Here is a 70,613-nt window from a genome sequence, read left to right as displayed (position 1 = left end):
TCTATCTTTAATAAACACATATATAAACAAAATTCAAACATTCTGTCGTCCCGTCTCGAAACGTACATACACAAATTGGTACATCCAGATCAAAGCACGTTTATTAAAAAATTATTATCCTCAGATAACCTCCGTTGTTGTCACGCCCTGACCAGTAAAGGGGTCATTTGTAATTGTAGTATGGGCAGGGCGTGGCAGGGGGTGTTTTTTTGTGTGTTTTGGGGTTTTTGGTTCTAGGGGATTTTGGTTCTAGTTTTCTATTTCTATGTTTCTTTTTCTATGTGTGGCCAGGTATGGCTTCCAATCAGAAGCAGATGTCTTTCGTTGTCTCTGATTCGAAGCCATACTTAGGCAGCCTGTTTTTCCTGTGTTTTTGTGGGTGATTGCTTTCTGTATAGCCTGTGTGCCTTATGGAACTGTTTCGTCATCTGTTTATTTTGTTTTGAGTGATCTTTCTAATAAAGTAAGAAGATGAGCACTATACCCGCTGCGCCTTGGTCTGTCCCTTACGACGCTTGTGACAGTTGTCTATTACATATCTTACAGTATATGCATCAGAAACCAAAGCTCCTTGGGCAGTTCTATCTGCAGAAAAAGCTTTTGATAGACTAGAATGGTCATATCTTTGGTCAGTTTTGTAATATATTGGACTTGGCTCCAATTTCATTAATATGATTAAAATACTATATGCCAATCCCTCAGCCATAGTAATAACAGGCAATACCTGCTCTGCTCCATTCAGATTAACTAGAAGTAGATGGCAAGGTGATCCCATCTCACCTCTGCGGTTTTTATTGTCTATGGAGCCTTTGGCCCAGGCAGTTCAACAATCAAAAGAAATTACACCAATATGTTTAAATTCTATGGATCACGTCATCTCATTATACACCGACGATATCTTAGTTTATCTAGACAATGTATCTCAATCTCTCCCAAACGCTTAGAAGTTCATAGACAAATTCAGCTCCCTCTCAAGTTATAAAATAAATCTAACCAAAGCTGCCCTACTCCGCCTCAAGAACCTGACAGAGGACCCCATCTCTACTTATGGAATCCCAATCGTTTCTCATTTTAAATATTTAGGAATAGATATATGTCCTTCTTTAGAAGAACAGAACGCTCAAATCAATTAAATCAGACCTCAATAGATGGACTAACATCCCAGTCGCTCTAACTGACAGAATTTATATTGTGAAGACGGTTGAATTTCGTGGGGTCCGTGATGCGTCAATGCTTCCTATGTCTCCCCCTTCTGGCTATTGGGATAAAATCCAGTGTGATTTCAAAATATATATGGAAAGGCAAGAGATCCAGGATTACATTTACAGAAAGGGAAACACGCTGGAGGGCTATCCATTCCAAACTTTACATTTTATTTCCAAGCATTAGCATGTCGCTCAATTATAAATTGGTTTAGACATGACTCTTCTGCTCTCTGGCTGAGAATAGAGAGAAATATGGTGGCTCCCATTGCTCTGGAAGAATTGGTGTTCTCTGGTCATTGTTGGGGAAGGCGGGGGGATTGGGGGTAACATAAGGGGAGACTCGGGATAGATTGGTAGGAGGGGGACTGATAAGAAACCTTGGTTGCTGGGTGTGACGGGAAGGGGTGGAAGACATGCTTTCTTTGGGTTGGGGAGGTGGGTGGGGGCAGATGAAGATGCGAGAGGAGAAGGCTAGGTGGGGTGGGACAGGGTGGGAAACATGGTTTCAGGGTGGGGAGGGAGGATGCGGGCTGGTGGATGTGGACTGAGGGGGTTGGGGGGAATGGGTTGGGGAGGGGGAGACTTTTTTGTTTATTTTCCTTGCACACAGAATATATCAAAACTGTTGATGCTGTTCTGTCTTTGTATGCATTTTTCTTCTTTTGAATGGCAGCCCACAGGTACAGGAAAGTATGAAATATGAAATGCTTATTTTATAACTGAATGTCTGAATACATCTGAATTCATATGACTTTGAATGTTATACCTGTACCTGCAACAAAGGATCAGCCGCAAAGTGGTAGGCCACACAAGCTCACAGAACTGGACCACCGAGAGCTTAAGCGTTTTGTGTGTAAAAATCATCTGTCCTCAGTTGCAACACTCACCACCAAGTTTCAAACTGCCTCTGGAAGAACTGTTCGTCGGAAGCTTGATAAAATGGGATTCCATGGCCAAGCAGCCGCACACAAGCCTAAGATCACCATGCGCAATGCCTGCGTCGGCTGGAGTGGTGTAAAGCTCGTCACCACTGGACTCTGGAGCAGTGGAAACGCGTTTTCTGGAGTGATGAATCACGCTTCACCATCTGGCAATCCGACGGACGAATCTGGGTTTGGCAGATGCCAGGAGAACACTATCTGCCCGAATGCAGAGTGCCAACAGTAAAGTTTGGTGGAGGAGGAATAATGGTCTGGGGCTGTTTTTCATGGTTCGGGCTAGGCCTTTTAGTTCCAGTGAAGGGAAATCTTAACGCTACAGCAAACAATGACATTCTAGACGATTCTGTGATTCCAACTTTGTGGCAACAGTTTGGGGAAGGCCCTTTACTGTTTCAGCATAATGCCCCTGTGCACAAAGCGAGGTCCATACAGAAATGTTTTTAGGAGATCAGTGTGAAACAACTTCACTGGCCTGCACAAAGCTCTGGCCTCAACCCCATCGAACACCTTAGGGATAAATTGGAACACCGACTGCGAGCCAGGCCTAACCACCCAGCGTCAGTGCCCAACCTCACTAATGCTCTTGTGGCTGAATGGAAGCAAGTCTCTGCAGCAATGTTCCAACATCTAGTGGAAAGCCTTCCCAGAACAGTGGAGGCTGTTATACCAGCAAAGGGAAAGGAAAGAGGGATACCTAGTCAGTTGTACAACTGAATGCCTTCAACTGAAATGTGTCTTCCACATTTAACCGAACCCCTCTGAATCAGAGAGGTGCGGGGGGCTGCCTTAATCGACATCCACGTCTTCGGCGGGGGGGGATCAACTCCATATTAATGCCCATGATTTTGGAATGAGATGTTCGACGAGCAGGTGTCCACATACTTTAGGTCATGTAGAGTATCTTACCATTCGCTAGCTGCCGCAAAGGCTAATGTGACTGGCCTATGTGTTCTAGTTACAGAGTCCGATCTGCAGCGGCATCTACATCAAGCTCAGCACCAGGAACTAGTGTAAGTCACCTTTGCTAAATCTTTCCATGACAAGTAAATAAATATACTGGAGCTAGGCATAAACATGATCTGTGTCTTGTCATAGTTAGTGTGTTTATAAGTAGGCTTCAACTAATACTATAGTTTTCTTTGTATTATGGAGGCTTAGTTGATTGTTTATGCAAAGCTTGACGTCTAAATTAGAGAAAAGTAGAGGTATTAGTTAGGAGGGGATGGTGTGGATGAATGACTGGTGAATGTTGGGGGTGGAGATTGTGTGTGAAGGTTAGTATGCATGATCTATTGAGATGAAGGGATGGGTGGATGTAGTACCTTGTTTGAGTATGTATTGATTGGGCCAAAGAACTAAAATGTTGGCTAATCATTGACTACTGTGTGTCCTACAGACAAATCCTGTAGCTGCGGATGATGACCTAAATACCAACTTTAGTAGTACAGATCCCGTAGACCCATTGGATGAAATCTTTCAGCCCAGTAACACGCTCAAGCTCATCTGACTCGGAAGAGGAAAACACTGCACGGGACCGGCAAGAGCCAAAGTGTAAAGTCTATAAGTCCAAGGTCATGGACCTCATGAAGTTCTGACAGCCAATCGTCTCTACAGACATTGGATATGTTGGGGCAACGATGAAAGTGAAGTGCAACTGTAATGGTGGACACACAGGAACATGGACCTCCAGTCCTGACATTCAGGAAATGGCAGAGGTTCCGCTTCTCATGGCTGCGTCTGTGCCGTTTTCAGGAGGCACTTACACTGAGTTGCAGGACTACTCAGACCATGAACCTGAAGTTGTTTGCCAACACTACCGTCTATCAGATTCAGAACACCTACCTGTTTACATTCATAAATGCACAATATGGTTAACGAAGGAATGCTATTTTGCAAAGACTGTTCCTGGATCAGGAGGAAAATAGTGTTGAAGCACAGCTGTCTGGGGATGCACGCAGCAACAGTCCAGGCTACAGGTCTCTATCTTTTTATTGCTATTTAACAGATAGTGCCTACTTAAGTAGGTTAGTATGTCTATTTTTTATGTGGTTTTTTTTACCCCTTTTTCTCCCCAATTTCGTGTTTTCCAATTGGTAGTTACAGTCTTGTCTCATCGCTGCAACTCTGTACGGACTCAGGAGAGGTGAAGGTTGAGAGCCGTGCGTCCCCCCAAAACACAACTCAACGAAGCCACACTGCTTCTTGACACAATGCCCACTTATCCCGGAAGCCAGCCGCACCAATGTGTTGGAGGAAACACCGTACACCGTACAACATCGCTAGTGCGCGTTGGGACAAGGACATCTCTGCCGGCCAAACCCTCCCCTAACCCGAACGAGTTAGTATGTGTTTTTATCATGTTTTCATTGATACAGGTATTGTCTTTATGCTTGTTATGGTGATGATAAGTGATTAAAAAAAATCCCAAGTTGGGATCAATAAAGTTCTCTACTCTGTTTCTATAGCACTAAATACACCACCTATTCCCTGATGACCGATGACACCAATGAAATTGTGCATACTGAACTGATACAGGTACAGTACTATTAATACAGTTTACAGTATCATGGTCAATGGTATGTTGTGTTATCACACCTGGTGGCCGGCTGTAATTCTATTTTACTTTTGCCGTTACAGGTCACAGAGGCACCCAGCTCTGTTGCGATGGAGGCAATTGGCTTCAAGTGGGCCCTGACAGAGCTGTTGGACAACATGGGTCTCCAAGTGGATGTGGTCACAACTGAACGATGAGGGAGCACTTCTCTGACATCCAACATGAGCTCGATGTGTGGCATACAGTGAAAGGTTAGCACTGCAGAACCAGGAGACACCTAGTAATTGTACTGGTGCATGTCCTGTTCTGAAGATATCTCAAATCAAATATATGTTGTCTGTCTTTGAAGGAGCACATCTGTGACGTACACAGCTGGACAGAGGGGAGGGGGAAGTCCACTGTCAACACCCTGACCTGTCTGATGATGACCATTGCAAGAAGAAGTGGCTTTCCATGGACTCAGTTATGTATGAATACCTTTTGTGTTGGACAAACGTTTGACAACGGATCACTCACAAATAGCCAGATTCAAAACATACAGGTTAATAGTCATCAATAACAGCATATTGTTTCAATACTTTCAATCAGAAAACCCAAAATAATTAGTCTACTCTGTTTTGTCTTTGTAAGCACACAGGCCACCCCAAAGCGGCAGGATTTTGGGCTCCTGGGCATGAAGGAGCAGACATCTTGCTATCCTGGATTATAATGAGAATGTGGGACGCAAACAAGCCAGGATAGCCAAAGATATATATGAAGCACTATTACCTCTTTAGAAAACAAAATCACCAATACACAAGCTTAGTGCTCCTCAAACTTTTCCCACCCTTAGAGTCTGTTCTTTGGCATGGAAGAGAGGGGCCTTTAGTATACTCTTCTAGCCTATTCACTCTATTGTTGGCCGTGCTTGTCTACTCAACAGCACAACTATAGGTGCTCATACACAACAGTACATGACTAGTCTTTTTACAAGTCATGCCCCCTTCAAACTTTTCACCCCTTTTTCTAACAATCCATCTCAATGTTCCATCTTTGACTGAGTATAACAAAACACATACCAGTCTAATTTACAATTTTTTGTTAACAGATGAACATGGTTTCTTGTATAGTTACACATCCTCATGATTTGTCTCCATGTCTTACACATCCTTATGATCAGTCTTCATGTCTTTCCAGGACACCTGCAGTACAAACACATCTTCTGCAAGAGGTCAAAGCAGTGGGTGGGAGAGGCTTGCTCCCCAAACCCAACATCCTTTCAAACATCGCTACAGCACTAATGCCTGCTAACCAGCTGCCATTGCCCAACACAAGAAGAGTTTCACCAGCTTAAGAACATTCAGGACCCTGCCTGGGACATTCAGTTAACATGGTTCTAAGCAGACATATGGAATTGTTTTAAGATGGTCATCCAATGGATCATTCAGCTATTTGATTTAGAATTTTAAGACCCCTTTAGTTATAAAAAAAAAATATATATATATAAACAAATAATTTGATAAAATATTGAATTTGGCCTTTACTACTATATCCCAGAGAAATGCAGTCAAAAGATAAATCATAAGAAAAGTTTTGAAGTGTTCGTCCTATATCTAGGAGATGCTGTATAAGACAGCTCAGGAAATATAATAGGTATTTTTTTTACACATACTTAACCCCTTTTTTGGGTAGGCACAAAACTACCTTCATACTTCCATAAATAGAAATATAACGGGATTTTATATTATGTTACATAGATTGACGCATCGGTGCATCAATCGACTCTAGGGTTTTTTAACTTGTCTCCTCCCCTTCATTTACACTGATTGAAGTGGATTTAAAAAGTAACATCAATAAAGGATCATAGCATTCACCTGGATTCACCTGGTCAATCTATGTCATGGAAAGAGCAGGTGTTCTTAATGTTTTGTATACTCAGTGTATGTATATAATGGATTTTTTTAAAGTATATCATCTTTTTTACAAGTTTACTGACAAGTGACTAAATGATTCCAGCTGCATCAAAAACCAATAAAGTGTTGACTTCAACTTCTGGATCAATTCATTGTGATATTCATGAAATGTAATGTATTTGGAAGTAACGAGCTCCAATCTTATTGCTAAAACAAATGATGCAGGAAGTTGGTGTATCATTTCTACGTTAATTTGTTGGCAAGTAAACATGTGTCAATAAAACAGTAATCAATATAACAAATAAGTAGACATGGCTTGTATTCAAGACAAAGAATGCAGGAACAGTTTTGGCAATGTATGACATATAGTGAGCTCCAAAAGTATTGGGACAGTGACACATTTTTTGTTGTTTTGGCTCTGTACAAACCTCCTTTGTTATTGTAATGGTGAGAGGTTAGCATGTCTTAGGGGTATGATATTTGTGCGTCTGACTTTCTCACTCATCATTATTATTCACGATCATTCAGGATTATCCGTAATCATGGTAGCATTCACTTTCATGTAGAAGTGTCTAGAAAGATATTATTTTCTTATTTACAATAAAAGTGACTTCGATGAGAAAAAAATAAGGAAGCCGCACACTGCTCCTGATAGTATCACTGCTCTTTAATAAGCTTTATGTATCGGCCTCACCGCCTTCGTCAGAGCTTTTGTGAGTTTTTAAAATTAGCACCCTTATGTAGACATGGCCCCACCCACATCCATTCCATGCACCGAATGGGGTTGGAGTCAAGGAAAACAAATACGTGATACCAAACAATATGCATTTCATAAATATTCAAATAAAGTATGTACATAAAATGTGCTAAACACATCTGTAAAACCACAATGAGGACATCGACTTACCAAACAAGTTTTCATAAATCATTGGGTACAGCGCAAGAAAAACATCAGAGTAATCTGAAATAGGGGCATAATTCATGTTAAAATTTACAACATAACATTTAGGCATTTCATCATTAAGTCCTTTAGGAAATAATGTCTGGAGGGTGAAAATCCCAAAACATTCTCTTTTGCTCAGAGTATTATTAATATCACCTCCCCTGTCTGATATCTTAATTTTCTCTATGCCACAAAATCTAAATGTAGAAAATCAGCCTCTTCCAAATGGTAGCTATAAATGCAGAGGTTGTGCACAGTGCAACAATATGATGAAGTGTGAATATTTCTGCCACCCACATACAGGAAAACGGTTCCAAATAAATTACATTATTACGTGCTCCACCACCCATGTTATCTACATTATTAAATGCCCATGTGGGCTGTGCTATGTAGGTAAAACCGTTCTCTCAAACAGAGAATCAGTGAACATAACAGTTCAGTTAGGAGAAACGACAGGGATTATCCAGTCGCAGTACATTTTAATGACCTAAAACATGACATTTCTACCTTTAGATTTTGTGGCATAGAGAAAGTTAAGATATCAGACAGGGGAGTTGATATTAATAATACTCTGAGCAAAAGAGAATGTTTGGGGATTTTCACCCTCCAGACATTATTTCCTAAAGGTCTTAATGATGAAATGCCTAAATGTTATGTTGTAAATTTTATGTTTACTCTGATGTTTTTCTTGCGCTGTACCCAATGATTTATGAAAACTTGTTTGGTAAGTCGATGTCCTCATTGTGGTTTTATAGATGTGTTTAGTACGTTTCTGTACCCACTTTATTCTAATATTTATGAAATGCATATTATTGCATATTTGGTACCACGTATTTGTTTTTCCTTGACTCCAACCCCATTCGATGCATGGAACGGATGTGGGTGGGGCTAGGTCTACATAATGATGCTAATTTTAAAAACTCACAAAAGCTCTGACGAAGACCGTGAGGCCGATACGTAAAGCTTATTAAAGAGCAGTGATACTATCAGGAGCAGTGTGTGGCTTTCTTATTTTTTCTCATCTTATTCAACAGTTACCATGCACCTGCAAAAAAGATAGCTCAGATGTGCGAGTGCCTTTTGAATAAAAATGACTCCAAAATGACACAATACATTATTTACCATTCATTTCTATTGGGCACAAAATATTCTGAAACACAACCAAAACAAACAGCAAATGCATCCAACAAATTTGCTTGATATAGTCATTGTGTGCTATGAATATGGGACCGAATATTTAAGGTTTTACTACTTTAATACACATAAGTGCATTTCTCCCAATACTTTTTGTCTGATAAAATGGGGGGGGGGACTATGTACAAAAGTAGTGTAATTTGTAAACGGTTCAGCCGATATGGTTTAAAGCTGACAGTCTGCACTTTAACCTCATAGTCATTGTATAATTTTAAATTCAAAGCGCTGCAGTTCAGAGCCAAACTGACAACAAAAAATGTTCACTGTCCCAATACTTTTGGAGCTCACGGTATATACAGTTAAACAAAAATATTCTACTAACGCCTAGAATAAATACTACAGTTCACAAAAGGAATACGTGCATATGGTGTGTTTAGGGGTGTGCAGTGAGGTTTTCCGAGTCACTTTGATACAAGGGGAGATTGTTGTTATGGAACCTTTTCAATCTCGTCATGAGAGTCATTAATTTATTTGTGTCCAACATACTGTCCATCATGTGAGGGATAAATTGCTCAAATGGCCCCAACAACATACACAGGCAAGGGGATTAGGTGTGCTTCCCACATAGAGAAAACTCCAAAAATAATATGTAGGCCACCAAGCAGGGTTGTCTGTAAGAGAATAACAAAAAAAGCTATTAGACTTTCATGGGAAATCGTCGTGTACTGTCTGTATTCCTACTGTAGCAGCACGATGCAAAATATGACCTCTCACAGACACACGTTAACTAGCTAGCTACAACACACAGGTGAAGTTACTCAAAGACTAATTTCAGTCACAAAGCCAAAGTCATTACTTTACTCTCCATCATCATAAAAACATTTCTCCAGTTGTTCTCCTATTGAGTTTCACTGTGGCTAGCTTGCTAACGTTAGCTAACTAACTATAACATTAGGCTACAGTAGATTTTGGGTATAGCAAGCAAAGCTAGCTAACTCAACTTTGCTAGCTTGGCTTCTAGTGATACTAGCAAACCCAGTTATGGCCTAATTGATCACAAAATTATACTGTACAGAACAACACAACCTCATGTAAAAAGAGAGCTTATATTGCTAGCTAGCTACTGACAGCAAAACAACTTACACATTTGCCCTCCTGGTCCAGCTGGTCTAGGCTGCCGCCTCCAGTTGATCTTGAAGGTTCTGAACATATACATTTTTACATTTACGTCATTTAGCAGACGCTCTTATCCAGAGCGACTTACAAATTGGTGCATTCACCTTATGATAACCAGTGGAACAACCACTTTACAATTGTACATCTCTATCTTTTTGGGGGGGGTTAGAAGGATTACTATATCCTATCCCAGGTATTCCTTAAAGAGGTGGGGTTTCAGGTGTCTACGGAAGGTGGTGATTGACTCCGCTGTCCTGGCGTCGTGAGGGAGCTTGTTCCACCATTGGGGTGCCAGAGCAGCGAACAGTTTTGACTGGGCTGAGCGGGAACTGTGCTTCCGCAGAGGTAGGGGGCCAGCAGACCAGAGGTGGATGAACGCAGGGGTGCTGAAGAACGTCTCCAGCACCCCTCGATGGTCTGCCATACATACACAATCCATGGTGTCTGCAATGGCCCTCTCCAGTAAGAACTGTCCACGATCGAATTCGTTGCAGCCCAGGCATTTCTCGTCTGTCGGCATGGCTGGACAACACCCGCATAGGCACCACCAGTTGGAGTCTGACCATGGCTCCTCAGGATCAGGAGCAGCGGTGGTGGCTGCAGCGGTCACTGCTTGCTGGTCTTACAATTATTGTGCTCGCTGTATCAACTCCTCTTCAGTGTATTCTGGCTCAAATGAATAGGGCTGTATGTCCCTATGTAAAATAACATAAAAACATGTTTTGACGCCCAGCTCTAGTTGGAAAGAAGAATCATCAGAAGCAGCAATTGTAATTATTTTGCAATCTCAGACAGTGCACGGTAACATAGCTTCCGTGAACATGTAGAAAGAAACTAGTACCGCCCCTGTTTTGTAAAGCCCATCATTCGAGGGTGGGAACACAATTGAACAAGGAAGTAGGTCACCCGTCGGGCTGTAGTCTTTATAAAGCCAGAGAATATGAGTCAACCTAAATATCATGTAACGTCGTGGCAGCTAGGAACTTCGTTGAGACAAGTCCAATTTAGGACACAACCATATCTACTCACTGCTAGCGTGATCGTGCAATTGGCGAAAGACAAAGGCCACAATCATTGCTACAAAACATGAATCCATTCATTTTTAGATCAGAAAGTACACTCAATCAACCAATGGCATCACACACCTACTCATTCCAGGGTTTTTCTTTATTTTTACTATTTTCTACATTGTAGAATAATAGTGAAGACGTCAAAACTATGACATAACACATATGGAATCATATAGTAACCAAAAAAGTGTTTTAGATTTGAGATTCTTCAAAGTAGCCACCCTTTGCCTTGATGACATATTTGCACACTCTTGGCATTCTCTCAACAAGCTTCATGAGGTAGTCACCTGGAATGCATTTCAATTAACAGGTGTGCCTTGTTAAAAGTACATTTGTGGAATTTCTTTCCTTCATAATGCGTTTGAGCCAATCAGTTGTGTTATGACAAGGTAGGGTTGGTATACAGAAGATAGCCCTATTTGGTAACAGTGAATATTATCTCAAGAACACTTCAAATAAGCAAAGAGAAACGACAGTCCATCATTACGATAAGACATGAAGGTCAGTCAATCCGGGGGGTGCTGGAGACTGTGACCAGGGCTGCTGTATTATTGTCACTGGGACCACCAGAGCTGTGTGACCAGAGTTCTGGGCACCATGACAGTGTCCCTCTGGCAGTGCTGTAATCAGACACTGCTGACCACTGTGATGCCTACTCCCTCCAGTCATCAGACACTAATCTGCTCCCTCCTGTCTCCAATGGTGTAAATTACTTAAGTAGTACTTTAAAGTATTTTTACTTAAGTCACTTTTTGGATGATCTGTACTTTGCTTAACTATTTATATTTTTTGACAACTTTTACTTCACTACATTCCTAAAGAAAAGTATGTACTCTTTACTCAATACATTTTCACTGACACCCAAAAGTACCCATTACATTTTGAATGGTTAGCAGGAAAGAAAATGGTCCAATTCACACACTTATCAAGAGAACATCCCTGGTCATCCCAACTGCCTCTGATCTGGCAGACTCACTAAACACAAATACTTTGTTTTTAAATGATGTCTGAGTGTTGGATTGTGACCCTGGCTATCCGTAAATAAAAAACAAATACAATTGTGCCATCTGGTTTGCTTAATATAAGGAATTTAAAATTATACGTACTTTCACTTCTGATAGTTACATTTATTTTAGCGACTACATTTACTTTTTATACTTAAGTATATTTAAAACCAAATACTTTTAGACTTTTACTGAAGTAATATTTTACTGGGTGACTTTCACTTTTACCTGTGACATTTTCTATTAAGGTATCTTTACTTTTACTCAAGTATGAAAATTGAGTTCTTTTTCCACCACTGCCTGTCCCCATGTTTTGGGTGTTGCAGTAGGTATTTACACTGTAATGACATTAACAGTCTCTCCCATACCAGTCAATAAGACACATACATCAATGAGATAGGGCTCAGCCTAATGGTGACATACACTCGGGTATGTATTGTAGTCACGCACACACACACACACACACACACACACACACACACACACACACACACACACACACACACACACACACACACACACACACACACACACAGATAAGCACCTATATGAGCTAGTGGATCAGGGAACACCCTACTTTTCAAACATGTAAATGTACCATCCATGGAGAGATGAGAAAGAGAGCCAGGAGGTAGTGACAACCTCTGACAGATATTCACACAATCAGCAAATACACAAAATATATTTGTGTGTGTGTATGTTTTGAACCTCCTGTCTCTTGTCCTGCTACCCAGACTACCAGGGGACTCTTGTGTAGAGGGGGAGGAGAGGTGAGTAAAGGGGAGGATGGGGGAGAGGTGAGAGTGAGTAAGAGATGAGTCAACTGCCCTCAGCTATAAGAGAAGACCTGATGGAGCCTGGGAGTGACATACACAGACCCTCAGAGGTAAGATACTCTCTCCACTGCACTTTCTCTATCACTCTCTCTACCGCTATCATTTGCTTTATCACTATTACTCTCTCTCTCTCTCTGTGTTAGTATGTGCTTCTGAAATAATATGTACAGATTTGAACAGGTGATGTAGTGAAACTGTATCTTGTCCGTAATGCATGGTTTGGTTTAATTGTCTTTCATGAAGTGAGGTGGCATTTTTTTTAAATAAACATTTTACACTTAACTTTGAACTTTAGAAAGAACGTTTGAAAGGAAGCATGTGGAATATACAGCCAACCAAGTAGATCAGGTAGACTTGGTAGACTGGGTTCTGTCTGTTTTCAGTAGTATGGGTGTAGTACGGTGAATCTTATCTGTAGCATATTTATCAGAGGGCAGGCTGTTCTCTCTTGGTAGGGATTTCACCCCCAACCCTCTGCCAAATATTGATTGGTCTAAAACAAATATTTATTCTCAACCAAAACATGCCATTGAAGTTTAGACTTTAAAAATAAGCAAATGTATATGAACATTATGGAAGTGCATAAGTGTATGTGTTCTGTAACAGACAGTAAAAGAACAACATGAACTTATAGGATGTATCTCTGCCCTCCTACAGGAATACCTGTGCTATTCTTTATACATACACAGATTAAGCACCAGGTTCAAGACACACACATTGACACACGTACACCTGTTCATACAGACTACAGATATGGATTGTTCCATGGCCCTCCTGGTGTCCTCTCTACTGGCACTTTTCAGCATGGGGGCAGGAGCTTCACTGTCATTAGACATAGTGAGAACCAAGGTCAAATTCCTTGCTCAGACCATGGTGTACAGGACACAGATGGAAATCAAAAAGGTAATCAATCCATCTATCAATTAGTCAGTCAATCAATCATTAGTGTACTGACTAATGCAGTCTTTGGCTTGTTGATAAATGTGATTTGTAAAACACTACATGAATCTTATTTTAATCACCTTTCTCTCTCTCTCCCTCCCTCCCTCCAGCTCCCTTCCTCTTCTAACCTGGTAATCGACGGCCTGGAATTGTTTTTCCCAGCAGCTGCAGGAGACCAGCCTATAGAAGGCCTGCCTTCCATAGTAGAGACCATGGGGTTCTACCAGGACCTACTGATCTTCCTAGACATGGCGGACCTCAAACAGCTGGTGGAAGACGCCTCCACTATGCGGGGTCAGCTGGAGAACTGGATGATGTCGCGCTGCCCAGGTCGCCAGCAGAAACAGATAGGAGAGGGTGGGTTGGAGGAGGCTCTGAAGGACAGTGTCAGGAAGTTTGGTCTGAGTGTGAGTCCAGTGGCACTAAACAGACTCAAGGGCTACCTCGATCGGCTACTGCTGAACCTGGATCAGCTCAGGTACTGCTGATCAACTGTTACTGACATAGATCATCACTGAGTGACTGAACTCAGATCAGTTTGTGCCATTCTGAACAACTGTTACTGACTATGACTGTCACTGAGTAACTGAACTTTGATCAACTCGTGATCTGCTGAAAACTAGAATGAGTTGAAGCAAGACTGGACAGTCATAAGTCTAAAGATTATTCTGGGTGTACTTCAGATCACAGTCACTATCAGTCACTAAGTTATTAAGACATTTTATATTGTATTTTATTCAGACAAGGATTCTAGCTTGAGGTATTTATTTCTACGAGAAAGAGGAAAAGCAACAGCTCTATTTTTTTAGCATTATTTGTACCTCTGTCAGTCAGTGATACAGGGGGAAGTGTTTACTAAGCACTGAATCAGCTGAGTAATGCAAAATGTACACACACGTGCATACACACACGCACGCTTAGTAATTCTGCTTGCTCCAGAGGACTGTTGTGTAGTGATGTCATGCTCACAGAGAGGGTTTCCTGAAATCCAAGACAGCCCCATGAAACCAGATGTTTTGATGTTAGAGCAGCGACAGAGAGTGAAGGTGGGGGAGAGAGGGGGGCAAGATGTACATTCCACTACAGAAGAGGCCTGTTCAGGAGGGTATACTGTAACAGCGCATTCAGATAGAAATACATTGTATAGGACAGATATGATTGTCTAGCTCTTAGAGGAGTAATTTCAGCTCTATTTCATTACAATTCTATCGGCAATGTTCTGAAGATGACACCTCACTGAACACATCCCAACTCAAATTAAATGAAATCTTATTTGTCATAACAGGTTTAGACCTTACAGTGAAATGCTTACTTACTGCTTCTCTTCTTGACAGTATTAGCATTTATGTTATATATACTGTACTATATTTTTGTACATTGGAGTACCATTTTATGTACCTATTTAATGTTGGATGATATAAAATGGTTTCCTTTTCTATTTTTCTGTCTTCATCAGTCTTTTGTAATCAAATGAATAATTTGATACACGTATTGACTAGGCCATTGAGTGGGTGAGAGGAACAGGTCAAAACCTACAGCAAACATTACAAATAGTCTATCAACAATATGTGGGTGTGTGATGGTGTTTCTACAATCCCAAATTTCCAGAAACTGTAAAAACACGTCAGAGCTACGCAATATTACCTTGATCACAGATGACCATTTGATTGAACAACACACCAACACCTATACACCGGGTTAAGGTAGCATAATTCTAGGGAACTATCAATAAATTCCCTGTGTTTCCAGAAATCCTGGTTGGAGGCTTTCCTGCTCATTCCCTCCTCATCCGGGATCCTCCAAACAGTTTTTCGGGAAAACCAGGGAATTTATTGAAAGTTCCTGTCACGACTTCCGCTGAATTTGGTCCCTCTCCTTGTTCGGGCAGCATTCGGCGGTCGACGTCACCGGTCTTCTAGCCATCGCCACTCCATCTTTCATTTTCCATTTGTTTTGTCTTGTTTTCCGCACACCTGGTTTACATCTCCTCATGATTACTATGTGTATTAGCCCTCTGTTCCCTCCATGTCTGTGTGGGGTATTGTTTATTGTCTAGGTTGGCACGCTTCCAGCTGGGTTGCGCCGGGTTTTATTTGTACCCGTGATTTGTGGCAGCCGGTACTTTGTACTTGGTTGTTGTACTTTGTGCTCCCGCACTTGTTCTTTGGACATTTGTTTTTGTGACAAGGTTGTGTTCTGTTCTTACAATTGCCTCAGTAAAATGCTTATTGGTTCACTCATCTCTGCTCCCCTGCGCCTGACTTCCATGCACCAGCTACACCCACCGCATGACAGAATACCCCACCCTTGATGGAGTCAGCAGGAGCCCCTGTTATAGGGGTAGAGGAGCGCGTCCAGGAGCACGCAGCGATGCTCCACCATCTCGGTGCCGCCATGAACCGCGTCGTCCAAACAATGGACCGCTGGGAGAGACAGGGAGTCCCTCCAGCACCCCCACGAGCACAACAGGGGCCTCCACTACTCGCTCCCCCTGCACCCGGTTCCAGTGGGATTCGTCTCGCCCTCCCCAGGGAGTACGATGGGACGGCTGCCCGCTGCCAAGGTCTCCTGTTGCAGTGTGAGTTATACCTGGCGACCGTCCACCCGGCTCCCTCGGGCCGTGAGAGGGTGTCCGCACTCGTCTCGTGCCTCTCGGGGAAAGCCCTGGAGTGGGTCAACGCCATGTGGGTGGAGGGAGATGCGGTGCTGGACCACTTCGAGGAGTTCACCCGTCGTTTCCGGGCAGTCTTTGACCACCCGCCTGAGGGTAGAGTGTCGGGTGAACATCTCTTCCACCTGCGGCAGGGGACGAGGAGCGCCCAGGAGTTCGCTATGGACTTTCGGACCCTGGCCGCCGGAGCGGGATGGAACGACAGGGCCCTGATCGACCACTATCGCTGCAGCTTGCTCGAGGATGTCCATCGGTAGTTGGCCTGCAGGGACACCACCCTCACATTTGACCAGCTGGTGGACCTCTCCATCCGGCTGGATAACCTGCTGGCCACCCGCGGAGTTCCAGATCGGGCTCTGTTGGTTCCATCCTCCAGCACCAACGCTCCAATACCTTTGGAGCTGGGAGGTGCTGCGCTTAGGGAGGCCAGAGGAGGGGCCTTCGCGTGCACCATCTGTGGCCGCAGAGGTCACACTGCCGGTCGGTGTTGAGTTGGTTCCTCTGGGGGTCGAGGTAGCAGACAGGGCACTCTAGCGTCACCCCAGGTGAGCCGGCACCATTCTCACCTAGAGCCCTCTAATATACACCTGTTTTCGCATGTCATTTTTCCTGAGTTTTCCCCGCATTCCCAGCATAAGGCGCTCATTGATTCAGGCGCGGCTGGGAATTTTATAGACAGAGCATTCGCTCATAGTTTAGGGATCACCATTGTTCCAGTGGCTGTGCCCTTCCCAGTTCACGCTCTAGATAGCCGACCCTTAGGGTCCGGGTTTATTCGGGAGGCCACCGCTCCCCTGAGCATGGTGACACAGGGGGGTCACAAGGAGAGAATCAGTCTCTTCCTCATTGACTCTCCTGCGTTTCCCATGGTGCTAGGCCTTCCCTGGTTAGCCTGTCATGACCCCACTGTCTCATGGCAGCGGAGGGCACTCACGGGGTGGTCGCGAGAGTGCTCGGGGAGGTGTTTAGGGGTTTCCGTTGGTGCTACTACGGTGGAAAGTCCAGACCAGGTCTCCACTGTCCGCATCTCCCTGAATATTCCGATTTCGCTCTCAATTACCACCCCATCATAGGGGGGATTGTGCGATAAACCTCCTGGTAGACGCCGCACTTCCCAGGAGTCACGTGTATCCCCTGTCACAGGCGGAGACGGCGGCTATGAAGACATATGTCTCCGAATCCCTGCGTCAGGGGTACATTCGGCCCTCCATTTCACCTGCCTCCTCGAGTTTCTTTTTTGTGAAGAAGAAGGAGGGAGGTCTGCGCCTGTGTATTGACTATCAAGCCCTAAACCAGATCACTGTGAAGTACAGTTACCCGCTACCTCTCATAGCCACAGCGATTGAGTCAATGCACGGGGTGCGCTTCTTCACTAAACTAGATCTCAGGAGCGCTTACAACCTGGTGTGTATCCGGGAGGGAGACGAGTGGAAGACGGAGTTCAGTACTACCTCATGGCATTATGAGTACCTCGTCATGCCGTACGGGTTGATGAATGCCCCATCAGTCTTCCAAGCCTTTGCGGACGAGATTTTCAGGGACCTGCACGGGCAGGGTGTAGTGGTGTACATTGATGACATTCTGATATACTCCGCTGCACACGCCGAGCATGTATCCTTGGTGCGCAGGGTGCTTGGTCGACTGTTGGAGCATGACCTGTATGTCAAGGCTGAGAAATGCCTGTTCTTTCAGCAGTCCGTCTCCTTCCTAGGATACCGCATTTCCACCTCAGGGGTGGAGATGGAGAGTGACCGCATTTCAGCCGTGCGTAATTGGCCGACTCCCACCACGGTAAAGGAGGTGCAGCGTTTTCTAGGGTTTACCAATTACTACCGGAGGTTTATCCGGGGTTTTGGTCAGGTAGCGGCTCCCATTACCTCACTGCTGAAGGGAGGCCCGGTGCGTTTGCAGTGGTCGGCTGAGGCAGACAAGGCTTTTGGTCACCTAAGGGCTCTGTTTACCTCGGCTCCGGTGCTGGCGCATCCGGATCCCTCTTTGGCGTTCACGGTGGAGGTGGACACGTCCGAGGCTGGGATAGGAGCCGTACTATCTCAGCGCTCGGGCACGCCACCGAAGCTCCGCCCCTGTGCCTTCTTCTCGAAGAAGCTCAGCCCGGCGGAGCGAAACTATGATGTGGGGGACCGGGAGCTGCTGGCTGTCGTCAAAGCGTTGAAGGCGTGGAGACATTGGCTTGAGGGGGCTAAACACTCTATTCTCATCTGGACTGACCTGGAGTACAGTGAGGAGACTGAATCCTCGCCAGGCAAGGTGGGCCATGTTTTTTACCTGTTTTGTTTTCACATTTCTTTCAGACCAGGTTCCCAGAACGTGAAGGCAGATGCACTGTCCCGGCTGTATGACACAGAGGAGCGGCCCATGGATCCCGCCCCCATACTACCGGCCTCCTGCCTGGTGGCGCCGGTAGTGTGGGAGCTGGACGCGGACATTGAGCGGGCGTTACGTGCAGAGCCCGCTCCCCTCCAGTGTCCCTCTGGGCGTCTATACATTCCACCTGCTGTCCGTGACCGGTTGATCTATTGGGTCCACACATCACCCTCCTCTGTTCATCCCGAAATTGGTCCGACGATGCGCCGTCTGAGTGGGAAGTACTGGTGGCCCACCTTGGCCAAGGACGGGAGGGTTTATGTTTCCTCCTGCTCGGTGTGCACCCAGTGTAAGGCTCCTAGGCACCTGCCCTGAGGTAAGCTACACACACCCCTTACCTGTTCCACAACGGCCATGGTCGCACCTGTCAATCAATGTCCTTACTGATCTCCCCCCATCACAGGGTAACACCACAATCCTGGTTATTGTGGATCGTTTCTCTAACTCCTGCTGTCTCCTCCCTCTGCCTGGTCTCCCTACGGCCCTACAGACTGCGGAGGCCTTGTTTACGCACGTCTTCCGGCACTACGGGGTGCCTGAGGATATAGTGTCTGATTGGGGTTCCCAGTTCACTTCGAGGGTCTGGAGGGAGTTCAATGAAGGTCTGGGGGTCTCGATCAGCCTTACCTCGGGTTTTCACCCCGAGAGTAATGGGCAGGTGGAGAGAGTGAACCAGGATGTGGGTAGGTTTCTGCGGTCTTATTGCCAGGACCGGCCGGGGGAGTGGGCGGCATTCGTGCCCTGGGCAGAGATGGCTCATAACTCGCTTCGCCACTCCTCCACTAACCTCTCCCCCTTCCAGTGCGTACTGGGGTATCAGCCGGTTCTGGCGCCTTGGCATCAGAGTCAGACTGAGGCTCCTGCGGTGATCACCTGGTTCAGGCACACGGAGGAGACATGGGACGCCGCCCATTTTCACCTCCAGCGGGCCGTGCTGCGCCAGAAAGCCAGCGCAGACCGTCACCGCAGTGAGGCCCCGGTGTTCGCACCGGGGGACCGGGTCTGGCTCTCGACCCGAAACCTGCCCCTCCGCCTGCCCTGCCAGAAGCTGGGGCTGCGGTTTGCGGGGCCATTTAAAGTCCTGAGGAGACTGAACGAGGTGAGTTACAGGTTACAGCTTCCCCCCGATTACCGTATTAACCCCTCGTTCCATGTGTCTCTCCTCAGGCTGGTGGTGGCTGGCCCGCTCCAGGAGCCTGTGGTGCGGGAGGTTCCTGGACATTGAGGGGGCCCCGGCGTACTCTGTTCGCTCCATACTGGATTCGAGGCGTCAGGCAAGGGGCCTTCAGTACCTCGTGGACTGGGAGGGGTACGGTCCAGAGGAGAGATGCTGGGTCCCGGTGGAGGACGTATTGGACCCTTCAATGCTGCAGGAGTTCCACCGTCTCCATCTGGATCGCCCTGCACCTCGCCCTCCGGGTCGTCCCCGAGGCTGGTGTCGGCGCGCTGCTGGAGCCTTGCGTCAAGGGGGGTACTGTCACGACTTCTGCCGAAGTTGGTCCCTCTCCTTGTTCAGGCGGCGTTCGGCGGTCGACGTCACCGGTCATCTAGCCATCTCTGCTCCACCTTTCATTTTCCATTTGTTTTGTCTTGTTTTCAGCACACCCTCTGTTCCCTCCATGTCTGTGTGGGGTATTGTTTATTGTCTAGGTTGGCACGCTTCCAGCTGGGTTGTGCCGGGTTTTATTTGTACCCGTGATTTGTGGCAGCCGGTACTTTGTACTTGGTTGTTGTACTTTGTGCTGCCTCACTTGTTCTTTGGGCATTTGTTTTTGTGATGCGGTTGTGTTCTGTTCTTACAATTGCCTCAGTAAAGTGCTTCTTTGTTCACTCATCTCTGCTCTTCTGCGCCTGACTTCCATGCACCAGCTACACCCACCGCATGACAGTTCCGGACTAACTAGATTGCCAATTCAAAAAATATTGTCTAGTTTGGCTGGTTATGTCCCTAGTTAACTATTCAGCTATTAGCATGTATTAATGTCATTGTCATGTCTGGCTGCAACTAGCCCACTCAGTCTCAGATCAGAATTAGAAGTTCCCTCCATGTTCCTCAAACATCACATTTTGAAGTTGCTGCAAACATAGAATTTAGAAGGGTTAAGTTTAGGCATTAACTCCACATTTTTAAGGTCATAGTTAAGTTTAGGCATTAACTCTGAAATCTTAAGGTTAGGCATTAACTCTGAATGGTTAAGGTAAGGTTTGGGATAGGCTTAAAACAAATATCTCGGCCTCCCGAGTGGCAAGGCGGTCTAAAGGCACTGCATCGCAGTGTTAAGGAGCAAGGTTAGGTGGGTCATGTTTCGGAGGACGCATGACTCCACCTTCGCCTGGGGAGTTGCAACGATGAGACAAGATCGAAAATTGAGGAGAAAAAGGAGATAAAATACAACAATAAAATAAAAAATGATTAAAAAAACAAATCTAAAACAACTTTCAATTGCTGGATTAGAAACTTGCAAATTTGGAGTCAAAGGCAAATGCCCATCCATCATCCCTGTCCACAAAGTCCCGAGCAAAACCAAAACCCACACACTCAATGTTTCCCCTAGTGGCCGGTTTCAACTTCATCTCCTGACGTCCACAGACATACAGAACCAGTCACAAGTTTGCACACACCTTCTCATTCCAGGGATTTTAATTATTTGTACTAATCAAAATTATTCAAAGTAGCGACCCTTTGCCTTGATGACAGCTTTGCAAACTCTTGGCATTCCCTCAACCAGCTTCACGAGGATGTCAACTGGAATGCATTTCAATTAACAGGTGTGCCTTGTTAAAAGTTAATTTGTGGAAATTCTTTCCTTCTTGATGCATTTGAGCTATCAGTTGTGCTGTGACAATGTAGGGGTGGTATACAGAAGATAGCCCTATTTGTTAAAAGTCCATACTATGGCAAGAACAGCTCAAAAAAGCAAAGAGAAGCGACAGTCCATCATTACTTTAAGACATAAAGGTCAGTCAATGCGGAACATTTCAAGAACTTTGAAAGTTTCTTCAAGTGCAGTCACAAAAACCATGAAGCGCTATGATGAAACTGGCTCTCATGAGGACCGCCACAGGAAAGGAAGAACCAGAGTTACCTCTGCTGCAGAGGATAACTTCATTACAGTTACCAGCCTCAGAAATTGCAGCCCAAATAAATGCTTCACAGAGTTTAAGTAACAGACACATCTCAACATCAACTGTTCAGATGAGACTGTATGAATCAGACTTTCATGGTCGAATTACTGCAAAAAAACACTACTAAAAGGACACCAATAAGAACGAGAGACTTCTTGGGCCAAGAAATATGAGGCACAGACATGCATCAGATGACCTGGCCTCAACAATCACCTCAACCCAATTGAGATGGTTTGGGATGAGTTGGACCGCAGAGTGAAGGAAAAGCAGCCAACAAGTGCTCAGCATATGTGGGAACTCCTTCAAGACTGTTGGAAAAGCATTCCAGGTGAAGCTGGTTGAGAGAATTCCAAGAGTGTGCAAAGCTGTCATCAAGGCAAAGGGGGGCTACTTTGATATATTTTGATTTGTTTAACACTTTTTTGGCTACTACATTATTACATTAGATGTTATTTCATAGTTTTCATGTCCTCACTATTATTCTACAACATAGAAAATAGTAAAAATAAAGAAAACCCCTTGAATGAGCAGGTGTGTCCAAACTTTTGACTGGTACTGTAGATGGACGTTGAATAATGACTTGTATCATGGGTGACCTGGCTGCATGTCTGATGTCCTAAAATAACTTGTTTATATCCGCAAATGGCCAACACACGGATACGGGTGCACAGTTGATAAAACCAGTTCTGCATACTCCAGTTGCAAACAGTCTCTCAAGCGTTCAAAATTGCCAGGGATTCTCCTCTATTAATTTTTTTACCTTTATTTAACTAGGCAAGTCAGTTAAGAACAAATTCTTATTTACAATGATGGCCTACCAAAAGGCTAAAGGCCTCCTGTGGGGACGGGGACTGGGATTAAAAATAAAAAATGAATGCAATAAAAAAATAGGACAAAACACATATCACGCAAGAGAGACAACACTACATAAAGAGAGACCTAAGACAACAACATAGCATGGCAGCAACACATGACAAGACAGCATGATTGCCACACAACATGACAACAACATGGTAGCAACACAACATGGCAACAACACATCGTGGTAGCAGCACAAAACATGGTACAAACATTATTGGGCACAGACAACAGCACAAAGGGCAAGAAGGTAGAGACAACAATACATCACGCAAAGCAGGCACAACTGTCAGTAAGAGTGTTCGTGATTGAGTCTTTGAATGAAGAGATTGAGATAAAACTGTCCAGTTTGAGTGTTTGTTGCAGCTCGTTCCAGTTGCTAGCTGCAGCGAACTGAAAAGACGAGCAACCTAGGGATGTGTGTGCTTTGTGGACCTTTAACAGAATGTGACTGGCAGAACGGGTGTTGTATGTCGAGGATGAGGGCTGCAGTAGATATCTCAGATAGGGGGGAGTGAGGCCTAAGAAGGTTTTATAAATAAGCATCAACCTGTGGGGTATACAACGGGTACGGGTATACAGAGATGACCAGTTTACAGAAGATTATAGAGTGCAGTGATGTAAGGAGCACTGGTGGCAAATCTGATGGCCGAATGGTAAAGAACATCTAGCCGCTCGAGAGCACCTTTACTTGCCGATTGTGGCGGATGAATCAGAATTAGTTGGGTAAGAGATAATTAAGATGTTTTATTAGCATAATATGCTTATGTGAGATACTTGTCATTAGGATGGCGTGCCCTTTGGACTCTGGTGTTGACAGTTGTACTTTTCCCTTAGCTAGGGCTCAGTCACTTGGGGCCCAGAGAGGGGAGAAGTCAGAATGAAACATTGTCGTCATATGTGAATGTGTCTTTACCTATTCTTAAACCATGTGAAGGGATGGCGTGATTAATGGGGAACCAATTACTTGTCTCCACAATGTCTGTGAGCAAGTCACTCCCTCCTTTTCTATGTTGTGGGGAGGTTTATGGCAGTGTCTGGGACCATTGTATGTCCTCTCTTAGATCTTGCACTTATCCTGGGATAGTATATGACCTAGAGGCTCACTCCCCCCAGTGAGCTTGTCCAGGAGTGGGGTCAAGAGGGGGTTTGCTTGAGATGGGAGTATTTATAGTTGACAATTGATATATGAGTTGGTGTTTTTGTACTAGGAAGTACCAGGGACGAGATTAGAAACCTCGTCAAGGGGACCAAACTGAACGATAATTTATAGCGAATGCTATCTGGCTGTGGATACTCCTCTCTCAAGTAACAGTCTTTCTTTGTGAACCGTTCCTAACTATCTGTGGTTTGTCATGTCAAAAGGGGGTGGATCTTGCTATAAAGATCTCAGTAGCCATTGTGTTGACACTCTCAACGGTTCATTAGAAATGGTGAATCGTTGAAAGTCAAGTGCTAATGCAAAGCTCTTATAATTAAAGATGTAGTTTAAGTATAACTGACTTGTGTGTGAAGTTTGTAACTCTCCTCATTTGGTAATGCAGAGATTAGCCACCACACGATAAATTACATTTTAGTAATCTAGCATGGGTAGGATGGTCATCTGAATCAGGGTTAGTTTGGCATCTGGGGTGAAAGAGGAGTGATTTCGATAAAGGAAACCGAGTCTAAATGTAACTTCAGCCTGAAGCTTTGATATGTGCTGAGAGAAGGACAGTGTACCATCTAGCCATGCTCCCAAGTACTTGTATGAGGTGACTACCTCAAGCTCTAAACCCTCAGAGTTAGTAATCACACCTGTGGGGAGAGGGGCATTCTTGTTACCAAACCACATTACCTTTGTATTGGATGCGTTCAGAACAAGAAAGCTTTGTTGTAGTGCGTTTTACACAAAATCCAGGGAGGGGCCAGCTGAGTATAAGACTGGATCATCTGCATATAAATGGATGAGAGAGCTTTCTACTGCCTGAGCTATGTTGTTGATGTAAATTGAGAAGAGCGCAGGGCCTAGGATCAAGCCTTGGGGTACACCCTTGGTGACAGGCAGTGGCTGAGACAGCAGATATTCTGACTTTATACACTGCACTCTTTGAGAGAGGTAGTTAACAAACCAGGCCCAAGACCCTTCAGAGACACCAATACTCCTTAGTCGCTCCACAAGAATGGAATGGTCTACCGTATCAAAAGCTTTGGCCAAGTCAATAAAAATAGCAGCACAACATTGCTTAGAGCAATGGTGACATTATTGAGGACCTTTAAGGTAGCAGTGACACATCCATAACCTGAGCGGAAACTAGATTTCATACCAGACAGAACATCAACAATGCCATTCAGTTGATTAATGACAAGTTTTTCCAACACTTTTGATAAACAGGGCAAAATAGAAATAGACCTGTTAGCAGCAACCTTAAAGAAGAACTGGTCTAAACCATCTGACCCAGATGTTTTTTTGGGGTCAAGTTTAAGGAGCTCCTTTACCACCTCAGACTCAGTGACCACCTGCAGGGAGAAACTTTGTAATGGGGCAGGGGAAAAAGAAGGATGAGCATCGGAGCAAGTCGCATTAGAAGGGGTGGGAGATGAGGAAACTTTGGACGGGCAAGGAGGCATGGCTGAGTCCAATAGGAATCCTGACTTAATGAAGTGGTGGTTAAAAAGCTCAGCAATGTGCTTCTTGTCAGTAACAACCACATCATCAACTTTCAGGGACATGGGCAGCTGTGAGGATGAGAGTTTATTCTCCAGGTCTTTAATCATTTTCCAGAACTTCTTGGGGTTAGACCCACTGAGAGAGAACTGCTGCTTAAAGTAACTAACTTTGGACTTCGGGATAGCCTGAGTGCACTTATTTCTCATTTGCCTGAACGAGAGCCAGTCAGCCTGAGTATGTGTGTGCCGAGCCTTTCGCCAAATGCAATTCTTGAGGTGGAGTAACTGTTTTTAATTCTCCTTTTCTTTATAGGGGAGTGTTTGTTAAAAATATCACTGAAAATATCAAAAAAGAAGGTCCAAGTGTCTTCGACAGAGGGGATCAAGCTGATTCTATATAAATTTACAGTGGTCAGGTCATGAAGGAAGGTTTGCTCATTAAAGTTTTTTAGCAAGCATCTATGACAAATCAGGACAGGTCATTTCACTGAGCAGCCATTACATTTTCATTTTAGATTTTTATTTGGATCTCTTTTAGTCCTCATTTGGACTAATCTTCCAAGAGTCCTTAAACATTAAAATACAATTTATAATACAAACACATTTTCACATATAAACACACTGTTACAAACATAATACATAATACACTAACATATTGATACGATAAAAACTAAAAAGATATTGTTTCTTCATCTACTATAGTCCAACACAACATTTCTATATATTATATTTAAATAGTTTTAAAGTATTGTTTATATGTATATATTGAGAGGTTTCTGGTTTGCTCAGTTAAATTATTCAGTTTCTTTATTGCTCTAAATCGAAATGTTCTTTTGCCTATTTCTCTTTTCTTTCTGGAAACTGTTATACTCACAGACACCATTCAAACAGTTTTAGAAACTTCAGAGTGTTTTCTATCCAAATCTACTAATAATATGCATATTCTAGTTTCTGGGCCAGAGTAGTAACCTGTTTAAATTGGGTACGATTTTCATCCAGCCGTGAAAATACTGCCCCCTAGCCCAGACAGGTTAACATCAGAAGCCTCCTCCCTAAGTTTGTTTTACTCACTGCTTTAACACATTCCATCAACCATGATGTCCTAGCCATGTCTGAATCCTAGTTTAGGAAGGCCACCAAAAATTCTGAGATTTCCCCCCTCAGCTCTCAGCTGTGCCCTGGACACCATAAGTGAATTGATTGCCCCCCATCTATCTTCAGAGTTTGTACTGTTAGGTGACCTAAACTGGGATATGCTTAACATCCTGGCCATCCTACAATCTAAGCTAGATGCCCTCCTCAATCTCACACAAATTATCAAGGAACCCACCAGGTACCCTAAATCCGTAAACATAGGCACCCTCATAGATATTATCCTGACCAACTTGCCCTCCAAATACACCTCTGCTGTTTTCAATAAGGATCTCAGCGATCACTGCCTCATTGCCTGCATCCGTTATGGGTACGCGGTCAAACGACCACCCCTCATCACTGTCAAACGCTCCCTAAAACACTTCAGCGTGCAGTCCTTTCTAATCGACCAGGCCTGGGTATCCTTGAAGGATATTGACCTCATCCCAACAGTTGAGGATGCCTGGTTGTTCTTTAAAAGTAATTTCCTCACCATCTTTAATAAGCATGCCTCATTATAAAAATGTAGAACTAAGAACAGATATAGCCCTTGGTTCACTCCAGACCTGACTGCCCTCAACCAGCACAAAAACATCCTGTGGCATACTGCACTAGCATCAAATAGTCCCTGCGATATGCAACTTTTCAGGGAAGTCAGGAACCAATACACACAGTCAGTTAGGAAAGCAAAGGCTAGCTTTTTCAAACAGAAATTTGCATCCTGTAGCTCTAACTCCAAAAAGTTCTGGGACACTGTAAAGTCCATGGAGAATAAGAGCACCTCCTCCCAGCTGCCCACTGCACTGACTTGGAAACACTGTCACCACCGATAAATCCACGATAATCGAGAATTTCAATAAGCATTTCTCTACGGCTGGCCATGCTTTCCTCTTGGCAACAGCTACTTGCCCAAGCCTCCCCAGCTTCTCCTTCACCCAAATCCAGATAGCAGATGTTCTAAAAGAGCAAAACCTGGACCCGTACAAATCAGCTGGACTAAACAATCTGGACCCTCTCTTTCTAAAATAATCTGCCACAATTGTTACAACCCTTATTACTAGTCTGTTCAACCTCTCTTTCATATTGTCCGAGATTCCTAAAGATTGGAAAGCTGCCGGGGTCATCCCCCTCTTCAAAGGGGGAGACACTCTAGACCCAAACTGTTACAGACCTATATCCATCCTGCCCTGCCTTTCTAAAGTCTTCGAAAGCCAAGTTAACAAACAGATCACTGACCATTTCGAATCCCACCATACCTTCTCCGATGTGCAATACGGTTTCCAAGCTGGTCACTGGTGCACCTCAGCCACGCTCAAATTCCTAAACGATATCATAACCGCCATCATTAAAAGACAGTACTGTGCAGCCGTCTTCATCGACCTGGCCAAGGCTTTTGACTCTCAATCACCGTATTCTTATTGGCAGACTCAACAGCCTTGGTTTCTCAAATGACTGCCTCGCCGGGTTCACCAACTACTTCTCAGATAGAGTTCAGTGTGTCAAATCGAAGGGCCTGTTGTCCGGACCTCTGGCAGTCTCTATGAGGGTAACACAGGGTTCAATTTTCGGGCCGACTCTTTTCTCTGTATATATCAATGATGTCGCTCTTGCTGCGGGTGATTCCTTGATTCACCTCCACGCAGATGACACCATTCTGTATACATCTGGCCCTTCTTTGGACACTGTGTTAACAAACCTCGAAACGAGCTTCAATGCTATACAACACTCCTTCGGTGGCCTCCAACTGCTCTTAAATGCTAGTAAAACTAAATGCATGCTCTTGAACCGATCGCTGCCCGCATCCGCCCACCCGACTAGCATCACTACTCTGGACAGTTCGGACTTAGAATATGTGGACAAATACCTATGTGTCTGGCTAGACTGTAAACTCTCCTTCCAGACTCACATTAAGCATCTCCAATCCAAAATTAAATCTAGAATCGGCTTCCTATTTCGCAACAAAGCCTCCTTCACTCACGTTGCCAAACATACCCTCGTTAAATAGACTATCCTACCGATCCTCGACTTCGGCGATGTCATTTACAAAATAGCCTCCAACACTCTACTCAGCAAACTGGATGCAGTCTATCACAGTGCCATCCATTTTGTCACCAAAGCCCCATATGCATATACCACCCACCACTGCAACCTCTATGCTCTCGTCGGCTGGCCCTCGCTACATATTCGTCACCAGACCCACTGGCTCCAGGTCATCTATAAGTCTTTGCTAGGAAAAGCTCCGCCTTATCTCAGCTCACTGGTCACCATAACAACACCCACCCATAGTACGCGCTCCAGCAGGTATATCTCACTGGTCATCCCCAAAGCAAATACCCATTTTGGCCGCCTTTCGTTCCCGTTCTCTGCTGCCAATGACTAGAACGAATTGCAAAAATTGCTGAAGTTGGAGACTTATATCTCCCTCACTAACTTTAAGCATCAGCTATCTGAGCAGCTTACCGATCACTGCAGCTGTACATAGCCCATCTGTAAATAGCTCACCCAACTACCTATCTCATCCCCATATTGTTTTTATTTACTTTTTTACACCCCAGTTTTTCTACTTGCACATGATCATCTGCACATCTATCACTTCAGTGTTAATTTGCTAAATTGTAATTACTTTGCTACTATGGCCTATTTAGTGCCTTACCTCCTTACTCCATTTTCACACACTGTATATAGATTTTTCTATTGTGTTATTGACTGTACTTTTGTTTATCCTATGTGCAACTCTGTGTTGTTTTTTGTCGCACTGCTTTGCTTTATCTTGGCCAGGTTGCAGTTGTAAATGAGAACTTGTTCTCAACTGGCCTACCTTATTAAATAAAGTTGAAATAAAATAAAATAAATTGTACTTCCCCCATACTTAATTGTATCCCATTCTGTGTTGACCTTTTCTTAGCAGAACAGACCAACATAACTTTGGTTTTCTTGGTGTTTAAAACAAGTTTGTTCCGGCAACCCACTCCGTGATATTCTCCAAATCTTCTTGTAAAGCTTGCTGTACCTGTTGAACCGATTGTCTTGCTGTATAAATTGTAGTATCGTCTGCAAAAATAGTAGCTTGAGTTACAGATAAGGCATAAGGAAGGTCATTGGTATATATTAAATAAAGAAGTGGTCCAAGACAACTGCCCTGCAGTATTCCACAGTTTAAAGCATGAGGGGAAGAAAATGAACCATTGATATAGGTGGAGTGTTTCCTGTCAGTTAGATATGACTGTACCCAATTCAATGCTACCTCTTTAAAACCATAATGCATTAATTTTGTCCAAATTATTTCATGATCCACTAAATCAAATGCTGCTCTAAAATCTAAAAATAGAACACCCACAAACCTGCCATTATCCATAGTATTGAGCCACTGGTCAGTCACTAAGGTCATTACAGAAAACACCAGACTGATACAGATCAGGATTATATGTGAAGATAACATTGAGGAGAGTAGCCTTCTCTGGGTGTTTGGAGTCATACCTTGTCGAATTGGTAATAATCTGAGAAAGATTTCAAAACAAATCACATTTTATTAGCCACATGCCCCGAATACAATAGGTATAGACCTTACATTGAAATGCTTACTTACAAGCCCCTAACCAACAATGCAGTTTAAAAAATATGAATAAGAATAATAAATAAAAGGAACAAGTAATTAAAGAGCAGCAGTAAAATAACAATAGTGAGACTATATACCAGGGGTACTGGTACAGAGTCAATGTGCGTGGGCACCGGTTAGTCGAGGTAATTGAGGTAATATGTGCACGTAGGTAGAGTTATTAAAGTGACAAAGCATAGATAATAACAGAGTAGCAGAGGCGTAAAAGAGGGGGTAGGGGGAGGGGGAAATGCAAATAGTCTGGGTAGCCATTTGATTAGATCTTCAGGAGTCTTATGTCTTGCGGTAGAAGCTGTTTAGAAGCCTAGACTTTCGTACCGCTTGCCGTGCGGTAGCAGAGAGAACAGTCTATGACTAGGTTGGCTGGAGTCTTTGAGAATTTTTAGGGCCTTCCTCTGACACCGCCTGGTATAGAGGTCCTGGATGGCAGGAAGCTTGGCCATAGTGATGTACTGGGCCGTACACACTTCCCTCTGTAGTTCCTTATGGTCTGAGGCCGAGCGGTTGCCATACCAGGCAGCCAGTCAGCTGTGCCTTTTTTTCCCTCTACACATAGTGTTGTGTGTTCCTTCCAAACAACTCAACTGTAGTTTCATCTGTCCACAGAATATTTTGCCAATAGCGCTGTGGAACATCCAGGTGCACTTTTGCAAACTCCACTCCTAGGGAGAGTAGCAACAGTGATGAACTTTCTTCATTTATAGACAATTCGTCTTACCGTGGACTGATGAACAGCAAGGCTTTTAGAGATACTTTTGTAATCCTTTCGAGCTTTATGCAAGTCAATAATTCTTAATCTTAGAATTATTGAGGCATGGTCCACATCAGGCAATGCTTCTTGTGAATAGCAAACTCACATTTTGTGAGTGTTTTTTATAGGGCAAGGCAGCTCTAACCAACATCTCCAATCTCATCTCATCTCATTAGCCTAGGGGTTCGCATACTTTTTCCAACCTACACTGTGAATGTTTAAATGATGTATTCAATATAGACAAGAAAAGTACAATAATTTGTGTGTTATTAGTTTAAGCACATTGTTTGTCTATTGTTGTGACTTAGATGAAGATCAGATCAAATTTGATGAACAATTTATGCAGAAATCCAGGTAATTCCAAAGGGTTCACATACTTTTTCTTGCCACTGTATGTCCCTGCCAAAAAAAAAGTTTATCTAAATCCAAATGTATCTTTTGTAAAAAAACATGTTGAAAAATGTGAGAGCTCAGATGCAGCTGTGTCTCTCTTTCTCCCTACTGTAACTCATATGCTGTCAAGATCTCCCCTGAACACTGAATATTTTAACCTTTACATATAGATAAATATCTTAGTTGGCTACCTCGCCTACCTTAGCCATTTGATCCCTGCTTCATTGAACAAGGGAATTATTTTATTAAGACATAGAAAGTATTTGGTTGTAATTAAATAATGTTGCAGGGTGGCCAACCATCCTCCTGGAGATTCCAGAAGCTACTGGGTGTGCAGTCTTTTGTGCCAGCCCTGCTTGAACGCACCACATTGTAAAAAAAATCAGTTGCACAAGAGGACTTTGATAAATGTTTGAGCAGGGTTGGATGAAAAGCCTGCATACCCAGTAGCACTGCTGACGGAGGGTTGACAGACCACATGTTTCATACAGTAGCTTATCAGTGCAGTATTTTACTTTGTGGGGGATTAAGTGGCAGGAGATACTGTATGATACATGGGATCAGAGAGGAGCAGCCTTCCATTTTTGCCCATGGTGACTTCAGCTTTCAGACAAGTAAAAAAAGTTAATGTCAAGCCCTGTCCAGACACAGTATGTCCAGCGTGGAGGATTGTCCACATGGAGGTCTAGCTGGTATGGAGCCCAGGAGTTTACACAGGTGTTCTCGGGTCAGTCTGTTACATCTGGAGTATTTCTCTTGTCTTATCCGGTGTCCTGTGTGAATTTAAATATGCTCGCTCTAATTCTCTCTTTCTCTCTTTCTGTCTTTCTCTCGGAGGACCTGAGCCCTAGGACCATGCCTCAGGACTACCTGGTATGATGACTCCTTGCTGTCCCCAGTCCACCTGGCCGTGCTGCTGCTCCAGTTTCAACTGTTCTGCCTGCGGCTATGGAACCCTGACCTGTTCACCGGACGTGCTTGTTGCACCCTCGACAACTACTATGATTATTATTATTTGACCATGCTGGTCATTTATGAACATTTTAACATCTTGACCATGTTCTGTTATAATATCCACCCTGCACAGCCAGAAGAGGACTGGCCACCCCTCATAGCCTGGTTCCTCTCTAGGTTTCTTCCTAGGTTTTTGGCCTTTCTAGGGAGTTTTTCCTAGGGAGTTTTTCCTAGCCACCGTGCTTCTTTCACATGCTTTGCTTGCTGTTTGGGGTTTTAGGCTGGGTTTCTGTACAGCACTTTGAGATATCAGCTGATGTACGAAGGGCTATATAAATACATTTGATTTGATTCTCAAGCTCGACTCCAGAATGCAACTAAAGGGTTCAGATAGAAGTGAGGGACTGTAACCCCACCAGCTATGGCCTGTGATCGGTGGGTCCCAGTCAGATGACTGAGTTCACTGGCAATCTGGTCCCTAACACAGAGGTGTGAAGTGGCCTCTGCCACTCGAGCCAGGCTGAGACGGGATGGTAGCCTACCTCAGCAGTAAAGGTCAAAGTTGATGTCTCTATGTCCCAGCCAGAGAGAGGGTTCAGTGAGGGGTTCATGTTTAAAGGTAAGGGGTTTTAGTACACATATCAACATTGTGTGGGTTTATGGATGCAGTCTATCACAGTGCCATCCGTTTTGTCACCAAAGCCCCATATACTACCCACCACTGCAACCTGTACGCTCTCGTTGGCTGGCCCTCGCTTCATACTCGTCGCCAAACTCACTGGCTCCAGGTCATCTACAAGTCTCTGCTAGGAAAAGCCCTGCCTTATCTCAGCTCACTGGTCACCATAGCAGCATCCACACGTAGCACGTGCTCCAGCAGGTATATCTCACTGGTCACCCCCAAAGCCAATTCTTCCTTTGGCTGCCTCTCCTTCCAGTTCTCTGCTGCCAGTGACTGGAACGAACTGCAAAAAAAAATCACTAAAGCTGGAGACTCTTACCTCCCTCACTAGCTTTAAGCACCAGCTGTCAGAACAGCTCACAGATCACTGTACATAGCTCATCTGTATATAGCCCATCCAATCTACCTCATCCCCATACTGTATTTATTTATCTATCTTGCTCCTTTGCACCCCAGTATCTCTACTTGCACATTCATCTTCTGCACATTCTACCATTCCAGTGTTTAATTGCTATATTGTAATTACTTCACCACCATGGCCTATTTATTGCCTTACCGCTCTTATCCTACCTCATTTGCACATGCTGTATATAGATCTTTCTACTGTATTCTTGATTGTATGTTTGTTTATTCCATGTGTAACTCTGTTGTTGTATGTGTCGAACTGCTTTGCTTTATCTTGGCCAGGTCGCAGTGGTAAATGAGAACTTGTTCTCAACTAGCCTACCTGGTTAAATAAAGGTGAAATACATTTTTTTTTAAATGTGGATGTAACCAAAATGTATGGATTCTTTTAAAAATGTTCTTGAATCACAGATGACCATTTAACATACAGACAGACTAAATAAACTGTCTTTGTAAGTTCTTTAATAAAAATGTTCTGATATTCTTTACATTATTATTGACCAATAGTTAACATGAACATAAAACACAGTACAGAGTAAAGCATCAGCATCTGTTGTGAAGAACACACACATTGTTTAACATGTGCTTCCAGCTGATGCAGTCTGTCAGAGTCGGGGTCAATTCAGGAAGTGAATTATATTCCATCTCTTAGCTTTCCTTTACCACTGATGGCACACCACACGTTGTGTATAACATGACACAGACATAAGACAGTGTACTACGCCGGACTCTACTTCATTATACACAGTTCATGGGTCAATGTTATTCCAACCATCATATCCTTGTTTCAACATGTCAATGATGTAGAAACCAACATAAGGAAAAAGTTATTGTGTTATACCAAAAAATGGCCTCGCTCTCTCGCTCACACATACAACTAACTGTTGAACCACTTGTTCTTCTTGATGGTTGTGGTCTTGTTGCCGCCCATCAGTTTCCTCTTGTACTGTTCAACCAGGTTGTCAAAGCGGTCATCCTCTTGGCTCCTAAACTGCTTCTTGCCCCCCTTAGCGCTCTGGAAAACAATGGAAGACAGTTCAATGTATTACCTGTTCTTGGGGCCACGACATGCAGACATGGGTAATGCGTGTGTGTGCGCGAGTGTAACCTTTGTTCTGGGCTGAGTAGGTTTCTCCAGTGACGATCCTCCCTGTTGCTCTCTCCTGCTGGGCCGGTTCTTGGGCTTCTTAAGCTGGGCAGGCTGCTGCTGCTTCCCCTTATCACGCGCCCTGCGCAACAAAAATTTTCCCGTTTAGTTTGAGTTACATTGTGATAAGGTACAGTTGAAGTCGGAAGTTTACATACACCTTAGCCACATACATTTAAACTCAGTTTTCCACAATTCCTGACATTTAATCCTAGTAAAAAGTCTGTCTTAGGTCAGTTAGGATCACCCCTTAATTTTAAGAATGTGAAACGTCAGAATAATAGTAGAGAGAATGATTTATTTCAGCTTTTATTTCTTTCATCACATTCCCAGTGGGTCAGAAGATTACATGCAACCAAATACTAATTGAGTTTATTTCCTTAACATTGTTTAACTTGGGTCAAACATTTAGGGTAGCCTTCCACAAGCTTCCCACAATAAGTTGGGGGAATTTTGGCCCATTCCTCCTGACAGAGCTGGTGTAACTGAGTCAGGTTTGAAGGCCTCCTTGCTTGCACACACTTTTTCAGTTCTGCCCACAAATATTCTATAGGATTGAGGTCAGGGCTTTGTGATGGCCACTCCAATACCTTGACTTTGTGGTCCTTAAGCCATTTTGCCACAACTTTGGAAGTATGCCTGGGGTCATTGTCCATTTGGAAGACCCATTTGCGACCAAGCTTTAACTTCCTGACTGATGTCTTGAGATGTTGCTTCAATATAGCCACATCATTTTCCTACCCCATGATGCCATCTATTTTGTGAAGTACACCAGTCCCTCTTGCAGCAAAGCACCCCCACAACATGATGCTGCCACCCCCATTCTTCACGGTTGGGATGGTGTTCTTCGGCTTGCAAGCCTTCCCCTTTTTCCTCCAAACATAATGGTGGTTATTATGGCCAAACAGTTCTATTTTTGTTTCAGACCAGAGGACATTTCTCCAAAAAGTACGATCTTTGTTCCCATGTGCAGTTGCAAACCGTAGTCTGACTTTATTATGGCGGTTTTGGAGCAGTGGCTTCTTTCTTGCTGAGCGGCCTCTGTTCTTGCCGATATAGGATTTGTTTTACTGTGGATATAGATACTTTTGTACCTGTTTCCTCCAGCATCTTCACAAGGTCCTTTGCTGTTGTTCTGGGATTGATTTGCACTTTTCGCACCAAAGTACGTTCATCTCTAGCAGACAGAACGCGTCTCCTTCCTGAGCGGTATGACAGCTGCGTGGTCCCATGGTGTTTATACTTGCGTACTATTGTATGTACAGATGAATGTGGTATGGTACATTCAGGCTTTTGGAAATTGCTCCCAAGGATGAACCAGACTTGTGGAGGTCTCATGATGTCAAGCAAAGAGGCACTGAGTTTGAAGGTATGCCTTGAAAAACATCCACAGGTACACCTCCAATTGACTCAAATTATGTCAATTATCCCATTAGAAGCTTCTAAAGCCATGACATCATTTTCTGAAATTTTCCAAGCTGTTTAAAGGCACAGTCAACTTAGTGTATGTAAACTTCTGACCCACTGGAATTGTGATGCAGTGAATTCTAAGTGAAATAATCTGTAAACAATTGTTGGAAAAAGTACTTGTGTCATGCACAAAGTAGATGTCCTAACCAACTCGACAAAACTATAGTTTGTTAACAAGAAATGTGTGGAGTGGTTGAAAAATGAGTATTAATGAATCCAACCTAAGTGTACAAGTGGGGGGAAAAAAGTATTTGATCCCCTGCTGATTTTGTACGTTTGCCCACTTCCAAAGAAATGATCAGTCTATAATTTTAATAGGTTTATTTGAACAGTGAGAGACAGAATAACAAAAAAATCCAGAAAAACGGCATGTCAAAAATGTTATAAAATGATTTGCATTTTAACGAGGGAAATAAGTATTTGAGCCCTCTGCAAAACATGACTTAGTACTTGGTGGCAAAACCCTTGTTGGCAATCACAGAGGTCAGACATTTCTTGTAGTTGGCCACCAGGTTTGCACACATCTCAGGAGGGATTTTGTCCCACTCCTCTTTGCAGATCTTCTTCAAGTCATTAAGGTTACGAGGCTGACGTTTGGCAACTCGAACCTTCAGCTCCCTCCACAGATGTTCTATAGGATTATGGTCTGGAGACTGGCTAGGCCACTCCAGGACCTTAATGTGCTTCTTCTTGAGCCACTCCTTTGTTGCCTTGGCCGTGTGTTTTGGGTCATTGTCATGCTGGAATATCCATCCATAACCCATTTTCAATGCCCTGGCTGAGGGAAGGAGGTTCTCACCCAAGATTTGACGGTGCATGGCCCCATCCATCGTCCCTTTGATGCGGTGAAGTTGTCCTGTCCCCTTAGCAGAAAAACACCCCCAAAACATGTTTCCACGTCTATGTTTGACGGTGGAGATGGTGTTCTTGGGGTGATAGGCAGCATTCCTCCTCCTCCGAACACGGCGAGTTGAGTTGATGTCAAAGAGCTCCATTTTGGTCTCATCTGACCACAACACTTTCACCAGTTGTCCTCTGAATCATTCAGATGTTCATTGGCAAACTTCAGACGGGCATGAATATGTATTCTTGAGCAGGGGGACCTTGTGGGCGCTGCAGGATTTCAGTCCTTCACGGCGTAGTGTGTTACCAATTGTTTTCTTGGTGACTATGGTCCCAGCTGCCTTGAGATCATTGACAAGATCCTCCCGTGTAGTTCTGGGCCGATTCCTCACCGTTCTCATGATCATTGCAACTCCACAAGGTGAGATCTTGCATGGAGCTGCAGGCCGAGGAATATTAACAGTTCTTTTGTGTTTCTTCCATTTGCGAATAATCGCACCAAATGTTGTCACCTTCTCACCAAGCTGCTTGGCGATGGTCTTGTAGCCCATTCCAGCCTTGTGTAGGTCTACAATCTTGTCCCTGACATCCTTGGAGAGCTCTTTGGTCTTGGCCATGGTGGAGAGTTTGGAATCTGATTGGTTGATTGCTTCTGTGGACAGGTGTCTTTTATACAGGTAACAAGCTGAGATTAGGAGCACTCCCTTTAAGAGTGTGCTCCTAATCTCAGCTCGTTACCTCTATAAAAGACACCTGGGAGCCAGAAATCTTTTTGATTGAGAGGGGGTCAAATAGTTATTTCCCTCATTAAAATGCAAATCAATTCATAACATTTCTGACATGTGTTTTTCTGGATTTTTGTTGTTGTTATTCTGTCTCTCACTGTTCAAATAAACCTACCATTAAAATTATAGACTGATCATTTCTTTGTCAGTGGGCAAACGTACAAAATCAGCAGGGGATCAAATACTTATTTCCCCCACTGTATGTAAACTTCCGACTTCAACTGTATGTGTGTGTTACCTGATCTTTGGGCCACGGTGAGAAGGTAGGCTTAGAACCTTCCGTCTTTTCTTTCCATCCTCCAGTTCTACATGTTCTAGAACCGGGGTGGTCTGGAAGCCTGCATACTGCCGGCCCTGCTTCTGATCCTGTGGCTGAGTCTGTGCATGGAACAGGGTCTGGGCCTGTGGCTGGGGGGGAGGTACTAGACGAGAGAGAAAGAAAAGCGAGAGAAAATGTCAGAAACAACAAAAAAGCAAAAACAAAAACAGAAAAAGGAGGGAAAATAACACTTCCACCAGAATTAACGAGCTGTTTGTATTATATTCAGGGTTAGGGCAGAAATGTACAGCGTCATACCTCCATCCTTTCTGCCCTGGCCGGATGGTAACGACTGTGTCTGCGTCTTCGCTGGCCCCTCTTTCATTACCATGGCACTCTGGGGTTTAGACGCACACCTCTGAGGTCCAGTCTTGCCTCCAGACTGCGGCTTCCCTCCTCCCTGAGGGCCCCGCCCCTTGAAACGCTCCTGGTAACCATGGAGAGAAAATTGTTACTCTTCATTTTAATCATCACAAACCAACACACACACACACAGAAGAGAGACAGACCTTGACTTGTTGTTGTCGCATTTCTTTCATCTTCAGCTTCTTTCCATCTTCAAGAGAGAACTCAGCGATGGGCCTCTGTAGACCGACACCACACAGTAAATCACACAAGAAAAAAAAACTTTAATAACAGTCTTTTCAATAACACATTCTCATCATTTAGCAAGAAAACTGTCAATATTGATCACATGCTGTAGGTTGCCAAACCAAACATGAGTATGTGTAATTCAACATTCTCCTCAATATTGATGACTACAATGTTTGAGTCCATATCCAATGTTGTTCCGATATAAATTACTGCAGTTACTGACATCAGCTACTGAGAGGCAAAGACAACATTCGGAAACATAACCTGGGATTTACACTCTCAAACACAGCTGCATTCTGTCCAGGACAAGGGTAAAGATGTGCTCTGGACTCGTGTGTGTGCATAACACACAGATCAACAATGACACAGCGCCACACACACACACACACACCTTGGTGTTTCCGTAGATGTCAGGGTTGTTGTTGAGGTATCGTAGTGTCTTCAGAGCGTGTTCATGTTCTTGGAACTGAACAAAGCCGTAACCTAGTGACCGGCCTAACACCTGACCACGCTCCGGCTTCTTATCATACATCACCCTGCACTGGGTGGCGAGAGAGAGCGAGAGACAGAGAGGTGGGGGGTGGAGCATACAGATGGAGATAGAGAGGAAAAGAAAAGGGAGAATAGAGACAAATGGTAGACAAAGAAAGAAGAGAAAGGGAGAGAAAATTGGGGAGAGATTGTAAAGAGAAATGAAAGGCCATTCAACATGGACAAGACAACTTTATAGGACAATAGTGCTACCTGGTGGACACTAACCGATCACCCGGAGAGATGAGAGGACCTAATGACAGATTTTAATCAGATGGAAACAGCTAAGGAAATGTGGTAGTAGTTTCTTACTTCAGTAATGCGGACCATCTTGCCACCCCCTGCAGCTTTCAGGCAGAGTTGTCGTAGTTGTTTGACATCTACAAATTTGGGCAGGTTGTGGACACACAAGCGGGTCTTAGACACAAACACATTCATGTCCCGTAGCTTGGTCCGCTTCAGGTCCTCAAACTAACACAGGAGAGAGGAGAGAGTTAAGAAATGTACACACACTCTGGCCTTCCTCAAACAAACATACACTGAGGACACAAGCCCTCAGTTAACAACACAATGTGTTGTGATTGGTTGTAAGACAACACTCTGATGCTTTGATTGGTTGAAAAACAGGAAGTACTCACTCGGGTCCTCTTGGCCATGTCTGCTGCTGGAACACCCTCAGCTGCCTTCGTTCCTGACCGTATCACTGAGAGAGAGAGAGAGAGAGAGAGAGAGGGATGAGATGGAGGGGTGGGGAGAGGAGAGGAAAAGGGAGGAGAGGAGAAGTAACTTACATCCCTCTCTAGCCAGGTAGAGGTTCCTGGTCCCTGTATGAGTTTTAACCTTCTTGTCCTTTAGTTTGACGGCATCCTCTCTGCTCACCGCCGCTGCAATGTTCAGCTTCCTACCATCCACATGGATACCCCCGCTCTGAGACAGACACACACAAACATGTTACCCCCAAACATAGATAACATCAATTCAAAACTCATCAGAAGAGATGTACGTAGAGAATATATTAGTACTTTAACATCCTATTCCATCTCACCTCTGACTCGTCCTCTGCAGCAGCAATGCATTTCTCTGCTGATTCTTTAGACTTGAACTGAGCAAATGCAATACCTGACCAAACAACAACACAGTCAACAACCATTACCAACCAACACAATCATGATTCAATGTTAAAATATAGACCTCTATCTTCTGACTGGAATCACTTCATCGCATTGGTTAACTTTAAGAGGGGAGTGAGTCAGAGATAGAGAGAGAATGATGTGTTGGAGCCAGGACTATACCTTTAGAGTGTTCAGTGTCTGGGTGTAGGCAGATCTTGATGTACTTCAGTTCTCCATACTGCAGTAACACCTCCTCTAAGCCCTCCTCCTCCGTATCAAACGACAGGTTCCTGATGAAGATGGTTTTGCCCTGATTGATATCTGATGGGAGGGGCTTCCTGTTGGCTGCACTATCTAGAGAGGAACAGAGCGTCAAAGAGAGAGACAGAGAGAGCAAGAGAGGACCAGAGAGAGAGGGAGAATAGTCAGAGGGGTTCAAACGGAGGGCACGGTGGAGCATACACACTTTAACCACAAGACAACCGATTCATACCAGAATCCTCATCGTCTTCATCATCTTCGTCATCATCTTTATCAGACCCAAGGTCACTTGTTTCATCGCAATCTGACTCCTGAGACTCTGCATCTTCATCCTCCTCATGTTCCTCTCCATCCTCCTCTTCACTCTCGTGCTCTGATGGGCTGTCTGGCTGCTGAGCTGGCTTAGAGCTGACTCTGTAGAGAGGACTGTTAAACACAAAAGTTCAACAAGAACTTGGCTGTAGTACTCCAGTCCTCAGAACCAAAGGACAAAGTCAGGCCAAAGAAGACCAATTCAGACATGATAAATGTAGCGTAGGTCTAAATCACAGGTGTCAAACTCATTCCAAGAAGGGCCGAGTGGCTGTGGGTTTTCGCTCCTCACTTGTACTTGATTGGTGAATTAAGGTAACTAATTAGTAAGTTACTCCCCACACCTGGTTGTGTAGGGCTTAATTGAAGGGAGAAAAAAAACCTGTAGACACTAGGCCCTCCATGGAATACGTTTGACACCCCTGGTCTAAATATTTACAGCCCATCATTCACTTTAGTTCAATAAACTGAGGACATGCAGAAATACAAATTAAGACTGCAAAAGCTCATACTTGTTCTTTGAATGTGCTACTGGTTTCTTCTTCTCCTCCTCCTCTTCTTCATCATCTTCCTCCACCTTCTCCTCCTTTTCAGAGTCACTTTCAGGTGCCGCTTTCTCTGCTGCGACCTTTTCCTCTTTCTTAGCTCCTGGCTGAGTAGCAACAAACTTGTCTTTAGCCACAGCCCAATCCACAGCTACCTGCCTTCCTGTAAAGGATAGAGGATAGAATGACTTGATCAGAGTAGAGGAAGCTACAGTAGACTGTTGAGATGCTCCTCATCTTTATGCGAGATATTCACAGGGCAGAAAAAGGTGTCTGTCTCTCTCACACATACAAACACACACAGCAGGTTAAAGTGTCTCACCTTTGATCTCCTTCATGTTTATGGCGTTCAAGGCCTTTCCTGCCTCCAAGACATTCTTAAACTGGACAAATGCAAAGCCCCTCATCTTCCCATCTGAAGATGAACAGAGTGAGGAATGGTCAGCCACCAGATAGAAAACATGTTATTGACATTAAAGTTGTCTTAGCGCAACAAAATGCACCAAGGCTCAACCGTGCTTAGTGTGGTTGGGTGGTGATTCGCTCAAAGTAATGGAATGTGTGCCATTTAGCAGACACTTTTTCCAAAGCGACTTACAGTTATGCGTGCATAAATTTTTTATGTATAGGTAGCCCTGGGAATAGAACCCACTATCCTGGCGTTACAAGAGCCATGCACTACCGACTGAGCTACTGAGGGCCTCAAAGTGAAGTCTGTACCTGGTTTGAGCGGGATGTTGGCCTCCAGAACTGTCCCAAACTTGGCAAAGGTCTGCTTCAGATCCTCATTCGAGCACTGTGGAAACATAAGACATAAACATTCACAACTAACTAGGTGGCAGGTAGCCTAGCGGTTAGAGTGTTGGGTCAGTAACCGGAATATTGCTGGTTCGAATACCTGAACCGACAATGATGATGTGCCCTTGAGCAAGGCACTTAACCCTAATTTGCTCCAGGCGTGCCGTACTACTATGGCTGACCCTGTAAAACAACACATCTGGTGTACGTGACAATAAAACATCTTACATATTTTCTTAACTGCAGACAATAAAGCATCCTCACACAAAGTGGATGACAAAGAGAAATATTGTTTATCTGTGTGAGTGTTTATATGTTTCATACCTTGAAACTGAGATTCCTGATGATCAGTCTGGCTTTCCTTCTGTTTTTCTTTAAGCCTCCTTCAGATGATTTCTGTTCTTTTTGTAGTACTGGTTCTTTTGGTGCCGTGGCTGTGTAGAAGACAAGACCACAATACATGTTTGAAACTCTAATTAAACTCTAATTTCACCAAATGTAAGATAGTTATGAATTACGTAGGTACCTAAATAACAAACTAAGCATCCACATAAGTTTTACAAACCTGTTGTTCCCCTTTTCTTGTCGTTTAGTTTCTTCTTGGCCACCGACACGTTGATCTTCTGTCCATCATAGTCTTTCACCTCTCTCACAGCGCGCTGTGCATCCTCCTCCATGGAGTAGGTGACATACCCAAACCCCCGACATTTCTCTGTACCTGAAAGGACCACATGCCAGACTGTTGTTTAACTTTTCACACATATTGATTAATATTATTACAAAGCATGACAGGGTCTGGCATCTTGTAGTTTCATGACATGATGAAGTTGAAATAATCAGCACAATTTTACAAATATGACAAATTAACAATGTTAGCTAGTAGCCGTCTCACCTTTTTCCTTGACAACAAAGCAGTGCTTCACAGGTCCAATCTCAGAGAATATCTCCTCCAGGCGGTCGTTAGATGCATCTGCTGGCAAACTCCGGACGAATATTGTAAGGGCTGACATGGCTTATTCTGGGCTAAGACCTTACGTTTCTTGTTCTGATCACTGTTGCTTTTTGTTAGCCAGTCAACCAATGAAACACACTGGCAAGCTAACAAACTAGCTAACTACTTTCTTTCCAACACTTCCAAATATATACTCGCCACAGATAATTCTAAACTATCCAAACAAATAATCTTTACTTCCAATATATTGATAATTTTATCAAAAGAATAGGAAAACTGTATGAAAGCATGGTAAACGCAAATTCGTTCAAATGGTAAACACACGTTTTCCCAGTGGGGCAGCCATCTTGGAATTGAAAGGAAGTTGTAATCCGTAATTTCCGGCAACTCTTCTTCTTCGTTATGACAGTGAGCGAACCAACTAGTCAGTGCATTCCTGCCACCGTGCATATATCATGCAAAGCTCCTAGCTGTATGGGCAGGCTTTTGCGCCATCCATCTAAACAAACATGCATGTTTCCACCAACCAGAGTCAAACAAAGTCCAATTGTTATTTTAACAATGATCTCCAAAAATAGAACGCATGATAATAAATAACACACGTGGTCAGGGTGGTACTGGAAGATAATGACATGCAAAGGTTGGCAAAAAAATGTTTCACTAAATCTTGGAACCAAATCATGTAAATATCTTGTACATAGAACATTTTAGAATTAGCATCCTTTCCAGTCTAAGTATTTGAAAATCAAGTTATGGAAATGTTTTAATCCAGTTATGGAAAAAATGGCACTTCTGTTGGAAAACATTGCATTGAAGAGTTGCAGTATGTCTTGACAAAACATTATTTTTTTAATAAAAATTCATTAAGATTGCATAGATTATTTTCAACATATACAATCACACATCATAGCAGTGGTTGTCTGTCATAATAAACTCATTTCACAATACACTTTGCACTATACTGTTAATTTAACATAATAGAGATTGTCACCATGGAATGGTGCTGTTGAGGTATTCAGAGTTCTACGTAACCTATGTAATGCATTCACAGTTCAGAAGCTATATCACATATTACATTACATTTCTGGTGCAATTCCGAAACATCTGTAAACAATTACTTATTTTGCCAAAAGTCTACTAAACAAGTATCTCATTTATTATAATAGAAATGGGTAGTAGGTCAGCTTAACAGTTACTGTAGTAGGACGTTCTTCGAGAATATGTAAAAGTGTAGACAAATCCCCACTATACCTACAGTGCTCAAACATGTCATTTGTAGATAAGTGAAGTGCAAAATGTCACATCTTTGTGTCAGGGGAGCCTGAGTAACTAGGGGGTAAGGGCTAGGGAAATGGTATTCAAAGTCGGGTCATGAACCTAAGCGGGGTCGTGGGGGAAGTGCAGTGGGGTCACCAACATTTTAATAAAATATACACGACCGTTCAAAAGTTTGGGGTCACTTAGAAATGTCCTTGTTTTTGAAAGAAAGCACATTTTTTGGTATATTAAAATAACATCAAATTAACAATGTCTACTGTATTTCTGATCAATTTGATGTTATTTTAATGTTTTTGAAAGAAAAGCTAATTTGTTGTCTATTAAAATAACATCAAATTAACAATGTCTACTGTATTTCTGATCAATTTGATGTTATTTTAATGGACAACAAATTAGCTTTTCTTTCAAAAACAAGGACATTTCTAAGTGACAAACTTTTGAACGGTAGTGTATATATTATTTGTTGTTGTTGAGCAAGATCATTTAAAAAATAAAATATTGAGTACATTTATTTACTGGTTTCTTTTCATTTTGAAAATATAGGTAATTTGATTTTAAGGTTGTCATTAGATTTAAAGTGGGGTAGGGAGAAATTTTCACTACAAAAATGGGGTCCCCAGAAGTCCCGGCTGAAAAGCATCGAATACCACTGGGCTAGAGGCTATTTCTGGACTGGACCATAGCTGTGTCCTGTGGTAACTTGGCCTTGATGTGGGCCATGCTGAGGGCCTAAGGGGTAGTGGATGGGAATAGGGATTGTTTCTGGACCGGACCACAGTCGGGTGAGTCCTGCCTGGGGTCACATCTTGGCCTTGAGAGGGACCATACTGAGACTCTGGAGGTAGGTCTCTAAGGTGGACAGGTACTCCTGCGGGTGTCGTCTCAGGTGGCCTGCATGTGTTGACTCCTCCCACTTCCTGTCCGTCACCTCCATCCCTCGTTTCCTCCAGTAGGCGATGATCTCCTCCATGCTCTCAGGGTCGCACAGCGCGTCGTTCTGGCAGAAGAAGACGAGGGCGGGAGCGGTGACAGGGTTGTTCCTGAAGACGTCGATGCCAGTGTTGAAGTAGTCGACCGTGTGGCATTTGAAGGCTCTGAAGTAGAGTATGCTGGCCCGTTTAACCAGGCTCTCCAGCCGGGGGAACAAGTTCTTACTCAGACCTGAGGAGATAATCAAATACACACGCAAAGTTTAAATGGCCTTAGGAGAGAGGACAATGTCAGCTCACTGGTTAGCTTTATAACCCCTAACCAGGCTGTACTAGACAGTACTAGGCTGTGATAGATGTGTTACACCTGACGGTATATAACCTTTAACCTCTAATCCCTGACCCCCAGACTCACCGGTAGCCATCCTCTCCAGTGAGCCCAGCACTAGGCTGTCATAGATGTGGCCTTTGATCCTCTTAATGAAGCTGTGGTACTTCTGTGTGTCGTGGGACATGTGCACCAGCAACTGGGTGAAGGTGTATCCTCCTATGGAAAAGGCGTGCACGAGTAAGGGGCGTGACACAAAGCGGTCACTCTGTAGGACATCCAGTACCCTTGCTCCATAGTCTAGACCCCAACGCGGCCACAGGAACTGACTCACCTAGAGCAGAGGGGGGATCGGAGGTGTTTTAGACAGAAAGGAGAGCAGAGAGAGTATGACGTTTCCCCCCATGACGTTTCCTCTTTAAACTTTAATCCATTCCTCACCTCGCTCTCCACTATGAGCACGTCGAAGCCTGTACGGAAGTAGATCTCACAGTACTTGGCCACAGCCTGGGGTCGCGACCCCAACCAGGGAAGCATTAGCAACAGGGGCTTGGTTGGGCCTGGGGTAAGGGCTGGTGGGGTACATGCTGCATCGTTCAGGGCAGACAGAGGGCCAAGGGGAGGCCCAATGGGAGGCCCAGGTGAAGGATTAGGTGGTGCCGTCTCGTTCAGGTACAAGGTGATGGTCTTGCTGATGCGTTGAGCTGTGACCCCACGGAATAGCATGGTGACAGCAAGGTGGGACAGTGAGCGCTGAGTTAGGAAGCCTGTAGGGGGTGCTGGCAGTGCAATAAGGCAGCTGTGGTAAAGGCGTTGGTCTGGAAGGGGAAAATAATGAGAAATTGAAAAATTATATTTTGTAGACAGATTTGCTGTATAAACATGATGTAACATTATAGATAGCTACTACTTCTATTGTATTTTAATTTGACCATAGTCAATTATTTATTCATTCAGTTATTTATGTATTAATTCATTAATTGCAAGCTAGCCTATTGATAACTATGAGGTTGTTCTAGCTGTAGCAGTCGAACCCCTGACTTTCTCAAGGGCACACTGCATGTGCAAACATAGCTGCTTTTAGCAACGCTGTATTGCCACACTAGTGTTGCTGGAAATTGGGTTGCAAAAAAACTGAACAGTCTGCTGGAAGCCAGTAGTTAAATAACGAAAATGTCAACTTACTCTACAGGTAGTCTGGACAGTTGGTCCTTCTGCAGGTGGAAATGTATATCCACAGGAACATTTATTAAACAGACTTCAAACCGTGGGTCCCTGTGTGTGGCCATCACGATTTGTTAACTCATCACCCAAGACGTGCACAAGACAGAAGTACAGTACATGCACGCAATGCATACATACTAACCGTGATCGTGCTGGTGTTCATTTTTTACTCATGTGCCAGATGATAAAAATGTCAACAGCGGTACCAGCACTCTAAAAAGTAATCGTAAATAATAGCTACTTTCCTGCAGATTTTTTGTCTCCAATTTCCACCAGCAAAAGGACCAAATGCACAGACATGCGGTAGAGTAAAATTTATTTTTACTCAATATTCTGGCTTGTAAATTAACTTTCCACGTTTTTGTAGTGCTTCGTTTCAGACGGTGTAACTAGCCTAGGAAGCCGATGGTGGCCGCTAGATCTGCACTATCGTCTAGGTTTGATATGCCCAGTCGGTAACATACTTGTGTCCCCCGTGGACCGGTCCGTACTTAAAGCATCCTCCAATCAGGCTGCAAAAGCATACTTTTCCTCCTTAACTAGCTTTAATGGCAGTCCGTTGGGAAAAAAAACGGGGAAAATGTGTGCCGTCTCAATAAAACACAATTTTCCACTACCATTTTCAGATTTTCGGGCAACATAGGATGTTGGACACTGATAATATCAATAAAAAAAGTTGCTAGGTTAATTGGTCATCATTACACCTTTTGAAAGGGCATATTAACGGGCAATTAGTGGGCAAGATTAATTCAATAACTCATAACATGATGATATGTCAAAACTGGCATAGTTAACGTTAACTAGGTATTTTACCGCAAGTAAACAATTCCAATCACTTAGCTAGCTAGCTACTCATTTTTTTTTGTGGTTTTACAAACTGAGGGTCGACAGGACCTAGCTGTGTTCTGATGTTGCTAATGGTTTAATATCAAATCCTGTATTGACACATCAAAACATTGGAAGGCTGCTGACTAGCTAGCTATCATATAAGAACATTCCTTACCTGTGAAAATGCTTCTTCACTCACAAGACCCTTCAGCGACTAGTATTCTGCCAGCAGCATAAATTACGTCACGTTAGTATGGTAATTACGAAACCTTGCAATGTGGATAACTCATTCAAAAAATATGGAATTTTAATCAATGGCCACTTTTATTGTGCCAACAAGAAAAGCAATGTGTAATTTATGAAAATAAATAAAAAATATGATTTGAATTTTTTTTTAAGACCAATAATGAAAAAATACTATGTTGAGAATATTGGGCTGTAGAGAAACTTTTTCTCCTGTCTCAGCTAAAGTGGGGTGGGAAGTAGTCAGTAGGGTCTCTAATAACCAAATATGGTTACTTTTTGGGGGGGACTGTCACATGGCCTGCTGCTGTCTTTTCACTCTGCCCCCACCATAGCCCCCAATGCATTACACTGTAATAGACTGTACATAGGATACATTTGGGCTTGTAGAGATAACTTTTCTACCTGTCTCAGCTAAAGTGGGGTGGGAAATGCTCAGTCTCAGCTGAGACAGGTAGAAAAGTTATCTCTACAAGCCAGTATGTATACCATGTACAGTCTATTACAGTACATTGCATTGGGGGCTATGGAGGGGGCGGAATGAAAAGCCAGCAAATCAAATTGTATTTGTCACATACATGTGTTTAGCAGAAGTTATTGCAGGTGTAGCGAAATGCTTGTGTTTCTAGCTCCAACAATGAAAAGCCAGCAGCAGGCTGGGCGACACAGTCCCCCTCCAAAACTAACCATATTTGGTTAGTAGAGACCCAACTGAGTATTTCCCACCCCAGTCTATATGAGACAGCTAGTAAAGTTTATTTCTCTACCACCCAACTCTATAAGTATCCTATATATACTGTGTATTGCAATGCAGAGACCAATTTAAGTTTAGCAGACTCTATTGAGTAATTCCAACAACATATATTTTTATTTTATTAAACGTTTTTCTTTAAATATAGCCTACACAATACCTTTCAACATACCAGTATCTGTGTAAAGTTAGAAAATAAATGCTGGTATAAATAATACATCAAATGATGTATTTATTTTTTCAAAGGTGGTTGCAATGTTGGGAAAAACACTTTCCCAACCCTGTTCCTTCGGTACTCCCAACAGTTCACGTTTTTATTGTAACCCTGGACAAGCACACCTGACTCAACTTGTCAACTAATCATCAAGCACTAGAGTGAGAGAAAAAAATCAATATTCCGAAAGTTTAGCATGTCTTTGCAGGGGGACTCTTAGTTTGAAGAAAATAATCCACGCTCGTGATGCTAGCATGATATACTGATGCTAGGAGAACGGTAACTCTTCTACGTGTGCCAAGTCGCTCCGCCCCAACGTCCACGAAGTGCTCATTAGAGACCGTACTCATGTTACAAGCCGGTGAAATCGTTCCTACATATGGGGGCGATGATCGTTAGGTCATTTAAACAACGAGCTAAATAAACCGTTTTGAGCACTCAAATTTTTATCCAAACAAAGACCATTTTATTTTCATTGAATAAGGTTTCATGACTTAATTCTGAAGATTTTATAACGGTTTAATTTTAGAGTGTCGTCAACACTTTAGTAATAGTCCCTTGTATTTTTAACGAGCTCTTTACTGTAAATGTGTGTTATTTTGAAGACCCAATTATTTTTCGGAGTGAGCGAAAACGCTTGTACCTTTTCAGTCCTTAAGAAAATTGGAAGGCTGTGCTTTTGTCAAGGAGAAACATCTGTAGATTAATGCATCATTGTGACTTTTCTTTTGTGAATTCAGAATTGAAGAACTTGAAAGTTGAGGACCAAAATGGAAATACATAACGTTTGTAATTATTTATTATGTTTTTATCCTCGATCATTTTAACGTGTGTGTGTTATTTTCTCATAGTTGAAGCATAGTTGAAGCAACCATGTGTTTTAAGAGTATGTAATTCATTGCTGCAATTCTCATTGCCAGATATGAGCTGGCCTGTATCTCTCTGACATGCAAATCAAGCTCCCCTTCTGACTCTCACACACATAGAACACATTGGGCCCCCAGTTTGGACAACTCATCCCCTGTCAGGCCTGACTCAGCAGCCATGCAGGCAGACGGTGTATGCGCGCTCAGGCGTACTGTGTGTGCTTGATGTCTGTGTGCGCTTGATGTCTGTGTGTGCGTGCGTGCATGTGCGTGTATGCGTAGTGTGTGTATGTGTGTGCGTGCGTGGTGTGTATGTGCATGTAGTTGTATATGCGTGTGCGAGTGTTCCCGAGTGTGTGTTCCTGTGCAAGCTTGTGTGTGTGTGTGTTCTCCTGTGTATAAGTGTGTGTAGGTCATTTTTGGGGGGGTTGGCCATGCCCCACGCTGAGGTCATGTGTTTGGTCAGTCATTGTTCCTCTCCTGAAACCTTTAGTTCCGGCTGGTTGGTGCCTCCTGTGCGGTCATCACTCCGAGTGTCAGTCGGCTCTGGTGTGGCTCTCCTAACCCCCTACAGCAGGGCTGGTCAACTGTTGTGTGAAACCTGAAGACTGGTGTTTGGTCCCAGAGCTTCAGCTCAGCTGGCTAACACAGTTTTGAGTGGTACAGAACACCCCTGGTGTAATGCCTGGTAAGTTTTTTACCCCAGGTGACTACCCTGTACTCTGTGACCCTCCACCCCTAGGCTTACCCCACTGTGAGCAGGTCCTGTTTACTGTTATTGATCCATCGTTGATCAATTATTGGGCCTCTCTCTGGTTATGGATCATTAACTCTGCTGTTTCCCAGGGATAGATAATGCCTCAACCCTGAGACCAAACGATCTCATTCTACACCGATGGCTGTCTTCCTGCCGGCCTGTGTGTCTGTTTGATCTTCCCCAGGTATATAAATAGGTCAGGGATGAGCTACTCTACAGTGTCTACAGGAATAAATAAGCGCTTTCTGCTCCATCAGCGCAAACCTGCCTGATAGTCTCACAAACAGACAGGAGAGATGGAGGAGATATTGATGCTGAAGATGATCCATTCATCATTGCTCTAAATCCAATTGATTTCTGGTCAGTCTCAAAAAAAAATAACATACTGGAATACTATATCTCAATGCAGCTTTGTTATTGCTCTATGATATTGCATAGACAGTGGCTAGATGCATTGGTTCATGCTCTGTAAATGCACTGCTGTAATCAATGACGGTCACCCATAATCCAACCCCCAGTCAGTCGTATACTAGCAGAGCAGATCTATAATATACTGTAGATACAGTACAATGGCCCATATCATCCTATTCAACTCTGGTCAGTCAGAGTACAGATTGAAGATGTACACAGATTAACAAGGTACAGTATGTGGATCAGTGTTTATTTTCAAGTATCCACAGAGGAATTAAATGAGGACATGAGCCTGGACTTTACCCCACAGGGAGATGCAGTACTATAGCTATCAGAGTCTGATGATATCAACATGTTGAGTAGAAGGAGACAGATAGCAAGAAATAAAGACAGAGAGAAGTGGGTATGTATACGTATGAGCGAGAAAGAGAGATAGATAGGTGGTGTGAGGACAGAGGGCAGAGGACACACACCCCATAACAATATAAAACACCAGTTGTGCGTGCTAGGCTCACAAAGAACTTACACATTCCTTGTGATGTGTGTACCATCATTTGTGACGTGCTTTTAATTTGTAGTCACTTTTACACTGACTATTGCTTTTATGTAAAGTATCACGGAGAGGGTTGGTTTAAACTCCAGCCGCAAATGACATCCAATACACTGTATTGATCTGATAGTTAGTGCCATCCTCCAATTAGTGATTTATTCTCACTGACGTGTGTGTGTGTACGATCAGACCGCACTGATAAATCATTTACACAGTGAGGTGTATCCACGGGAACCATGCATTCCCGGCACACATCAGAAAAAGAGAGAAACTGAACGAGGGAGGGAGGGAGAGAGAGGGAGAGTATGTGAGTGATACTGAGAAGAGGAGTGAGCCTGTAACTCACACACACACAGACAGACGGAGGGATCTATGTAGCAGCAGCGGAGGCTGCAGCAGTGTGGTGTGGGACAGAGGGGATTGTTATTGCTTGGCTGAGCTGGGACCTGTCCTGTCTGATGGAGAGCAGAAGGATGCAGCATAGTAAGTAATACAAATGTGTGTGTATGTGTGGTATTTGTCTGCTGTCTGAAAAATAAGAGGGTCTAGAAGACTGAGGCGGGGGTGGGGGAGTTGTGAAGAGACAAAGAAGAGAGAATGATGGAGAGGGATAGATTAAAGCGGTTGGTGTTGCTGGGCATGTCTATGGGGAGTGCTGTGCTACTTTCTGAGTACATTGGCAGAGAGAGGCAGGAAAAAAAATCTAAAGTAGGTATGCATGCGTACATGGGAGGGTTTGTTTTTTCTAGTGGAGGAGGAGAGGACACTGCTACAGTTTCTTTGTATGCTGACTGCGAGGAAGGCCCTAAACATTTTTTAAGACTCCAGGCACCCAAGTCATAGACTGTTCTCTCTGCTACCGCACGGCAAGTGGTACCGATGCACCAAGTCTGGAACCAACAGGACCCTGAACAGCTTCTTCCCCGAAGCCATAAGACTGATAAATAGTTAGTCCGGGTAGCTATTGGTTAACTATTTAACTATCTGCATCGAGCCTTTTTACTCTAACTCTTTTGACTCATCACATACACAGCTGCTACTGTTTATTATCTATCATGTTACGTAGTCACTTTATTCCTAGTTATATGTACATATCTTCTTCAATTACTTTGTACCTCTACACATCGCCTCGGTGCTGGTACCCCATGTATATAGCCAAGTTATCGTTACTAATTGTGTATTTATTATTACTTTTATTATTACATGTTATTACTTTTCTATTATTTCTCTATTTTCTTTCTGTCTGCACTGTTGGGAAGGGCCCGTAAGTAAGCGTTTCACTGTTAGTCTACACCTGTTGTTTACGAAGCATGTGACAAATATAATGTGGTTTGATTTGACTTTGAGGTGTGTGTTGTCTGTGTTCTGCAGGTGAGCCTATTCTTAAGTATGTGGCGTTGAGGTGAAAGAAGTGTTCGTTGGGAATCATGTAATTGGACAGCAATGTTTACCTGCATCATGTGACTTCAAAGAGAATATTACACTATAGGGTCTCCATCATGGCTGCTGTGATGTGGACCTCTCTCCTCCTCTCCCTTGCTCCTCTCCTCCATCTTCAAGCCTTTACCTTGGCCCCAGAGGTCGCCACAAAGGCACCACCACACCCACATACAGACACACAGATCGATGACCCAGTACTGGCCTCACACAGCACTGTATGGCCCTCCTGGGCTCCTGTAGTCCCCACCGCTGGAGCCAGAATGGCCGACTCTTTGGACTGGTTTCCAGGACTGAAAGACTCCACACTGGCACCTGAGGAAACTGAGAAAAAGGACAACAAAGGCGAGTTTCGGGGAACTATCAGTGACTACACAGAGACCCAAGGCTTTAATCCACTCACTAGACCTACATCACCAGCCCCAGTGAATGCACAGCTAGGGTCTACTACTGACTCGGACCAACACCAACCCAGAGCCCAGGCCACAAACAGAGAGTTGTTAGCTCTGGACTTCCCAGCCACTCAACAGAGAGACATACTGGAGGGAGATATCGTGGTGGAAGAGATTGGAGATGAGTTACAGGACTTCACAGAGAACCTCACAGAGGAAACAGGAACAGACACAAGTAAGAGTATCCAACCCCCATCCCTTCACCCCCATGTCACAGTGATATGTCCACTTTTACAACACCCTCAGGGTGTTGGTAAGAATAGTCTTCCTTCGTATTTATAGGATATTGGGCAGAATTGACCTATTTCCGATTTTGTAAAATACTGGCGGTGAATGTACTGATTTACTGTGGCAGTGTGATGAGAGTAACCCTTAATATATTTTCTATTCATGACATCCTACCTCTGATATCATGAAGTACAATGTGTGTTTGGTGTTTACATGCCCCTGTAGCAATTGTAGTTGTAGTAGTATTAGTAGTGTGTGTTTGCTATTGAAGTGTGTGTTGGAAGGTGACTTGTCTTCTCTGTCTGCTCTATGTCTGCTCTGTGCCTGCTCTATGCCTGCTCTATGTCTGCTCTGTGCCTGCTCTGTGTATGTGTGATATGTATTCTGCTGGCAAACACAGTTGTTTTATATTCACAGGGCGGTTTACGTCACGCCTCTCCCTCTCTCTCCTCTCTCTCTTTCTCATTCTCTCCTCTCATCTCCTTCTCTCCCACTCCATCGATCCTCCTTCTCTCCTCCCTCAATCTCCCCCTTCATCTCTCCCCTCCATCTTCCATCCATCTCTACCACCTCTCATTCTCCTCTTCTTTTCCACTCTGTCACAGACACACTTTATTTCTCTCCCTTGCTGTCCTATCTTCTTAAACAGCTACGCTGAGGGAGACTGTTAATGAATTCCTTCGTGTGAGGACAGTAAATGAGATGTGAATGAGAAACACAGTGGACTGGTGGTTTTATATAGGACATTGTAGAAGCCTCTTGCCTCTCCAGCCAGGGAGGGGTAGAGAGCATAGGCAGAGGGTAGTAAAAGGTCTAAGAGGGAGGGAGACAGAACTGGGTTAGCTCTGTGTCTCACATCTCTCTCTCTCACACACACACACACACACACACACACACACACACACACACACACACACACACACACACACACACACACACGTGAAAAGAAGAGAAGAGACCAGAGAATGTTTACATTCCCTCATTACTTGTCGTGTACATAACCCTCTGTTCCCCCCATGTCTGTGTGTGAAATTGTTTGTTGTAAAGTGTTTGTGCACTTTGACTGGTTCGCGACGGGTTATTTTGTACCCATATTTTGTTGTTCTGGGTGCCATTTGTTTTGCATATTAAACTGCTCCAGTTTTTACCCAGTTCTGCTCTCCTGCGCCTGACTTCCCTATAGCCAGTCACGCACCTTTTACAGCGAAGGTCTTGTTGTAGAGCTCAGTAGGCAGTAGGCAGTAGGCAGGCACATAGGTAGTGGACGTGTCCACATTATTCAGATGTTATGTTATCATAGGGGACAGACATACAGTATAGAATACAGTAGCAAGAAAAAGTATGTGAACCCTTTGGAAATACCTGGATTTCTGAATAAATTGGCCATAAAATTTGATCTGATCTTCATCTAGGTCACAAAAATAGACAAACACAGTCTGCTTAAACTAACAACACACAAACAATTATACGTTTTCATGTCTTTATTGAACACACCGTGTAAACATTCACAGTGCAGGGTGGAAAACGAATGTGAACCCTTGGTTTTAATAACTGGTTGACCCTCCTTTGGCAGCAATAACCTCAACCAAACGTTTTCTGTAGTTGCGGATCAGCCCTGCACAATGGTCAGGAGGAATTTTGGACCATTCCACTTTACAAAACTGTTTCAGTTCAGCAATATTCTTGGGATGTCTGGTGTGAACTGCTCTCTTGAGGTCATGCTACAGCATCTCAATCGGGTTGAAGTCAGGACTCTGACTGTGTATTTTCTGCTGTTTCATCAGTGTTTTGGGTCGTTGTCCTGGTGCATCACCCAACTTCTGTTGAGCTTCTATTGGCGGACAGATAGCTTAACATTCTCCTGCAAAATGTCTTGATAAACTTGGGAAATCATTTTTTCCATCGATGATAGCAAGCTGTCAAGGCCCTGAGTCAGCAAAGCTGCCCCAACCCATGATGCTCCCGCCACCATACTTTACAGTTGGGATAAGGTTTTGATGTTGGTGCTCTGTGCCTTTTTTCCTCCACACACAGTGTTGTATGTTCCTTACAAACAACTCAACTGTAGTTTCATCTGTCCACAGAATATTTTGCCAGTAGCGCTGTGGAACATCCAGGTGCACTTTTGCAAACTTCAGATGTGCAGCACAGTTTTTTTTGGACAGCAGTGGCTTCTTCCATGGTGTCCTCCCATGAACACCAGTCTTGTTTAGTGTTTTACATATCTTAGACTCATCAACAGAGATGTTAGCATGTTCCAGAGATTTCTGTAAGTCTTTAGCTTACACTCTAAGATTCTTCTTAACCTCATTAAGCTTTCTGCGCTGTGCTCTTGCAGTCATCTTTGCAGGACGGCCACTCCTAGGGAGAGTAGCAACAGTGCTGAACTTTCTTCATTTACCGTGGACTGATGAACATCAAGGCTTTTAGAGATACTTTTGTAACCCTTTCGAGCTTTATGCAAGTCAACCATTCTTAATCTTAGGTCTTCTGAGATCTCTTTTGTTCGAGGCATGGTTCACATCAGGCAATGCTTGACTTCAATTAGCCTAGGGGTTCACATACTTTTTCCAACCTACACTGTGAATGTTTAAATGATGTATTCAATATAGATAATAAAAATACAATAATATTTGTTATTAGTTTAAGCACACTATATTTGTCTATTGTTGTGACTTAGATGAAGATCAGATAACATTTGATGACCAATTTATGCAGAAATCCAGGTAATTCCAAAGGGTTGACATACATTTTCTTGCCACTGTAGGTACATGCACTTACAATATTATGTTATTATTGATGTAATGTTAGTTTTAAGAGTGTGCTTGGGATTATAAATAGTTACACAAATGAGAACAGCAATGGGGTCAATACTACCTCATCTGAACACAGTCTCTCTCTCCCTCTCTCCCTCTCTTGCTCTCTGTCCCTCCCTCCCACCCTTTCTCTCTCTCTCCCCTGGCTCTCTCTCTCTCTGACCCAGTTAGAGATTCCCAGTTACAAGAATGTACTTTTATAATGGATTAGCTCTCTCGCTCTCCCTCTCTCTCCCTGATATTTCACCCAATGAAATTCCAGGGGCAAGTGGTTGATTTGGGCATCAGTTTCAATAATCTTTGTTTCTGTTTTTGCAGGTGTGTTTCCAGAGGAGGGGTGGCCAAAATCGGCCACCAATGAGTCGGCTCTCGTCAACTGCAGCCTTGACACCAGAGCCACACCCTGCAACACAACTGATCAATCCTGGAGCCCCTTTTACCCCGATGACATCATCTCCAATCAATCCCAGCGCCCCTTTCTGTCTCTAACCCCTCCTCTCTTTGTGCCTCTGTATTCTGATTGGAACTCAGCTCTGGCCACCTGGGGCTTTGCCTGGGAGGCCCACATCTACGGTCTGGGATCTGTGTTCACTGCATTAGCTCTGATATCTGTACTCTGTCTGTTAGGTCTGCCCCTGCGCTGCCCCCCAGGAAGCCCCTACTTCACCCTGCTGCACCTGTTCCTCCTGGCCACCGGAGGCACTAGAGCATTCTCTCTGCTGTATGACGCTTATAGTCACCAGGACCACCTGCCTGCTCTGGGCTCTCTCCTCCTCTCTGAACTACCCTTCCCCTGCCTCACCTCTGCCTTCTCCATCTGCTTCCTCCTCCTCTCCCTCCGCTCTCGCATGCATCTCTCCCTTCATTTTTCCCTCTCTCTCTCCCTCCCTCTCTCCACCCTGCCCAGGCCTTGTCTCTTGTTCTTCCTCTCCTTGATGCACTTCGGAGCCTTCCTGGGCTCCATAGCTCTATTCCATGTCTTCCCCAGCCTCCCTGTCCTCCTCCTGCTCCCCCAGGGAGTGTTCATCCTCCTCTGCCTCCTCCTCCCCTGCTCCTTCCTCCTCTTTTACTGCCATGTACGACAAGACGCCAAACACATCCAACGGCTGAGTGACGGCGAGGGAGAGGTAACAGGTTCCCCAGTTCTGGTGGGGCGGCTGTCCCGGTGCCCATTCGCTGAGGCTGAGGAGTGGAGAAGGGCAGCAAGGGCTGGGGTGGGAGGGGCTCTGTGCCTGTTAGGGTGTGGGGGGCTTCAGCTGTATGGGATGTTACATGCATTAGGGCTCGGAGGGGTGAGTGCTGGGGCAGGGTTCCAGCCCTGGCCTTGGTGGGCATACCAGCTGGGCTGCAGGCTCTGTGAGGTGGGGGTGTGTCTGTCCCTGTCAATTATCGGCACTCAGCCCCTCCTCTTCTGTTGCTCCAACTCTAACTCCTCCTCCCGGACTAAACTCAACACCAACACCTGTCAGGGGTCCTGGGCGCGGCTGCCCTGTGCCTCACCCGCAGGAGGGCCTAGCCACCCACTTCCCCTCTCTCCCATCCTCCCCCCTCACTACCCCTGGTCCCTTGGGCAGAAAGAGAAGCAGGTGGTGTGTGATGTCATCAGGAAGCGCCATTCCGAAGCCCTCCCCCTCTACACACTAATGGAACCCCCTTCAAATGGACTGAACCAGCATCCTAACCCTAACCCCCACCCTGGCCAGACCAAAACCTCCAGACACCCCAACCTCCCTAATCCTCCAAGCCCACCAGGGAGACTTCAAGCTGGGGTTGAGTCCCAGGGCTCCTCCCAGGGTAGTCTATGTCTGGACACTGACTCCACAGTGGACCTGCGCCCCCCCTCTCCCATTGACCTGTCCCGTAGCATAGACCAGGCCCTGTACAGCGAGACCCTGTTCCCCCACAGCCTTTTCAGCTCCTCCAGGCTGCTCCACGCCTCTTCCAGCCTCTCCTTGAACTCCCCTGGCTCCCACCACAGCCAGAGTGCCTCATGGCCTGGAAACAACTCAGCCGACAGTCCCCTCTACCGGACCTCTTCCTGTGGAGATGTGGATATGTCTCCTACACGGCCTCCCCAGCCGGGATGCATTCTCCCAGGCCGCAGCGATCCCTGCTGTCCGCCTGAGTGCTGGTGGAGAGGTAGTAACTCCAGCTATCTGTGCCACGAGTCCCTGAGTGGGTCTTCCCAGGGTCTGTTCCCCAGCTCAGCGACAGGAGGGGCATGGTCACACCCCCACACCACCAGAGGGCAGCCCTGCCAGAGCAGTCTGCCCAGGACACTCCCCCACCTTACCTATCACAGACGTTACCACACCCTCAGCTCGGCCTCGCAGGACAGTCAGTGGGAGGGGCGGCTGGAGGGCAGAGAGGACCTGAGTGAAAGCAGGTTGCTGGAACGGGATACGGCCGTACAAGCGGAATTCGTCAACGTGTGCCGACAGATCGATGCTCTTAGCGTGTGCAGTGACACTATTGACCTGTAGGCAGATGCTACAGGGTTTGAACCATGCGTTATCTATGTGTCACAAGGACGTAAGGATATGACATGTATAATGCACAGAGATTATATATTGACCTCTAGTGAGAGCTAAGGACTTAACTGATACGCTACACTTAGTGCTTGAGTGATGTTAGCATTCAGATCAAGCAGATTTTTCACTGCTACAACAGAAGTATACAGAGGTAGAACTGACTATCAGTTGCAGTTTTATGGGGATTCTACATATAGAAAATAGACTTATAGTTCTGTTTGATTAGTTATAAGCTGTATATAACTGTACAGTTAGTTCCAAAAAGTGCTAAATGAACAATGAACTTACTGAAACAACCAAATTAGAACTGATTTGAAGAACTTTGAATACGAAATGTCAGTGTAGTGTTGATGATAACCATACCAATATGCAAGATCACTTCATGCTTTAGTGCCATCTACTGGGGGAGAGTGAACAAAGTGTAACTCTTCATTATAGCTGTTTTTTAATAAACTGTTTGTTCTTATAAAGAATTTATAACTGGTGTCCTACCACCAAGCAATATAAGCGTACCTGTTTAAGTCACAACAGCAATATAAACCAGGAGTTATACTAGAGTGTTCAAGTGCCAAATGCAGCAATGGAACCCGATACCAAAGCAAAGATTTCACCCAACGTTTTTAATTTAATTGAAAAACAGCTCAACCTCTGATATTTCAAACCCTTTCTCTACAATGAGTAACGCTGTGTCATACGGTACATATATCATTGAAGACTGTGTAAAATATACAGAGTATACTAAACGTAAGGACACCTGTTCTTTCCATGACAGACTGACCAGGTGAATCCAGATTAAAGTTATGATCCCTTATTGATGTCATTTGTTAAATCCATTTCAGTCCGTGTAGATGAAGGGGAAGAGACAGGTTAAAGAAGGATTTTTGAGCCTTGAGACAATTGAGACATGGATGTGTGTCATTCAGAGGGTGAATGACAAAATATTTAAGTACCTTTGAACAGGGTATGTTAGTAGGTGCCAGGCGCACCAGTTTGTGTCAGGAACTCTAACCCTGTTAGACTCTAACTGCTCAACAGTTTCCTGTGTGTATCAAGAATGTTCCATCACCTGAAGGACATCCAGCCAATTTGACACAACTGTGTGAAGCATTGGAGTCAACATGGGCCAGCATCCCCGTGGAATGCTTTCAACACCTTAGAGTCCATGCCCTGACAAATTAAGACTGTTCTGAGGGAAAAAGTGGAGGGTGTAACTCAATATTAGGAAGGTGTTCCTAATGTTTGGTATACTCAGTGTATATTTTATTGTAAATACAATGTACATGGAAAACAGTTCAACTGGTATGTCATGCATCGTAGATGAGGTATGACAAACAAATGAAGTTTATGATGTTTGAAAAAATAAGTAATTATTTATAGTAATACGAACACAGTTGCAGACAAATATATTGGCACCCTTTCACTTTTCTTAAATATTTCCCTATTTCTTCTAAAATAAGATGAAATTGAAAAAATAACTTGTCTCCACACCTTGTTATTGGATTTTCAACATTGCAGAACCACATTTATTTTAGTATACTTAAGTTTTCAATTTGAATGGAGATAATAATTACAAATGCCATAGGTTTTTGGTTTTGGATTTCATTTGCAAGGCATTTTTTTAATTTGTATTTTTATTTAACCAGGCAAGTCAGTTAAGAACAAAGTCTTATTTACAATGACGGCCTAGGAACAGTGGGTTAACTGCCTTGTTCAGGGACAAAACAGATTTTTACCTTGTTAGCTCGGGGATTCAATCTAGCAACCTTTCGGTTACTGGCCCAATGCTCTAACCACTAGGCTACCTGCGGCCCATCATGAAATCAGCAGATTATCAGGTGTTTTGGATCCAATGTTCAATCCAGTGTCTCCGTTGAAGGTTGTGGGTCTCCCAGCAGGACAACGACCCCAAACACACATAAAAAAAACCATCCAGGTTCAAGAAGAGATGCTGTTCTGGAGTGGGCAGCAAAGTCCAGATCTGAATCCCATCCATAACCTATGGCAAGAGCTGAAAACAGCAGTTGGTGGAGGGCACCCCTTAGAACAATTTGAGCAATAATTTGCTGCTGAAAAGTGAGCCACATTGCCAGTAGAAAGGTGCAGCAAGCTCATTGATGACTACAAGTGCTTATCTGCAGTTATCTTGGCAAAAGGCTGTGCAACCAAGTACTAGCAGGATGGCAATCATTTTGTTCATGCCATTTGTCTTTATTTTCTCAATTAAAATTGTGAACCTAAGTTTACAAAAATAAAACAAGTTCTGTAAATGAGGAAAATCAAATAAGTTTTTTTCAATTTCAACTTATTTGAAAAGAAATAGGAATTATTTAACATTTTACTGCAGTGGGCTAAATCAGGGTCACACATGGTGGTTCTTGGTAGTCTTAAACAAATCTACTTTGAAACAAAAGTATACACCTCACACACATGGTTATGTTTTTTTTTTTAAAGACACCTGTACCATGTCAGATATAGAGCAGACCTTTATGGACTGACTATATACATTGTCATGATCTATAGGCCCTATCACAGAGAGAGTTGTTTCAGTTGAACTACTTGTTTTTCCTGTAGTCAGCAGCAATAGTTTACACATGAATGAAATCTCAGTTTGTCTAGCCACAACTCTGTAGTGTAAGCCTTGAGTGTGGTTTATGTTGCTATTAAACAGCTTTTGACAACTTTGGATGATACAAATGGAGAGAGAAGGAAATGAGTGAAAGAATGAGAAACGGGTAGGAAGGGAGTGTGTGAGCAAAACAAAACCCACATTGCACTCTGCTGGTGTGGAAAAAGGATAATATCACTATGTTAGGAATGACATTATGGGCAGCAACTGATGTAATGATATCCTGTATCCTACTCAACATAACATTTTGGGAGTGTAACCACAACATAGCACAGACACCAAATAAGGAGAATAGTAGATATTATATTGACGTTAACCTCTTTATTCTGGTTCATGCAATAGCATGGTACAGCATTAAGGAATTTAAAAGTGTGAGGTTGAAATCACCAGAGGTGTAAAATACAAAGCACGATCAAAGAGTTAGCCAGCTAACTTAACTAAATGTTCTGAAATAACTTACATGTTTTAAAAATTGGCATGGTATAATTGACTCAACAACAAAAAAACATATATAAAAAGTTTAGTTCTTAATGAACCAGAAATTCAGCCATTATTTCTGGCTTTGATCCTGATTTGTAGTATATCCTCTGGAGAAAACAAAAACAACTTTTGTGCAACTTTCAGCACCTAATGTTCACTTCACACAAAGATTAACACAACAAACTGGGAGAAGTTCTGTCGTTGTGGGTGGGTCACTAATTTAACTGACAGTGCCCTACTGTTATAAACTAGCTGTACGTCTTCTACAGGACGGAAATTGAGGAAATCAGTAAAACTATTCATCATTAAAAACCAAATTTCTTCACTCACTGCCACCGGGTATTAGCAGTACATTCACCCTGGTAAACAAGATAATTCAAGGTCGGTTTCCCGAACACAGATTCTCCATTGAGCATGATTTTTAGTCCAGGACTAGGCTTAACCTATATCCGGGAAACCAGACCTCAGAATCATATATGACTAGGTATACAGTATTATATTGTGGCCAACATATACAGTGTATTCGGAAAGTATTCAGACCATTTGACTTTTTCCAAATATTGTTGTTACAACCTTAATCTAAAATGTATTACATTCATTTTTTTCCTCAAATCTACACAAAACACCCCATAATGACAGTGAAAACCGGTCTTTAGAAATGTTTGCAAATGTATTTTTTTTAAATAGAGAGAAATGCCTTATTTATATAAGTATTCAGACCCATTGCTATGAGACTCCAAATTGTGTGCAGGTGCATCCTATTTCTATTGATCATCCTTGAGATGTTTCTACAACTTGGAGTCCACCTGTGGTAAATTCAATTGATTGCAGTGGTGTAAAGTACTTAAGTAAAAATACTTTAAAGTACTACTTAAGTATTTTTTGGGGATATCTGTACTTTACTATTTATATTTTTTACAACTTTTACTCCACTATATTCCTAAAGAAAATTTACTTTTACTCCATACATTTTCCCTGACACCCAAAAGAACCCCATACATTTTGAATGTTTAGCAGGACAGGAAAATTGTCTAATTCACACACTTATCAAGAGAACATCCCTGGTCATTCCTACTCCCTCTGCTCTGGCAGACTCACTAAACACAAATGCTTCATTTGTAATCATGTCTGACTGTTGAACTGTGCTCCTGGCAATCCGTAAATAAAAAAATAAAATAAAAAATATATAAAAATTGGGTCGTCTGGTTTGCAGAATATAACAAATGTTTAATGATTTATACTTAAGTACATTTCGAATCAAATAAATTTAGACTTTTACTCATGTAGTATTTTACTGGGTGACTTTCACTTTTACTAGAGTCATTTTCTTTTAAAAAGGTATCTTTACTTTTACTCAAGTCTGAACATTGGGTACTTTTTCCACCACTGATTAATTGGACATGATTTGGAAAGGCACACACATATCAATATAAAGGTCCCACAGTTGACAGTGCATGTCAAAGCCATGAGGTCGAAATAATTGTTCGTGGAGCTTTGAGACACGATTGTGTCGAGGCACAGATCTGGGGAAGGCTACCAAAACATTTCTGCAGCATTGAAGGTCCCCAAGAACACAGTGGACTCCATAATTCTTAAATGGAAAAAAATGGAACCACCAAGACTCTTCCAAGCAATTGGGGGAGAAGGGCCTTGGTCAGGGAGGTGACCAAGAACCCGATGGTCGCTCCAGAGTTAATCTGTGGAGATGGGAGAACCTTCCAGAAGGACAACCATCTCAGCAGCACTCCAATTTTTTTATTTATTTTACCTTTATTTATCAGGCCTTTATGGTAGAGTGGCTTCCAGACGGAAGCAACTCCTTAGTAAAAGGCACATAACAGCCCGCTTTGAGTTTGCCAAAAGGTACCTAAAGGACTCTCAGACCATGAGAAACAAGATTCTCTGGTCTGATGAAACCAAGATGGAACTCTTTGGCCTGAATGCCAAGCGTGTCTGGAGGAAACCTGGCACCATCCCTACGGTGGTAGCACCATGCTGTGAGGATGTTTTACAGCAGCAGGGACTGGGAGACTAGTCAGAATCAAGAGAAAGATGAACCAAGCAAAGTACAGAGAGATGCTTTATGAAAACCTGCTCCAGACCGCTCAGGACCTCAGACTGGGGCAAAGGTTCACGTTCCAACAGGACAATGACCCTAAGCACACAGCCAAGACAACGCAGGAGTGGCCCAGCCAGAGCCCGGACTTGAACCCAATCGAACATCTCTGGATAGATCTGAAAATTGCTGTGCAGCGACGCTCCCCATCCAACCTGACAGAGCTTGAGAGTGAAAGAAGAATGGGAAAAACTTCCCAAACACAGGTGTGCCAAGCATGTAGCGTCATGCTCAAGAAGACAAGGCTGTGATCGCTGCCAAAGGTGCTTCAACAAAGTACTGAGTAAAGGGTCTGAATACTTATGTAAAGGTGTTATTTTTTTTTATATACAGTTGAAGTCGGAAGTTCACATACACTTAGGTTGGAGTCATTAAAACTAGTTTTTCAACCACTCCACAAATTTCTTGTTAACAAACTATAGTTTTGGCAAGTCGGTTAGGACATCTACTTTGTGCATGACACAAGTCATTTTTCCAACAATTGTTTACAGACAGACTATTTCACTTAGAATTCACTGTATCACAATTCCAGTGGGTCAGAAGTTTACATACACTAAGTTGATTGTGCCTTTAAACAGCTTGGAAAATTCCAGAAAATTATGTCATGGCTTTAGAAGCTTCTGATAGGCTAATTCACATTGTTTGAGTCAATTGGAGGTGTACCTGTAGATGTATTTCAAGGCCTACCTTCAAACTCAGTGCCTCTTTGCTTGACATCATGGGAAAATCAAAAGAAATCAGCCAAGAAAATTGCAGACCTCCACAAGTCTGGTTCATCCTTGGGAGCAATTTCCAAATGCCTGAAGGTACCACTTTCATCTGTACAAACAATAGTACGCAAGTATAAACACCATAGGACCACACAGCTGTCATACCACTCAGGATGGAGACGCGTTCTGTCCCCTAGAGATGAACGTACTTTGGTGCGAAAAGTGCAAATCAATTCCAGAACAACAGCAAAGGACCTTGTGAATATGCTGGAGGAAACAGGTACAAAAGTATTTATATCCACAGTAAAACAAGTCCTATATTGACATAACCTGAAAGGCCGCTCAGCAAGGAAGAAGTCACTGCTCCAAAACCGCCATAATAAAGCCAGACTACGGTTTGCAACTGCACATGGGGACAAAGATCGTACTTTTTGGAGAAATGTCCTCTGGTCTGATGAAACAAAAATAGAACTGTTTGGTCATAATGACCATCGTTATGTTTGGAGGAAAAAGGGGGAGGCTTGCAAGCCGAAGAACACCATCCCAACCGTGAAGAATGGGGGTGGCAGTATCATGTTGTGGGGGTGCTTTGATGCAGGAGGGATTGGTGCACTTCACAAAAATAGATGGCATCATAAGGGAGGAAAATTATGTGGATATATTGAAGCAACATCTCAAAACATCAGTCAGGAAGTTAAAGCTTGGTTGCAAATGGGTCTTACAAATGGACAATGACCCCAAGAATACTTACAAATTGTGGCAAAATGGCTTAAGGACCACAAAGTCAAGGTATTGGAGTGGCCATCACAAAGCCCTGACCTCAATCCTATAGAGTATTTGTGGGCAGAACTGAAAAAGCGTGTGCGAGCAATTAGGCCTACAAACCTGACTCAGTTACACCAGCTCTGTCAGAAGGAATGGGCCAAAATTCACCCAACTTATTGTGGGAAGCTTGTGGAAGGCTACCCTAAACGTTTGACCCAAGTTAAACAATGTAAAGGCAATGCAACCAAATACTAATTGAGTGTATGTAATCTTCTGACCCATTGGGAATGTGATGAAAGAAATAAAAGCTGAAATAAATAATTCTCTCTACTATTATTCTGACATTTCACATTCTTAAAATTAAGGGGTTATCCTAACTGACCTAAGACAGGGATTTTTTTACTAGGATTAAATGTCAGGAATTGGGAAAACTGAGTTTAAATGTATTTGGCTAAGGTGTATGTAAACTTCCGACTTCAACTATGTACATTTGTACAAAAAAATAAATGTTTTTGCTTCGTTATTATGGGGTATTGCGTGTAGATTGATGAGGGGGAAAAAACTATTTAAGCAATTTTAGAATAAGGGGTCTGAATACTTTCCGAATGCACTCAAATCCATCATATTATTAACACCACAGACTAGGCCAAAGTCACTGTACAATCATCCTGTCATCAGAAAACACATACATAACATGAAAGAAAACATCCCAAATCTTAGTGGTGAACTTCACACAAAAACAAAATTGTGGTTCTTTTTCTTTTTTTTTCAAACTGATGAGAATCCAGTGAAAACCAGATTCTAGCACTATCCACAGTATAGACTCCATGTGCAGTCTTAAGGCGTTGTGGTTATCCCTGATTGAAGGCTAACGCTTACCGTAGCTTTGGTCCTCTCTAAAGTAGAGCCACAGTAACAGACGTCTAGGCTATTCCATACAGTCATCAACACTACTGTACATTCAAATACATCTGAGACATAGGACCATGATCAACCAAAAATGGTATAAAGAGTTCCAGGGTACATAAAGTAGTACACAGTATCCACAGTTCTACATGCGCTACATACCTTATACAGCCTGATGGCTCTGTGCCATGACCCAGGTACATGTGACCATTGAACATTAGTCCCTAGTCCCTGTAGATTATGTCATAACATCAACCAAGTCAGAGGTGAGTTTATGGTCCCTCAAAAGCATCTTACACAACACAAAGAAAGAGAGAGATAGTGGGTGGGAGGAGAAGAGAGGAGTCAGCGGTCTTATGTATAGCCAAAAGGTTATGTGATGGTTGAATTGAGTAGTGGTTGTAGGTAGGTCACATAGGTAGGTCACATGTATCTGTTGTGCCTGGTGGCTGCTGGTGGGGGTACGCTGCTCGTGTGCTTCTTCTCGCTCCTCCCTCAGTATAGCCGCTTCTCATAACTAGAGGAGGACAACACACAGACAACAATCAGGAATGCAAGTCAAGTCTCATTGAAACTCATATTAGACTAGATATACTAGATTGAGGGTTTTGTCAAGTTGTTAGGGCTTTAAAAAGTCCTTGTCTGTACTTCTAACCCTGAGTCTTCCTGAAAACAAAAAGATAAAGAGAAAATTGCAGTAGGAAAAGTTGTGAGCACAGGGAGAATGTACTTACATGGCACAAAAGAATATCTATGATGAGAGCATGAGTAAGAGAAAGAGAGAGAAGACATTTTGACTTAACTTCCTTCAGTACTACTGTTATACTCAGGGGTAGGCAATTACAGTGCATTGGGAAAGTATTCAGATCCTGACTTTTTCCACACTAAAGCCTTACTCTAAAATGGATTAAATTCTACAATCTACACACAATACCCCATAATGACAAAGCAAAAACAGGTTTTTAGAAATTTTTCAAATGTATAAAAAAATACAAAAACTGAAATATAATATTTACATAAGTATTCAGATGCTTTACTCAGTACTTTGTTGAAACACCTTTGGCAGCGATTACAGCCTTGAGTCTTTTTGGGTATGATGCTACAAGCTTGGCACACCTGTATTTGGGGAGTTTCTCCCATTCTTCTCTGCAGATCCTCTCAACCTCCATCAGGTTGGATGGGGAGCGTCGCTGCACAGCTATTACCAGGTTTCTCCAGAGATGGCTCTGGCTAGGCCACTCAAGGACAATCGTGCTTTGTCTTGGCTGTATGCTTAGGGTCGTTGTCCTATTGGAAGGTGCACCTTCACTCTAGTCTTAGGTCCTGAGCGCTCTGGAGCAGGTTTTCAGCAAGCATCTCTCTACTTTGCTCCGTTCATCTTTCCCTCATTCCTGACTAGTCTCCCATTCCCTGCCGCTGAAAAAAGAAAACACAGCATAATGCTGACACCACGCTTCACCGTAGGGATGGTGCCAGGTTTCCTCAAGACGTGATGCTTGGCATTCAGGCCAAAGAGTTTAATCTTGGTTTCATCAGACCAGAGAAATCTTGTTTCTCATGGTCTGAGAATCCTTTAGGTGCTTTTTGGCAAACTCCAAGCGGGCTGTCATGTGCCGTTTACTGAGGTGTGGCTTCTGTCTGGCCACTCTACCATAAAGACCTGTTTGGTGGACTGTTGCAGAGATGGGAGAAATTTCCAGAAGGACAACCATCTCCACAGAGGAACTCTGGAGCTCTTGTCAGAGTGACCATCAGGTTTTTGGTCACCTCCCTGACCAAGGCCCTTCTCCCCCGATTGTTCAGTTTGGCCGGGCAGCCAGCTCTAGGAAGTCTTGGTGGTTCCAAAATTCTTCCATTTAAGAATGATGGAGGCGACTGTGTTCTTGTGGACCTTCAATTCTGCAGACATTTTTTGGTACCCTTCCCCAGATCTGTGCCTCGGCACAATCCTGTCTCGGAGCTCTACGGACAATTGCTTCGACCTCATGGCTTGGTTTTTGCTCTGACATGCACTGTCAACTGTGGGACCTTATATAGACAGGTGTTTGCATTTCCAAATCATGTCCAATCAATTGAATTTACCACAGGTGGACTCCAATCAAGTTGTAGAAACATCTCAATGATCAATGGAAACAGGATGCACCTGAGCTCAATTTCAAGTCTCATAGCAAAGGGTCTGAATACTTATTTACATAAGGTATTTCTGTTTTACATTTTTAATACATTTGCAAAAATGTCTAAAACCTGTTTTCACTTTGTCATTATGGGGTATTTTGTGTAGATTGATGAGGAACATTTTGTATGTAATACATTTTAGTATAAGGCTGTAATGTGATACAATTTGGAAACAGGGAAGGGGTTCAAATACTTTCCAAATGCACTGTATATCCGCAAATGGCCAGTGTGGGTGCAGGATTCTGCCCCAGCTAAAGCAGTTACAATTCTAGCACAATAAATCAACCAATCATAGTCAAAACGTAATTACTTGCATCTGCTGTTACTGCTTTGACTGGAGCGAAAGCCTGCACCCACAATGGACCTCGTATGGTAAGACTGCCAATCCCCGGTGTAAGTAGCAACTCCTAAACAACATGTAGTCAAGGAGATACGGACGCCACTGGTGAGAACAAACACACACACATACTACCACCCAGAGCAGAGTTAAAGGACACATCGGACACAGGCACAGAACATGAGACAAAAGGGCAGGTTAGTCGATCACAGAGGAGAGGAGCACAAGATCTATAAGGAATTCCAGAGGAAAGGATGTGTAAGCGATACCAGAGGCAGGCAGGGACAGACTTACGAGTGTAGCCCGTGTACTCCCCCCTCAACCTGAGCTGACATGGTCCTCTTCTCAAACTTCAACTCCCCAGAGTACATCATGGACCTGGAATAACATACAACAATGCATCATCAAAAATGGAACAGAGAGACACAGATCATATCAAAGAAGTGGAATACAACAACACAGTCTAACTTACCGCAGTATGCAGAGGCTCTTGGCTCCGATATCTTGGCAGCCATGTTGTATGCCAGCAATGAGATAGGGGGCAAATTTATGGATGGAGCCTTTATCCTGGACCGACCCTGACACACCCTGAGCCACCTTCACCTTGTCCCCCTCACTGTCGAGACACACACACACACATCCCCCTCACTGTGGAGTTACACACATCTCTCTCCTTGGCCCTATTACTGAAAATAAACAAAACAATCTGTCTCCCTCTCTCTACCTGAAGTAGCGTTTCTGGCTGCTGCTGTTCTTCTCCATGGCGTCCAGGGAGCCCATCCCGCGGTACTTCTTTAGTCGCACGCCGTCCGAGAAGAAATACTCCCCCGGGGCCTCCGTGGTAGCCGCGAGCAATGACCCCATCATCACTGAGGGCACAGAGGTCAGGGATCAGAAGTGAAAGGAGGTAAAAGTCTGACCATCAATAGTAGTCTATGATGTGGATTTTCCGGTTTATGGAAAAAGGTTAAATATGCTGGGTGGGTTCAACACACACACACACACACACACACACACACACACACACACACACACACACACACACACACACACACACACACACACACACACACACACACACACACACACACACACACACACACACACACACACACACACACCTGTGGATGCCCCGAGAGCGAGAGCTTTGACCACGTGTCCAACGGTCTGGATGCCTCCGTCTGCGATGACAGGCACACCGAAACGCCTGGCATACTCTGCCACCTTGTACACTGATGTACCCTGGGGACGCCCACATGCCATCACTGGCACACAGCACAAAGCAACGTGTCAGCAACATGTCAGCAATTCGCAAATAGTTTGTCTTTTTAACTAAACAGTCAAACTTCACTCTCCTCACTCCCTCTCCTTCTCCCTCCCCATTTGCTGTTCCTCTCCCTGTCTCTCCGTACCTTCCTGGGTGATGCAGATGGAGCCACAGCCCATCCCCACCCTCAGAGCATCCACACCCGCATCTATCAGATTCTTAGCCTGTGCTGCAGTCACCACTACAGAGAATGAAAATAGAGGATGGGGAGAAAGAGAGAGAGAGACAGAGAGTGAAAATGCAAGAGAGATTAACGTGAAAGAGGCATTGCTAGAGAAGGTAGAGGAGAGCAGACTCACCGTTTCCTCCCACCACCTGTAGTTCAGGGTATTTCTGTTTGA

The 70,613-nt window shown here is 43.7% G+C and overlaps 4 protein-coding genes and 2 long non-coding RNA genes across 12 annotated transcripts in view; 2 read left to right on the top strand and 4 right to left on the bottom strand.

Moving 5' to 3' along the window:
- Positions 1 to 2,936: 2,936 nt before the first annotated feature.
- LOC106573445 (uncharacterized) lies at positions 2,937 to 6,728 on the top strand. 3 transcript variants are annotated; one of them, XR_001321346.2, is made up of 5 exons: positions 2,937 to 3,156; positions 3,543 to 4,122; positions 4,612 to 4,681; positions 4,784 to 4,951; positions 5,050 to 6,728. It is a non-coding gene; the product is annotated as an uncharacterized lncRNA (long non-coding RNA). The 3 variants fall into 3 exon arrangements; XR_006759713.1 differs by lacking the exon at positions 2,937 to 3,156 and having other exon boundaries at positions 3,294 to 4,122; positions 5,050 to 5,167; positions 5,331 to 6,728; XR_001321347.2 differs by lacking the exons at positions 2,937 to 3,156; positions 3,543 to 4,122 and adding an exon at positions 4,129 to 4,484.
- Positions 6,729 to 8,771: 2,043 nt separating this feature from the next.
- LOC123727804 (uncharacterized) lies at positions 8,772 to 10,696 on the bottom strand. Its single transcript, XR_006759712.1, has 2 exons — positions 9,813 to 10,696; positions 8,772 to 9,340 (listed from the first exon to the last, which is right to left on the bottom strand). It is a non-coding gene; the product is annotated as an uncharacterized lncRNA (long non-coding RNA).
- Positions 10,697 to 33,763: 23,067 nt separating this feature from the next.
- Positions 33,764 to 43,361, bottom strand: rbm28 (RNA binding motif protein 28). Its single transcript, XM_014148496.2, has 18 exons — positions 42,928 to 43,361; positions 42,601 to 42,753; positions 42,360 to 42,469; positions 41,958 to 42,033; positions 41,560 to 41,652; positions 41,205 to 41,400; positions 40,613 to 40,806; positions 40,300 to 40,473; positions 40,053 to 40,126; positions 39,799 to 39,934; positions 39,646 to 39,710; positions 39,320 to 39,478; positions 38,868 to 39,017; positions 38,392 to 38,466; positions 38,141 to 38,309; positions 37,802 to 37,985; positions 34,427 to 34,547; positions 33,764 to 34,333 (listed from the first exon to the last, which is right to left on the bottom strand). Exons 1-18 carry the CDS (start codon positions 43,043 to 43,045, stop codon positions 34,196 to 34,198), a joined length of 2,385 nt encoding a protein of 794 aa, XP_014003971.1. The 5' UTR covers positions 43,046 to 43,361; the 3' UTR covers positions 33,764 to 34,195.
- A 1,335-nt stretch (positions 43,362 to 44,696) lies between these two features.
- Positions 44,697 to 47,841, bottom strand: LOC106573442 (uncharacterized). Of its 3 annotated transcripts, none has more exons than XM_014148494.2 (5): positions 46,889 to 47,721; positions 46,708 to 46,797; positions 45,964 to 46,340; positions 45,610 to 45,856; positions 44,697 to 45,426 (listed from the first exon to the last, which is right to left on the bottom strand). In XM_014148494.2, the coding sequence occupies exons 3-5, from the start codon at positions 46,246 to 46,248 to the stop codon at positions 45,065 to 45,067; spliced, it is 894 nt and encodes a 297-aa protein (XP_014003969.1). In that variant the 5' UTR covers positions 46,249 to 46,340; positions 46,708 to 46,797; positions 46,889 to 47,721; the 3' UTR covers positions 44,697 to 45,064. The 3 variants fall into 3 exon arrangements, with proteins under 3 accessions (XP_014003969.1, XP_014003968.1, XP_014003970.1); XM_014148493.2 differs by lacking the exon at positions 46,889 to 47,721 and adding an exon at positions 47,750 to 47,841 and having other exon boundaries at positions 44,698 to 45,426; XM_014148495.2 differs by lacking the exons at positions 46,708 to 46,797; positions 46,889 to 47,721 and adding an exon at positions 47,750 to 47,841 and having other exon boundaries at positions 44,698 to 45,426.
- Positions 47,842 to 50,340: 2,499 nt separating this feature from the next.
- LOC106573441 (proline-rich transmembrane protein 4) lies at positions 50,341 to 59,641 on the top strand. The gene is made up of 3 exons (XM_014148491.2): positions 50,341 to 51,849; positions 52,738 to 53,430; positions 56,618 to 59,641. Exons 2-3 carry the CDS (start codon positions 52,866 to 52,868, stop codon positions 58,780 to 58,782), a joined length of 2,730 nt encoding a protein of 909 aa, XP_014003966.1. The 5' UTR covers positions 50,341 to 51,849; positions 52,738 to 52,865; the 3' UTR covers positions 58,783 to 59,641.
- Positions 59,642 to 65,952: 6,311 nt separating this feature from the next.
- LOC106573524 (inosine-5'-monophosphate dehydrogenase 1b) overlaps positions 65,953 to 70,613 on the bottom strand; it is a 14,395-nt gene continuing 9,734 nt past the window's right edge. For 2 of the 3 annotated variants that reach the window (XM_014148651.2, XM_045697087.1), the window contains exons 8-14: positions 70,572 to 70,613; positions 70,358 to 70,453; positions 70,067 to 70,210; positions 69,670 to 69,814; positions 69,418 to 69,561; positions 69,240 to 69,323; positions 65,953 to 66,950 (exon numbers count right to left, since the gene is read on the bottom strand). The exon at positions 70,572 to 70,613 is cut by the window's right edge and continues 49 nt beyond it. In XM_014148651.2, the coding sequence (XP_014004126.1) occupies positions 66,929 to 66,950; positions 69,240 to 69,323; positions 69,418 to 69,561; positions 69,670 to 69,814; positions 70,067 to 70,210; positions 70,358 to 70,453; positions 70,572 to 70,613 (677 nt within the window). In that variant the 3' untranslated portion in view covers positions 65,953 to 66,928. Of the gene's footprint in view, positions 66,951 to 68,918; positions 69,016 to 69,239; positions 69,324 to 69,417; positions 69,562 to 69,669; positions 69,815 to 70,066; positions 70,211 to 70,357; positions 70,454 to 70,571 lie in introns of all 3 variants that reach the window. The other variant, XM_045697086.1, reaches the window with a different exon arrangement.

This window comes from Salmo salar, chromosome ssa16 (genome assembly GCF_905237065.1).
Source record: "Salmo salar chromosome ssa16, Ssal_v3.1, whole genome shotgun sequence".
In the NCBI taxonomy this organism is placed as follows: Eukaryota; Metazoa; Chordata; class Actinopteri; order Salmoniformes; family Salmonidae; genus Salmo; species Salmo salar.
Note: the sequence above shows the minus strand (reverse complement) of the source record. Positions and strands in the feature narration are given on the sequence as shown.

Bases quoted from the DNA above. Each gene is read 5' to 3' on its own strand.
- rbm28 (XM_014148496.2), bottom strand. From the start codon at position 43,045: ATGTCAGCCCTTACAATATTCGTCCGGAGTTTGCCAGCAGATGCATCT. The intron at 42,470-42,600 runs GTTTGTAAAACT...TCTTCTACACAG, and splicing joins CAAGAAAAGGGGAACAACAG to CCACGGCACCAAAAGAACCA. The intron at 34,334-34,426 runs GTTACACTCGCG...ATTGTTTTCCAG, and splicing joins CTACTCAGCCCAGAACAAAG to AGCGCTAAGGGGGGCAAGAA.
- LOC106573442 (XM_014148493.2), bottom strand. From the start codon at position 46,248: ATGCTATTCCGTGGGGTCACAGCTCAACGCATCAGCAAGACCATCACC. The intron at 45,857-45,963 runs GTGAGGAATGGA...CCTCTGCTCTAG, and splicing joins TGCTCATAGTGGAGAGCGAG to GTGAGTCAGTTCCTGTGGCC. The intron at 45,427-45,609 runs GTGAGTCTGGGG...TTATCTCCTCAG, and splicing joins ACTGGAGAGGATGGCTACCG to GTCTGAGTAAGAACTTGTTC.
- LOC106573441 (XM_014148491.2), top strand. From the start codon at position 52,866: ATGGCTGCTGTGATGTGGACCTCTCTCCTCCTCTCCCTTGCTCCTCTC. The intron at 53,431-56,617 runs GTAAGAGTATCC...CTGTTTTTGCAG, and splicing joins GGAAACAGGAACAGACACAA to GTGTGTTTCCAGAGGAGGGG.